The sequence below is a fragment of the Cheilinus undulatus genome, linkage group 12 (genome assembly GCF_018320785.1).
Source record: "Cheilinus undulatus linkage group 12, ASM1832078v1, whole genome shotgun sequence".
NCBI lineage: Eukaryota > Metazoa > Chordata > Actinopteri > Labriformes > Labridae > Cheilinus > Cheilinus undulatus.
The window spans coordinates 8,561,210-8,633,298 of NC_054876.1; the positions used below are offsets into that span (position 1 = coordinate 8,561,210).

General features: G+C 39.7%; 1 protein-coding gene across 1 annotated transcript; it reads right to left on the reverse strand.

Annotated features, from left to right (window-relative positions):
* Positions 1-885: 885 nt before the first annotated feature.
* pcp4a (Purkinje cell protein 4a) lies at positions 886-59,958 on the reverse strand. The gene is made up of 3 exons (XM_041801977.1): positions 59,869-59,958; positions 9,601-9,652; positions 886-1,099 (listed from the first exon to the last, which is right to left on the reverse strand). Exons 1-3 carry the CDS (start codon positions 59,875-59,877, stop codon positions 969-971), a joined length of 192 nt encoding a protein of 63 aa, XP_041657911.1. The 5' UTR covers positions 59,878-59,958; the 3' UTR covers positions 886-968.
* Positions 59,959-72,089: the final 12,131 nt, after the last annotated feature.

Consider the following 72,089-nt stretch of genomic DNA (forward strand, 5'->3'; position numbering starts at 1 on the left):
AATGAGACCCCTGGGCACCATAATGAAAACCTCTCTTGTGCTGACTTTGTAAAGTTGACAAAATCACTTCACATCCAACAACAGGGACTTTTTAATTCACAGAAAACGAGTCGACTTGTCCTCATTTCTGATGTCTTTATTTCTCTGTTTGTGTGTAAATGCATGTGTAAATGTATGTGTCCATCTCTGCAGGCTTGCATGCATAATTGAGTGTGCTTGTACAGAATACATGTGGGCAAACAGAACAATAACAGTTTGAATCACGATGGATTTAGAGTTAAAACTAGGAAAGAAACACAATCTGGATCGAATCACAAGCACGACATCTACAACTGAAACAAAGACACAGCTCAGAGAGGTTGACGGAGAGGAGACCTCCGACGTCGGGTTACAAATTAGACATTGATTAGATTTTAAAAGCAACAGTCGTTCAGCGTGAAAGCTCTGCTGTGTGAGATCGTTTTACTCAGTCAGAGGGAGACGCTTTTAAGAGACGTCCAGAGGAGAGAAACATGTTTGGATTATGACGCTCTGCTAAGACTGTCGGTGAAATCAATCACAGAGATGCATGTGGCTTTATATTCCTCCTGAATCAAAGTCAATCAGAGTTTGACGGTTAAAGAGAAGATGTTTTCACTTAACATGGATATTTTACACTGAATGTTACACAAGCAAAACTTCAAGCTGCTAAACTGTGACGTGTCTTTGAAGTAGAAAGAAACCAGAGCGAGCCAAATGAAAGGAAAGGTTTAAATACACACATTCAGAGTTTCATAAATTCATATATTAGAGCCATTATAAGTAATTTCACACAAACTTCTACAGATACCCCCAGGCTTCCCCCTCCCCTCACCTCCACCTTCAGGAACCCCACCCCCACCCTCCTTCTCAGTTCATGACGGTGCAGTTTGATTGACATGCAAGACTCGGCCCACGACGAGCAGGGACGCAGCTGAACGGCGTCCGCTCTACGACTTCACATCCTGCTTCTTTTTCTGGAATTTCCTGAACTGAGACTGGATGGTCATGGCGGCCTTCTCAGTCTCCGGGTCCTCCATGTCGATGTCGAAGTCCTCCGGGAGGTCGTTCTTCTTGTCGTCTGGAAAGAGAGCAGGAAAGATATTTATCAGATGTCAAGGGGTCAGATTTTGCCTTTACATAAACCTTTTTGTGAAGGTTTTTACTGACAGTCTTTGACAGAGTGACAGATGTCTCTTTTATTGCTTGGTAGGCACTTTTGGCTAATCTGCATGCTTTCTTTGAACTAAGCAGGTCAACATGGTGAACCTAATGACCCGCCCACTAAGTGCGACTTCCTGTCAGCTAGCTAGCTAGCATTCTGGTTGGCAGAAACATAGCTTCTGCCTGTCGAGCTATCTGTTAATAAAGGCAGCCTTCTGGAGGTAGTGTCTGCCTGTCAATCAAATGAGGAACCAATCAGTGCGCAGCGAGGTTTTTCCTAAATATAATCTAAACAATTGTGGTACAAACAAACAGAGTGGTGCAGCTGTTACATAATTTTGTAGGCAAACCCAGAAGTTAGCGTCACATGGTTTCCCTCGGCAACGAGCCTGTGGGATTTTTCAATGGTTTTTTTTGATTATTGCTGAAAATAAGGTCTGTGTCCAATAAAGGTTTATGAAACTTACACGTTTTGTTCATAAAGATAATCTTCATAAATTGATAATATAAGCATAAAATCTGGTTTGTTAATATAATGATGTAAGTAAAAAGCTAACGTCATGCTATATTGAACTACAACATGGCTGAGTTTCCGTTAGCCGGCATTTGCCGGTCATTGGCCGGTTTCAAGAGTGGATGTCCGGCTGATAAAAATATAACCGGTCAAAATGCCCATCAGAAAACATGCCAGTGACCAGATAAGTAAATAGTGAATACTTGCATTTTATATTTTGTGTAACCTAGAAGATACGTTGCGAGAATCCTTTAATATAAACTCAAAGTAGCTTAATCTCACTACACCTACTGTTCATGCTGTGCTGGGGTTGTTTATCTCCTCAGACAGCAAGCACATGGCTAATTAAGTTGTGTATGTATGCAAGATGACACGAATAATGTCAGACCAAGCCGCTCTCTGAGTGTGCTCAGCGCTGCTGGAGACTATGCAGGGAAAGTTTGACCAGAACATTCTTGTAAAGCAGAATTTTAATCTCAGTGAGGTTTTCCTGGTTAACCAAAGGCTTAATATCATCAGTGGTATGGAAGGATTTTGAGTTAGTCATCGCTGCATGAAGAGGCTGAAACAAAGAGAACTGTATAGCTGAGCGGCTTAAACACTGATACAGCAGCAGAGAGAGGGAGGCCTATGCCAAGCAAAGTTTTAGTGGACTGCGATAAATCTACCTATGATCGATCCTCAGATAACGTTGGATTGTAGTCAACACAGAATCACAGCATGCAGAACGGCATGGACCGCTTGGAGCTGATAGCGAGGGCTCCATCTCTCTTCCTCGTAGCTGGTTGTTAAAGCTCAGGATGTCCTGGCTAATTAGCAGAAGCAATCTTGGATAAGCCATCAATGAGGGGAGGACTGGACCGGACTATCCGCTGAGCTGTCATCTTTTCCAGACTAGTCCAAATAAACCAGGATGGCTGGATTTACTGCTTTAGGCGAATGGTGTAAATATGAAAATTATCTATTTATTTGTAATATTTAATCACAATTTAGTTTTTATTTTATTACGTGATGTAAAACAATACAGGGTAGGTGAACAATTTAACAATAGATATTTTTTATTAATGGCTCTCATCATTGGTTTGCTGGAGTCCAAAAGCCTTAGAAATGGCTCTACAACCCTTTCCAGACCCATAGATAGGAGGCAATGACTTTTTCCACATAGGGCCAGTTAGGTTTGGTTGGGATTTTTCCTTTTGTAAATTAACTCATCATTTAAAAACTGCATTTTGTATTTACTCAGGTTATCGTTGTCTTATGATAAAATTTGTTTGTTGATCAGGAACGTTGAAGTGGGACAAAAATGCAAAAAGAAAAAAAAAAGTCAAGGGGGAAAATTCACACCACTGTAACTGAATGAAAGAGAGGCAAACAGTGCTTCTTTTAAAGTTTGTTATCTCAAAGACATTAGTCTTGACATTAAAACACCTTTTCTGTGCTGTAGTGGAGAAACAGCAGGAGTGAAGACAGGTGAAGTCGGTGCGGACTTGAAGCACACATTCAGCAGAGGTGAGGTGTAATTAAAGCAAAGAAAAAAGGACTGGTGGAGGTGACACAGGGGTTGTTTATTAAAGCAACATATTCATCATGCAGTCTGCTGCTCCGTGCATGAAAGTGCTGACCTGCTGTGTGCTGTTTGTGCTCCAGCATTAATGAGGATTTCTCTAAATGTCCTACTTACGTTTGGATGGGACCTTTTGTTGACCTTGGAGCCCTTTGATGACACATGTGACAGCAGAAAAACAGATTCATATTTTATGATTGCAGAAGCTGCACAAACCTCCCTGTTTCCCTCTCACAGCTTCCTCCTCTACATTCACACACTCTCCACAGGCTCCGTGCCCTTTACACCACAGAGGACGTCAGACTTTATGAGCACACAGCACAGCGCACTGCTATGCATTGTGCTGCTGCATGTAGAAAAACAAACCTCCACAATGGATGATGAGAATATTTCCATAAGAGGTTTGTGAAAGGTCATGTTCAAATTGGTTCCTGTGAGATTTAAAGAACCTCAGAGTGCACAGATGATGATTGATGAAGGTTGGAGCTGAAGAATACAGAGCAGCTGAGCAACAGAGAGGTGACCGGAGAAGAAAACCTTTTAGACTCTGATTCATCCTCCAACAGTGAAAAGAAACATCTGTTCAAACTCTGACGAGACGTGTCTATAGGAGAAGGGTAGGTTATTGATTTTCAGACAGACAAGACTCGCTTCAAACAATCCTGTCAGGTCAGTGTGTTAGCTTGTGAGTTTAAAGGCAAGCTAGAAATGTATCAGCTATTGTCTACGTCGTTGGTTTCCAGGTTGCAGGGTCCAACCTGCAGATTTCTGTATGTGGCTATTTTGGAAAAAAAAGAAAAAGAAAAAAAGAAATACAGAAAACTCTTCAATGTCAAACTGAAAACAGATTTCTTCAATGCAATGTCAATTAATTAAAATGTCTTCTGTAGAATAACTGATTGCATAAATATTTGCCCCCTTTAAAGTGACTGACCTAATTCAGCAGAGGATTCACGGCTACTATTACACCAAAAAGAACAGCCCAGGCAACTCAGAAGAAAGGTTACTGAATAGAATAAGTCAGGGGATGATTAAAAAAAATCCAAGGCACTGAACATCCCCCAGAGTTCAGTTAAATCCATCATGAAGAAATGGAAGGAGTATGGCACACGTGTAAATCTGCCTAGATCAGGCCGTCCTCACAAACTGAGTGACTGTGCAAGAAGGAGACTGGTGAGAGAGGCCTTCAAGACACCTATGACTACTCTGAAGGAGTGCCAAGCTTCAGCAGATGAGAGAGACTCTGCAAACAGCAACTGTTGGTCAGGTTCTTCACCAGTCAAAGCTTCATGGGAGAGTGGCCAAGAGAAAGCCACTGTTGAAGAAAACTCAGATTAAAGACCCTGTAAAGTGAAATCCAAAGTTTTTATCTTAACTCTACACATGTTGGAATATGGTTGCTGTAAACATGTAAAAACACAGAGATATGCATGTGATTGAATTCTGGATTTAGACTGTTAGAAAGTTTTTCACCTCTTTTCTGGCTTGGTTTCATGTGGGCGGGGCCAATATGTGGACAATATGTGGGAATGACTCCGCCCCTCTAACACTACAATATAAAATCACAGAGCAGTTCATCTCAGTACAGTCTGTTGTTAGCTGATGTCACTGCCTTTATTGAAAGTTGACAGTCAGCTACACCTGTTTTTCTGTTTATTGTGAGGTAAATTTGCCAAATCTATCAGCCACAGTGGTCTATGGATCATTTAAAACATCATATCAGAGATTTGAGCCAGAAAACTGAATTCATCTCTTCTTCTGAGGTCAACAAAAGCATAAGAGGCAGGCTAATGGCGTGAGAGCTTTCCGCCATTCAAATTGTAACAGGGCTTCCCTAAGCTCCTTATGTTTATATAGCGGCTCACACATTTTTGTCACAGATGTTCTTAAAACCCATAAAATCCTTCCTTTCCAAATATGGTCACTTCTGGCTCCATTGAAACCAAAAGGATCATAAAAAATGTAAACCTTGACTTTTAAAACTGTAGTCAGGGGTGACAGCGCATCAGCGACGTTCACTTTTTATATTTTATTTCCTATGAATATTTAAAAGTCAGCACAGTTCAGCCACTCCTTTAAAACTAATCCAAAACATTCAAATAGTCAGAAGATGGAGAGAGGTAGACAGGGAGACCATGTGAAAGTGTCAAATAAAGGCAGTTCACACCTTTATCAAATTCAATAACCCTGCCTTAAACCTCCCCCGATCACAGCCGGGATGTTTCCCACTGGGCTGAGCGAGAGCTGTGATACTCTTCATCATCCCAGAAGTTGGGACAGAAATCCATTTCAACACGGGTCTAACAGAGTTATCAGCAGCCGCAGAGACACAGGGGAGGTGACATGAGGTCTCCAGGTACAGGAGGCTGCGAATGAGGCCGGGGAGTCATTATAAAGAGAGTATGCTGCTATTAACCTTCAGCATCAGCAGTGAAAGGAGAAGAACTTTGAGGAGAGGAGGAGATTACATTCAGTCAGTCCTTGGAGAGTTGGAGCAAACTGTATGCTGCCATGGAACCTAATTCTCTAAATGTTAATGTGGTGGAGTATTTGCATGCATTACTTAAACCTTTCACTGTAAATGACAAAAGACGAGGTCTTCAGCGCCTTCTTTTGTACCAAAGTGAAACCAAAATACCTCTTCTGTGGGTGCAGACTCACTGCTAGTTTGTAGAGCTGTGGTACTGACACCTTGCCAGCTAATCAAACACCTTACCGATGAACCCTCATAGGCTTAGAAATGATAGAAATGATCAGTTCATTTTTTAAATCATAAGCAAAACATGAGCTTAGTTCCAGTGTTGGATTCGTCGACTAAAACTAGGACTAAAAACGTTTGTCTGCAGCCTTTTTTTCCATGACAAAAACTAGACTAAAACTAACAAAAATAGATCTATGATGACTAAAACTGACAAAAACTAAGTTTACTTTTTGTCAAGATGACTAAAATAAAATATAATTTAGTTTTGTGGGACATTCAAAATCTGTGATATTTCTCTACTGTGGGTAAATCGATCAAAAAACAATACAGCTGTATCTATTCTGCCTCTCAGCTGTAGAAAGCAGGGACCCCAGGTTTAGCAGAGTGCAGAGAACACACTACCATGATTTGGTTCCAGATTTAGGCGAGAAAATAAATGCTTGGACTAAAAGTAAAGACTACAATGTGAGGACTTTTCATGGACTAAAACTAGACTAAAATGTTTGGAGTTTTCGTCAACTAAAACTAGACTAAAACTAAAAAGGATAGAAATTACTAAAATGTGACTAAAACTAAAATGCATTCATTTAAAGACTAAAAATAAAACTTAAATTAAAATAGCTGCAAAATTAACACTGCCTGGTTCACTATGAAGCTGCTGAATTTCTGTTTATAATCTAAGAGGAACAGAAAGCAGTCTGCTCTGAGTGCTGAGGTCAGATCTTGCCAATTCACCCTGGGCTGATATGGAAGTACCCCCCTATCCCAGTGCTTCAGGGACAGGTCTTTTGTTGTTAAAGTAACTTGCAAAGCTGCCTTAGTTTTTCTAGCATCTGTGCTAAACTTTTCTAACAAATAACTCGGTCTGTTTAAAGATTAATGGAATCATTTCTCTAGTTAATCACAATTTCTCCCTTTTTGTTTGATTTTGGACTTCTTTACTCCTTTTAACATGACTTCATATTTTGAGACAGACATGCTTTTATTTTGAAAGAAAATAAGGATAGGAGATTGTGACACCAAGACAAAATACCTCATTAACTAATCATCTGCACCCTGATAAAACAAGGTACTGATGACTTGTCTTGTCCACTAAGCTGTCGGTGAGTTTTCAAAGTGAAATGAGACATTAAGGAGCAGAGGTACACTTGTGCTGCGTTCCTTTGTCGTCGTAACTTGTATTCTGACTTTTTTTTCTGACTTTCGAGCAGAAGAGGGAAGTGTGGAGGCAGTTAGGAGAGAGCGGAGCTGAGGGATGAAGGAGGTATGCCTAAAGAGAGCATTTTCTTTGGAGCAAAAATCACCGCAAAGTCACAAAGTAAGAATTTAACGTGGGCGAGGTAGGGTTTATGACCACTACTGCCAGCCAGTAAAGGGAGATCTTTATGCTTTAGTTTTACATTTGGGGAGCCCACATTTTTGAATACAGTCTGTAGTTAAAAAAAAAAAGGAAGAAACACAAATCTGATAAGAATATACTGATATTTTTAAAATTATATGAAGCATCTGTTAAAGCTGTGGGTCAGAGAGGAAGTGTCAGACTCATTGCCACCTGTCTCCCCTGATCTGCCCTCTGTTGGTCGCACATTCATTTAAAAAAAAAAAGCCTTTCTTTGTCTACTCTCATTAACCACAACGGCTGCTCTGTGCTTAACACAGTTTATGAATTTTAAAGGAATTCTGCTGAGAACTGCAAGCCAAAATTTACTCTTCATAACTCGGGGGATTTGAATTACAGCAGTATGCCAACAAAACCATGGCCCAGTTTAAAAAGTAGGTCTTCATTTAATACTGGTGACAAAGAGGAAGAATAACCACCATGGCAGGCTGTTGCTCGTACGAGAGAGTTGTGTATAGCTTAATTTTATCTATATATGTAAAGGGATGAAGACGATAATTCTTTTAGATAGCCAGAGAGTAGTTTTCTACATTTAACACTATATGGAGGTTTATACATCCTTATGACAGTGTTTTAAATTCTTCTTTAGTGCTCTTTTAAAAGAAATGTCCAGTGTAAAGTAAGAAGGGCCTGATTGCAGACTGCCTTCTTCACCATCTTCATCAGGACAGACGAGACGTAATCTTCAGATACGACACATTCTTTATTTAATAAGTTAACGATAGCTAGCTTCAGCTACCTTAGCTACATCAGTGCCTTTAATGGAGGATGCGCTTTTGTCAGCTTCATTCAGGCCAGTCCTGACCCACTCTACTGTAACCCTCTTCCTGTGATGGCCTCCTGACAGCAGGACCTGCTTTGTTTTAACCCTCACCTATAATCTTGAACTCTGGGTGATGACAAAAGTAGGAGATCACAGGTTCAAGCAGTTAAAATTGTATTTCTTAGGAGGATTTCTGGGCTCAGCCTTAAAGATAGGGTGAGGAGCTCAAAGTAGAGCTGGTGATCCTTCATTCTGAGGTGGTCCAGGCATCTGATTAGGATGTCTCATCCCCGTGGGAGGTTTTCCGGTCATGTCCGACTGGAAGGAGATCCTGCGGTAGGCCCAGTGGAGGGATTATATATCCATTTGGCCTGGATATGCCTTGGAATCCACCAGGAAGAGCTGGAAAATGTCACTGGGGAGAGAGAAGTCTAGGCTGACTTACTAAGCTTGCAGCCACTGCGACCTAGTCCCAGATAAGGCTAAAAAAATGGATAGATGAATGGATACTTACTGTTAGTTTAGTTCCCTTTTCAATTGTGTTGTCAACCCTTTTAAGCTGAGTGACTGGGGGCTCATCCGGACCACCACCATGAGACAACACTTCCATCAAGACAAAAATGGCATGATTTGTTGGTGTAACATATTTGCCATTTTAGAAGTAGTTATATGAAATGGCTAGCTTTGGCTACATTACCCTAACCCAAACCGGAAGTGTATCTGATTTTATATTGAAAGTTTCTGTATGTGTATCTGTCCAGACAGTGGTGTCTGACAGCAGTGGTCTGCAGAGGCAGGTGTCTGAAACAGGCAGTCTGTAGCCAGACTATCTTTATTATAACTGCATCCATATTAATCTCACCAGCCAACATTGTTTACAGGCTTGCAGTAAAACTAAACCACACCTATAGCTACCTTAAAATGATGCTGATTAGGCTGGTCATACTCTTACCGGGAGCAATTCTGTCAGCTTGCAGCTTTGCAAGATGAATCAGCCTGATTAGTGACAAGGAATTTGCCCAGTCTATCTGCTTTGCGAGGTTATCTGAAAGAGTCCCATGACTTAAAATACTGCTGGCGCAAGTGAGGCTGCAAATATAATGGGAGCTGTCACGTTGTCCACCTTTAATAGATTATAATGTCCAACATAGCATTGTTCACCTCTCCCCTTACCTTACCTGAACTGTAGTACAGTTTTCTTTTCACAGTGATGCACTAATGTCATAAATGAGTGCTCATACTGCAACAGGTACATTTACCGTCAAAGATTTTGTATCTGGTTTGATTGTATTTGAGTTTTTTTGAACATCATCTGAACTTTTATCACTTTGCATCTGATTGATTTGAATATAATCTAAAGTGCCTTACGCACACAGAAACTTTATTGCTAAAAGCAGATCAATAATGCTCTGCAGCATTTTCACAGCTTGGTTTTACTTTCCTACTGAGCATAATAGTAAAAAAAATTAAAAAATACCTTGGCCAGCAGATGGTTTGCTGTTTCCAGTCGTAGCTCCAGATGCTTGTCTCTGCAAAAAAACAGAGAAAAACTCGATGATCATCAGTTTTTAAAAGATGAAAGAGCACCACATGTTTTACCCAAAACTGAAATCTCTCCTCCTGGGATTTTCTGCTCAGCACACAAGGAGCTATATAAAACACACATCTGAATTTCAAAGATGTTAGATTACGAGAGCAGATTTATCAAGTTTCACGTGTTTCTGGTGGAGGGAGCATCACAGGAAGCGCTCCTCTCTCACGCCGTCACACTGATCATGTAACAGGGAGTGGGGCTGAGATGTGTTGATCTATAATCCATGTTTCTGCAGACACTCTGTGTCCCTGCTCCGACTGTTCTCCCCTGACAGACAGACTCATGGCTGCTCGGCAACATTAAGATGCACTCAGCTCTGAAAATAAGAGTCCTCGACGCACGGACCGGTACAGTGTAAGAGAGAGGAGCCCGCTGCTGTTGCATCACTCTGATCTAAATTTGTTTGCTTGATTCACTATAAGCTTTATCCTGTGGACACTGTTTTCAAATGATTGATTAAACTTTCATTTTTCCAAACTGTAGCTTTTATTAATATAAAATATTACTGTTATGTAATGCTCATCAGAACTACAATTGCTTGTGGGATCCTAATAAACAACTGCTGGGGGAAACATGCACTTTGCAGAAACACTGTTCAAAATCAGAAATCTTTCTTCATAATTTTTGATGCCTTTTTCAACTGGAACTCAAAAATGTTGGTAGAGACTCTGTTCTTTAGGGTTATTTCTGTTATATTTTGTTTCTGTTTTATCAAACTTCAGATATTTCTAATAATGACATGGGGTACAATGAACAGATCTGCACAAATCAATCAACTGCCTTCAGAAACCGTTATAATCCATATTATTCCCTATATGTGCTTCATTCATGTGCTGTCTTTCTGCAGCTTTGTAGATTTCTCTGTTGTAGCATTAAGTATTTTGGGAACAATCCCTTTTTGGCTGACCACCAAGGTCTGGACTGACTGAGTGACGATACTTTCAGAGCCGTACAGAGTTGCGTCAGCGGAGCAGCAGCAACATCTAAAGGCAGCTCATGTAGCATAGTGGACCTCTGCAGATGCCACACTCTGCTAACCTTGCAAAGCAGATCAATTTTCCAGACTCCATGTCTGTCATCAGGCAAATCCTTTAAAATCTTTAAAAGCTCCAATGCACAAAGTTGGTGCCAAATCAAACACTGTTCGGATCAATCATCGTCAGTTGAGGAGAATGAGGTGGTAGTAACGGGCAGGGCTTGGCTGCCTCCATGCAGTGATTACCTTAGATGTAGTGTTAGCATAGCGTCAGTTTTTTTTTTCAAACTGGATCATGTTTCTGTTTGAGTTGTTTTATTCTTTATTTCAAGGTTTTTCATGATGTGAAAAATGTTTTTCGTTCTTTTGCTGACCTTCTTCAGTATGAGTATGTGATAATTATTGGGGAAAGGGTTAGTTGTTGTGTTGGTGGTTGACTTCAGCGGTTGCTAGTGGAGCGATTAGCTCGGACTTAGCCACAGCAGCAGTTCTGTCTAAACTGGACAACCACAGCCACAGTGACAGCTTGTCTTGTGGGAAAAATGTTTTTGCTCTTCTTCTCTCTGCTTTGGCATGAGTTTGCGGTCGTTACAGATGGGGTTTGCCGGTGTATCCAACGGCTCCTGCTGCAGTTGCTGTTAGCTCAGATGTTGTTTTTAGGAAATTGGTAGTTTTATTGGAACTGGACAACTTTTCTTTTTAAAATAAGTGCAAAGAGCCACACTGGAAGCTTGTATTTGAAGAGAAGATGTTAATACATGTCTCCTGACTGGTCTTGGCAGTTCTGATTCAGGGCAGAGCTGGTTACTGCAGAGCAGCAGAAGAGACCGCAAGTCTTGCAGCTTAAATAGATCGCCGAATTTTGAGGATGTGTGTCATGTGATTTGATTACGATGCATGTCAGGTGTGAAGTCAGTGTTCTCCAGTCGCCTGCCTGAACTAGCTTGCAGACGTCTCTGCACTGACGGGACAGGCCAGGCTGCTTGGATAGCCAAACAGATACCGTACGGTAGAGTAGATATGTTTACTTATAGTCTTCTCTCCAGGTGTTGTCAAGCCCCGCCCTCTTTCCTTTTAGTGTCATTACCTTGGCCAGGTACCACTGGTAGTCTGTCATGTTTGTTCATCAAGTCACTGCACTGATTTATGACTCTGTGACCATCATAACAGACAAAACAAGAGTAGGCAGTAATGTTTACTCCATGTGTCATCTTCAGTTTTGTTGTTTTTGTCCCAGCCTACAGCTTTTGTTGTATTTTTGATTACCTGCCCTGTGTTTTGTTGTGTTTTGTCTCTCTATCCCTCCATAGTAAACAGATGGACGTTAAATTAACTGGAGATCTGTCTCTGTGTTGATAGGATTATGGTTTAGAGTTAGGAGCACATTGTATTTGATAATTCATCTGCGGAGAAGAAATCATCTCTCCAGCTGAACTTGAATTATTCAACCTGTGCTTTCAATGCTTTTTAAATTACAAAGCAGTGTTAAAGCAGGAGCCAAAAGGGAACAAAGCAAAATAAAACTGGCAAAAGAAGCCTGACATCTTCCTTGTGTGTCCCTGTTTGTCTTTATGAGAGCCTGAGGAAGGGAAACTTGTTTGGCAGCAGCGGCCATCTGTTTTTCTGTTTACACACAGAACTCAAAGAGAGTCAATGCCGCTGAGACTCCAGCACCACGCTGACTCTCATCTGCCTGCTGGAGCTCAGCTACTCAGTCAGGCTCACAGCGATGGTGCCATACATCACACCTCCACCCACCAGGACAACGGCGAGCGTTCAGAGGCAGGCAGAGGGAACGTCCCGGAGCAGAGCAACAATAACGTTTGAGTGATTGTTTCTGTGCGGTCGAGAGATGTGGAACAATATCCAGAAATCAAGACAAATGTTGTGTAAAGTAGAATCAATACGGGGCTTCAAGTCACAACATTTCATTCTTTCTTTTCCCTTCTATTCATCAATCTCGTTTTTGTCCTACAGTTTTGTCGCCACTGTTTTAGGCCATCTTTTAATCTGAGTGGATGGACCAGAACCAGAGAACCATGTGAAGAAGATTTCCTCCATATTCAGCTTCATTTAAGACAGAAAATACTCTTAGATCAGAAATGTGTCTGATCTTGCTTGGAGGAGGAGTGGGAGCTATTTGTGTCGGTGGTGGGTGGCTGTGTTGTGATAAAAGTATCCAGAGGAAGATTATTTTTGCCTGCAACTATGAAAGAAGTCATAATCAGTCAAAGGAGGACAGGGAACAATAAGTTTGTATTTTTATGGTGGTAATGCAGTAAAGCTGTGGGGGACTCCCCTAAACACTGGACCAAACTCCCATTTGTGATCCTGCAGCTGTAGCGCCTCCTACACCTGTGCAATTAAGGCTAAAAAAAGACGCTAATGTATACTTAGCAAAGCACATGCAGAGGGTTTAATGAGTCCAAAACTGCCCCGCAGGGCACGAATCAGAGCCTATAGTAAAACCTGTAACATCTCTCTGTTGATTTACCTTTATTAAGTGAGCCTGTATGCATTTATTTATGGCAAATCAGCCTCTTTTATTGAAAAGTACAAAGGGAAACTAAAATACTTACACACCTCAGATTCAAAAGTCTCTGGAGCCAACAAAGTCTCAAAAACGTTGTTACTCAGTTCTCAGTAGCATTCACCATTTCAAGATCAAGCCAGCGAGTGGAGTGCAAAGGATGATGGGAATGCAAGGGCAGATGTTAACTGTAGTTCCCAGTTCCCTACACTCTGCTCCTCCAAAAAAAAATACACTTTTGCCCAGAAGACGTCGTGTTTAAAACTGTCACATGAACACGACTACACTGAGACACTTCTGTCACTGCCTTAACGCAAAATAAACAATACCATTATACTGTATTTCTACATGATGCACGATGCAATATGATACAACAGGGTACGATATGACATGACAGGATACAACATCATGCATGGGCATTGATAAGAACAATCTCTTGGCACAGTAATTCTGCAATACTCTAATCTAAATCTTATCATCTGATTGGCTAAATGATAAAAAATGCGACCTAATTACACCGCATTACCAATTATTATGCAAATGATATTTTTCGCTTATTTTCCTAAATAGTCAATGCAAACAGCAGTCAGTATAATTTTTAAGTTATCAACAGTTAATTCAGATTTTATTGAACAAACCTTCCCATGATAACTTTTTTTTTCCAAAAATATAAAACTCAAAATGCACTGTTCCACATTATTAAGCACAACACAATTCTAAAACATTTTATAGGTTGTAAAGAACTGAAAATGGTCATTTGTTGAATTTGCAGCATTAGGAGGTCATATTTACTGAAATCAAAGCTATTTCAATCAAAAACATCTTAACAGGCCAAGTTCCATGTTAACATAGGAGCCCTTCTTTGATATCACCTTCACTATTCTTGCATCCATTGAACCTGTGAGTTTGTGGAGAGTTTCTGCTTGAATTTCTTTGCAAGATGTCAGAATATCCTCCCAGATCTGTGTTTTAATGTGAACTGCCTCCCACCCTCATAGATCTTTAGCTTGAGGATGCTCCAAAGGTTCTCAATAGGGCTGAGGTCAGGGGAGGATGGGGGCCACACCATGAGTTTCCCTCCTTTTGTGCCATTGCAGCCAATGACACAGAGGTATTCTTTGCAGCATGAGATGGTACATTGTCATGCATGAAGATCATTTTGCTACGGAGGGCACGGTTCTTCTTTCTGTACCATGGAACAAAGTGGTCAGTCAGAAACTCTGTGTACTTTGCCGAGGTCATTTTCACACCTTCAGGAACCTAAGGGGCCTACCAGCTCTCTCCTCATGATTCTGACCCCAAAACATGACTCCACCACCTCCTCAGCAGCCTTGTTGGGAAATGATGGCCATCCACTAACCATCCACTAATCCATCCAGAGACAACCATCCAGGGCTGCACGGCACTCATCAGTAAAAAAGACTGTGTGAAAATGAGTCTTCATGTATTTCTGGGCCCACTGCAACTGTTTCTGCTTGTGAGCATTGGTTAGGGGTGGCTGAATAGTAGGTTTATACACAACTGCAAGCCTCTGGAGGATCCTACATCTTGAGGTTTGTGGGACTCGACAGGCACCAGCAGCTTCAAGTACCTGTTTGCTGCTTTGTAATGGCATTTTAGCATCTGCTCTCTTAATCCGATGAAATTGTCTGTCAGAAACTTTCCTCATTATGCCTTTTATCTGCATGAATCCATCTGTGCTCTGAATCAGCCACAAATTTCTTCACAGTACGATGATCACGCTGAAGTTTTCTTGTTTTCATTCTTGGCCAAGGCATTGCAGTATTTGAGGCTTTTCAGCAGCAGAGAGATCCTTTTTCTTTTCCATACTGCTGAAACCTGTGTCCTGATTAATAATGTGGAACATCCTTCTTCAGTAGTTTTCCTTTAATTGTGTTCAGCTGGCAAACTAATGATCACAGGTGTCTGAGATTGATTTCAGTGATCTTAAGAGCCCTGAGACACAATAAGATCCATGAGTTTAACTGAAAAACAAAAATTTGAATGTTTATGACACTAAAATCCAATTTGCATAATAATTTGGAACGTGGTGTAAAAAGAAGTAATTACTAAATGCACTCTTTCTTCAGGTGTCATTATCTAAGCTAAGATGGTTATGGCATCAGTTTATTAAATATATCACGCAAATCGTGCAGAAATAATGCCATATCTATGTGTCTCATCCCAACTCTTCTCATAAGGATTAGAAGGGGATGATAAAACATAGATTTAGTTGCATAAGTAGATGAGTTATGAGCTGAATGTTTGTTTGTAATGCTGTAAATGACTTCGATGTCTGCAGATGTAATCTTATAATCTTTGGGTCTCAGATTACAGAGATGTGGACAGCAGCAGCCCTGAAGCTTTAAATGTTTATTAATGCAGGTTTATATCCAATCCTTTTAAGAAAAACAGAACGTAAAGGGAGGCCGGGCTGTTACTGAACAACAGTAATGTGTTCCTATTCTCGTAAACACTGAGGAAGAATCCTCTGCTGCCCTTTTTTCTTTCCGTCTTCCCTCAACAGTACTTTGATCTTCATCATCATCTCCCCCACCCCGACTCTCCTGTTTCCTCTTTCAGCCTGGAAACAGTCTGATCTTACATAACAACATAACAACTCCGCTCCTAATGTGCAGGAGGGGAAAGCTCTCCTCGCATTAGCACAATTTACCCGGCACTATTCCCTTTTCTGCTCAATTTTCCCCTCTCCGGTGGAGCCTCTATCTCAATCATTTCAGCACTTCTCTGCTTTACTGTGCCTCATAAACAGCGAGAAGAAAGGAGCATTTGCATACAAATTCATACGAGGATTTTCAGAAGCAATGAGTGAATTTTAAATTAGATGTTTGTCGTGGTGTGTCTCTGTCTTTGCTCTGGCTCGGCACTGCAAGATTGCCGTCTCTTCCTCTTTTTAAGCAGCTGAGGAGGTTTTGTGGCTCTGTTTGCCAGCAGCTTTATAACAAAGGACCCAAAACCTCAACGGGGATTTTACTTGTCAAAAAGAAAACAGTGGTAGAGCAGTGCTGATGTTTGCTTTTTTAGTATGATTTAAAATCAGACTCACAGTGGGATATCAGAGCTGTATGATGTTTGTTTATAGGAAGCACAGCAGCCTCTGAGCATGAACCTGAATAACAAAAAGGCCTCCAGGTTTGAGGTGTGGCTGCAGTGCCATTCATGACTGGCACCAGTTTAAAACCCAATTTTCTATTTGTTTAGAGAGGATTTTATTATATTAATCATACAAGAGGATCATTTTTTCCACACTTGTAAAAAGCCATTGGCCTTCTGCTTTAAAAATAACTTCACGACCACATCATTAGGTACGCCTGCTCTGCTGTTCATCAATGCAAATTTCTAATCAGCCAATCATGTGGAAGCAATCAATCCATTTTGGTACATAGACATGGTCCAGATGATCTGCTGAAATGCAAACCAAGCATCAGAAATGTGGTTTGAGTGGTTGTGAGTGTGCCATGGTTGTTCGTCTTCGTATTTCAGAAACTGCTGATCTACTGGGATTTTCATGCACAACCATCTCTGGAGTTTAGGAGGAGGGCGGTGAGAAAAATATCCAGTGAGCAGCAGTTTTCTTAGCCAGAATGCCTTGTAGCAAAGCAGAGGTTAGAGGACTGGGCTGGTTTGAGCAGAAAGGCAAAAATAGCTCGACCTGTTACAACCAAAGTTTGCAGAGGAACATTTCGACATGTAAAGTGTTAAAGGGCTACAGCTGGGCTACAGCAGCAGAAGACCTCACCAGAGGCAACTCCTGTCAGCTGGGAAGAGGAAACTGAGGCTACAGTTCACACAGGTCCACCAAAATTGGACAGCTGAAGACTTGGAAAACATAGTCTTGATTTTTTAGCCGTATTATTTAAATGGTAGGGTCAGAATTTGGTGTAAACAAGACAAACATCTGCCAGACCACCAACCACTTTTGCACATTCAGTCATCTAATACATTTTTACACCTTAAGTTTGTTTGCTTCGGTCTAATTCATTGACCACTTTGTTGCATCAGTGCATAATTAAGTCAGTTTTAGTCACAGTGAGTGGAGTTTGTGTTCAATAACTGATCTTGGATTGCAGTACTTTCTCCATAAATAGACAGCCAAAAAAAAGTGAGCATAGAGTCTATGTGAAAAAGACTAGATGCTCATTACCTTGGTAATATTTTTGAACAGTCTGATGAGGAAAAAACACTTGTGTAATTGTTTCTGCAGAACAATGAGGTCAGCCTGTGGGTTTTAGCATACTCATATTCTGCTGGCTTCAGTAGCTGGTTTAATCTAGAAAAGCACAATTATTCCTGCAGTGAGGTTGGATCGAGGGCAGTTGGACTTCTTACTACAAATAGAAGCAGACTCCACATAAAAGAGGACCCAGACCCACCATTTCAAGTGGTCTTGATGCAGTTGCATCAGCACAAAAAAACTGCAGCTCTGTTTGACTTCAGCTCATTGTCTTGACTATGTCTGCATGCCTAAATGCATTGGTTTCTGCCATATGTTGATTAGATACCCGAGTTAATGAGCAGTTGAACAGGTGTACCTAATAAAGTGGTCAGTGAGTGCATGTTAATTAAGGTCTCTCTACAGTGTCCATGTTGTTTGTGCTGGCTGTCAGAATACTGAAGATGCCATACTGGTGAAACTCTTAGAATAAAGCAACTAATGTGCCAGTTGTACAAGTATGTAACGCCCTTTCAGAGTTTGAAAATAAAGTCCTCTGAGAAACATTTCTCACTCTGAGTCTTGGCTAAGCTATGGTTATAATCCTGGACTGAGGCACAGAAAGTACGACTTTCCTTATCTTGATATAAACATACTTTATGTTAAATAGGTGTAAGCCATTGTTGATTTAGTATTAAATTAAGTTTTTGGGTAGTTTAAGTTCATCTATTTATCACTGGTAAACATTTTAGGTACACATTAGTAGTATCAGTTAAAATCTTATCAAAATATCCCATGTCTGTGCTTCATTTATTTAGGTTTGAGGCATTTTATCCATACTTGACCCATTTAACTTCACTTTTAAAAACCATAACCACCCCCTCCATCTATCACTATTTTAATACATTCACTCTTAAAAAATCATACAAAATTTCTTAACAGCTTGCTTCTAAGTTGCTCTTGCATGGAAATCGCCTACAGCAGGAAATTTTCCTTTTAGACATGGAGTAAAAAGGACAGATGATATCCAATATGAAAGAAAAAGAGCAAGTATAATGACATTTTTAAAATTATTTTAAATGCAATAAGAATATAAAGAATATAAAAATAGCTTGGTGCTTTCACAAATAAGCTCACCTGGACTCGTCCAAAATACTAACAAGGGGACTGGCAGTAAAAAAAAAAAAAAAAAAAAGAAAAACAAGGGTTGGATGAAGTCAGGGTAAAAAGAACAAAGATGCAGCTCACCTTGAAAATTTCAAGAGTTTAAAGCATGTGTGAAAACATCTTTCATCTAAAACAGAAGCCACCAGTAGCCCCCGTCTTACAGCAACAAAGAGATAACTCCCCTCTTCAGAGTCTTCTGGTTTCTTTATGTTTTGCTGGCAAAGGTCCATCATTTTTCTCCATCATTCGTCTGACCTTGACTGCAATTTTTCTCCTGACCGTTCTGCCCTACCCTTCACCCAACCCTCATTCATCATTTTTATCTCTGTCATACACACTACATCATAAACTGTTATCATGACCTATCATGGTTTGTGTAGTTGAAACAGATGTTAGGTTATTTTAAACAAGTCAGCTCAACAAACAAGGATGCTCTGACTTTTAGTTTGACTTGCTACTTGACCTTGGCTCCAAAATATTATTTCACTGACGCCTCCATAACCTTCAGCAGCCACCACAACCGGCTGTTGTGGTGGCTGTAGTGGTGCTGTCACCTTACCTCCACAGGACGTCTGCACGATATGCTGAAAAACAGAATCAAGAAATGGTAGTAGTGGTGTAGTGAAGAGTCATTGACTTCTTAGACAACAGTCCAAACTGGATTTCTCAAGTTGATGGAGCAAGAACAGGCTGACTGCAAGTTAGCATTTGTAATAATATAAACCACTGACTGGTTTAAACTAATAACAAATAAAGTTGTTAATTTCGATGGATATTTATCAACACAATCCCAGATATTTTGGAATTTAATTGTATTGAAAAGTACTGTTGAAAAAAATACAACTGCCAGATGTTGAATGTATAATAGCGGGCCAAGAAGAATAGCTGGGGTGTTTTCTGTGGCAGTATTATTCAAAGCAATATTCTATTCAAGGGCTAACCATGGCGCCCAATGGCTTTGACCTTTGACTGAATCTGGTCCTTTAATCCCACTGCCAATTTTGACTGCTATTCAAAATTAGTCTTAGTCTTTAGATTAAAACTCTCTTAGTTTTTGTCACAATTTTTTGTTGATTTAAGTCTCAATTTTCATTCTCTCTGAACTACTTTTAACAGCCAGATTGTAAAATTAACATAACTTTATAAATTCTTAAAATACACTGATAAAAATGATCATCCTTATACATAGACACAGTAGAGAAATATCATGGATTTTGAATTTCCAACAGGCCAGCACTACTTGACTTGCTGATCAAACCTAAACTCACTTTTCATCAGAGTTTCATCAAAGCTTTGAAAGAGTTGTTTGTACCTAGTCTTCATCTTCCTGATGGAAAAAGTCGACTAACATGTTTAGTCATAGTTTAATGAATCAGTTCATTTTTGGGTCAGAGTATATATTAGGAAACCCCCCAAAAATTCTTGAGATATTGTGTTAAGAAAAAGGGAAGACCAAGAGTCCTCATGACCTCAGAAATCTAGTCAGTTCAACCTTAGACATTTGTGCAAAGTCAGAAGAAAATCCCTCTCTGTGTTCATAAGAATGCTCTGGATGAACATTCGGTTGGATGGATGGAAGAAGCCCTCATCATGATGCCTCTGGCCTTAGTCTCAGGCACAAAGGCATTAAAAAGCTCTGCAGCAAGAAGCAGTGTTGAAATAATTAGCCAGCGTGGAAGAGCAAAGAACTGCAGTTCCTCAAGTGTCCACTTGAGGCTGGCGCCAAAAGCCCCAGAAGACACATACACACCCATGGTTCAAAATTAGAATTTAATTTGTTTAGCTTATTTCTTGATTAGCACACACATGATATGTAATATTTTTTTCATAAACATATACATTTTGATGATTTAAAGGATCAAAGTTATTGATAAGGGGCCAAGTCTGACCTGGCTGATGGGTGGGCACGTCTGTCAGGCTTAAAACACGTCTCAGCTTCACTCCTTCATTACGAGGTTAACTCTAAGTTAGACAGCACTTCCAACAATTGTGATTCAAAAGTCCACTTCAAAAACCAATGAGTGATGTCACTGAGGCTACGTCCATGCTTATATACAGTCTATGGTCTGCAGGCACAGCAAAGAGAGAGCAGTAGTGATTGAGTGGAAAAATAGATCCAGCTCTTCTAATAAAAAACAAACAATGATGCTTGGAAAAAAAAAAATGTTTTTTTTTTCCAAATTCTGCTTTTCAGTTTGGGTCCAAGGACTTTTGTGATTGTTGCTGTGGTGATGAACTACCCTGCTGCTTTCACTGGATGTTTTTGTAAGTTTGTGCTGTGTGGATGTAAGATGGCAGAAACTTTGCTTTCACCTCCACAGAGTGTTATTAAAGTCTAATTTATTGATTTCTACCTCGTCTTCCTCCTCTTGATGTGCTGTGTGTGAGGGAGGTGTGGGTAGAGATCAATGCTTCACTACAGCTTCTTATGTCTCTGAAGCAGAGCAATCCAATCTGAAGGTAAAAACACAATTATACTAAAACAGGGTACAGCAGATAAGGAGCACAACATGAGAAAACAAAAAACATCCAGCTTCAAATGTGACACATGGACACAATAAACTGAATATTAAAGCGGTTATGGCAGAATAAATCCTCCAGTTGTGAAGATGTAGTACAAATGCTGAGTAGGAGTATGTGAGATCAGGTCAAAGCATAGAGAGAGAGGATGATTCAGACTGATTCATAACAGCATCAGCTGTCATTGTAACACACGTGAACTCCTCGCTCCGTCTTTCATTAACCCTCACACCTGTCAGCTGTGACCTTCGCTTCAACCCAGCTCTGTCGCCTGTAAAGGATCAGGCGTGGTACGGGTGCTGGTGAGGGACACCTCGCTGGGCGGCCTGCTATCATGATGATTAAAAGCTGGCAGAGGAGCAGGTGTCACAGGAGCTTTGCTGGGTTATAATTAGAGCTTTTTTAGGACATGGGAGAATGGAGGGAATGGGTTTGGGACTTTTAAAACATCTGCATCTAAGACATAATTTGTAAATTGCTTCAGAAAAGATAAAAAAGCTGAATTTTTCTTTAAAGTCTTTTTTTCTGATTACACACTGTTTGGTTCATGCTGGGTTAAAGGGGTTGTAGGAGGCTTAATTGCATTTAAACAGAAGGTTGGGTTATTTTGATCCAGCTGCTTTTTTCCCTAATTTCCTACTCTTTTACTGTTTAATGGAGCAATCTGGTTCCCTCAGTTACAGCAGTGCAGACAGCAAAGGCTGGGCCAGAAAAGCAACATCAGAGTTAAAACATTCAGCCAAAGCAGAAGTGAAAAACCTGCAGTTCCTGGTGTGACCACTTGAGGCTGGATACAAAAGCCTAGCAAGCTCCATTAACACCAGTGTTAACAGCAACTAAAGGCTGCTGTTTTGTTTCTGTGTCTCGTTTTTGTATTCTGCTTCTTTCTTGTGATGGACCACACGGGCCTAACCATAGAACTGACTGGGCCCCTGAAAACCAGAGAAGGGGTCCTGCCCAGTTGTGATTTATTGATGATATCAATGTGTGTTGAATCAGTAGCATTGGTGCTAGCTATCCTGGCTAACGGTTACATTATTTTAGAGATGAAAATTGTGTCAACTTGTTATTGGGTTCTGATTACTTATCCATGCCACTTTTTAACCCCTTTTCATCCCTTTTTTTCACAATCACTCCATATTTGCCTCTTTTAACCGAATTTTGAGCATTTTTCACACATAAACTTTTTTTTTGCCCCTTATTGAATTTGTAACCCATTGTTACCACTTTTAACAGATTTTTGCCACAAGTGGGACATTCATTGCCACTTTTTAACAGATTTTCACCTTTTTAATGCATTTTAAAGACCCAGTAAAGTGAGAATAAATCTGTAATTTAGATTCATTGTATGATAGGCCGCTGTGTTATGAACCCCTATGTCAAATTTCAGTCAGGTAAAACATCTCTAAGTTCATAAAATTAAACTTCAAACTCATGACAAATGAGGCAGTAAATTCTGCTCCAGGGTGGTGCAGGCGTGTCTGTTGAATGTGCTGAAGCCACGCCCACTCAAAGGAAATACTATCCTCTCAGATTAAAAAAATGCTCCTATCTGAATGGATGAAAGCCCTCACTATTAGCCGGCTTCTTGACCTTATGGTGACCTTATGTTGAGAGCACAGCTGACTGTGCCAGAGAAGAGACAAAGTCTGTTTTCTGGCTCAAAAAGATCATAGACCACTGTGGCTGATAGATTTGGCAAATTTACCTCACAATTAACTAAAAACAGCATTTAACTGACTGTAAATCATTAATAAAGGCAGTGACATCAGCTAACAACAGACTGTACTGAGATGAACTGCTCTGTGATTTTACATCACTGTAGTTTTAGGGGGCGGGGTAATTCCCCATTGTGGGCCGGTGACATCACCAGCCCACATATAATTAAACCCAGCCAGGAAAGAGGTGAAAAAAATTCAAAACGTTTAAATCCAAAATTCAGTCATATATAGATCTCAGAATTTTCATGTTTATAACAACCTTATTTCAACATATCTAGAGTGTTAAGACAAAAACTTTGGATATTACTTTACAGGACTTTAACACTTTTTGCCTTTCTCAACTCATATTTGCCACTTTTACCATTTATTACAACAGGTAATTCCACATCGATCGATTTTTGCCTCATGTAACCATTTTTTTTCCCACTTTTTGACATTATTTCGACTAATTTTTCTTTTTTTGCTAGTTTTTTTACCCCTTATACTGTAGTCACCTAACGTGACACGCCAGATGGATGTGTTTCACATATCCATCTGGGAAATTTTCAGTACTAAGTGTTTGGGAAAGGGCAGAGGATTTGAAAAAATCTCGGAGTGTGATTAGATGAACTTTCTGTCTGTCACATCTTTATGGGCCAATCAGAGCAACAAAACACATGACGTAGCCGCTATCGAGCTGTGCGTGTGCAGCTACCGAATAACGTGAACCATGGCGACTGTAGACATGTCAGTACTCAAGTTTTGTCGTTTTTGAAAAGAAAACAACTCACAGCTTTTCTTTGTTCTTTTAATGAGGAAATGTGGTCAAGTTCTGATAAACTGACACTTGGCAGTATCCACGCTAACGCCTTTCGCCATAATTGTACCGGCCTCTTGTTGCTGCTTGCATACGTCTCGACTCCACCGCGCCTGAGAGTACTGCCCCTCATCGCCGATTGGTCCTGTCACTTTCTCACCGTGCCCAAATGGTTCAGACGGGAGCTTTGCAAAATGGATTCACCAGTGAAAAATAAGAAACATATCCATCTGCTTTTCAAGGTTAGTAGCCACCCACTTTTTATGCTTTTAATACATTTATTTCACTTTTTGCCCATTTTAGGACTTTAGAACCCTTTGTTGCCACTTTTTGCCCAATGTTGACACCATTTCACAGATTTTCACCATTTTCCAACCATTTCTACCAATTTTTGCCTTTCCTAACCCATATTTTGCTACTTTGTAATCACTTTTTACTGCTCTTTTTCTGCTATTTTTTGTCGCTCTTGACCCAATTTTGCCTCTTTTGGCAATTGTTTCATAGTTTTTTTCCTGAAAGTTTTTTTTTATTTCCTTCTGCTTTTTTCTCTGGTATCCTGATGTGTGTTTGAGTACATCAGGTTGAAGTCTATGAAATCTGACATTACTTTTTCAAAGGGTTTAGTCAATGTGCCCATCCACATCATAAATAGAAATATTACCAAAAAAGGAAATTCTGATTCAAGAAATACTTTACTATGTTAATAAATGAAATTCATCTTTTTATCTTTTTAAAAGAGTGTTTATTTTTCAGGGTAAATATTAAATACAATTGTCACAGATTAACTTCAAAAGGACGAGGATTTTTCTTACCCCCACGGGTCCCTCATTTGACTGGGCCCAAGAAAGTGCCCCCATAATGTCCTCTAAATTACCCTCACACCCCAGTGAGGGTAAAATGGAGCGTGAGATTGACAGATGGATGGGTGCAGAGTCAGCAGAACTGCAGGTGTTGTCCCAGACCATCATGATGAATATGGAGCTGGGCTGATAGGCAAAGCTTTGACTTACTGGTCAGTCTACGATCCAACCCTCAACTATGGTCATTAGCTGTGGGTAATGACTGAAAAAATGAGATTGTGTAGCCCAGTCCTGGTGACAAATAAGCTGTACAGATAGGGGGAGGAGCCTGGACATCGTCAGGGAGCTCAGAGTAGAAGAAATGTTCCTGATAGCCTCACTGGCAGCCATTGTTTACCAGCTTGCAGCACAACTCAACTACTACAGCTATAGTGTACATTTTGGCGGCTATTGTAAATTTAGTCTTAAGGTATGTGCACAAAGAGTCCATTATCATTGGATGTGTTTTTTGGATCTGTAGTGCAAAGACAACTTCATGCACTCAAACCTTACACGTTGAGTGTGATGATTTTCAAAAACATGAAAAAGGAGATAAGTCACACGTTGCTGTTAGAGTCATTCACTGAGAAATCAATCAATCTATCAATCAAAGTTTATTTATATAGCACATTTAAAAACAGCAGCAGCTGACCAAAGTGCTGTACATTAAGGGAGATAAATACAGATCAATATGGACAAAACCAGAAAAAAAAATGCACAAGCACAGATAAGAAGAAAAATACCAAAATGTAAATGAACAAATATACACAATGTAAACACACGTAACAACCACATAGGCATACACCTATATGAGAGTAAATACTGCAATCACTCACCCACAGGCCCATAGCAAGGACCCAGCTATAGGGGATTAGAAGATTCAAATGCGAGTGTGTAAAGGTAAGTCTTAAGACGTGATTTAAATCAGGGTTTAATTGCTGCTTTGAAACATGTTTGAATATGGGTCTGTCTCTGTGTAAGCATCACATGACAGGCAGGCTGTATGATGCCTTTTTAAAGCTTCACATAAAGTGTGCGCACTAAAACTTTGTAAATATATCAAAAGGCACAGCTTTAATGCTCCCCTTATTGTGTGTTTGGCCTATTACTGCACAGACATGCTGAGCCCTTTCCATGCAAATGACCCTTATTGGATTAAGCATCTGTGGCTGAGGACAGCAATAGCAAGGCAAAATAGAGTAAAGAGTAGCGTACTGTCTGTGAGAACTGATGGAAGTGCTGTGCACAAACTTTCCAGAGATCAGGAAACAGTTCCGCTACTGTATGACTTAAAATAAATCAAGTTAACTCATATGTGAGTGACGTCTGTAAATATTACTTTGACATTGCTATTTCAAATCCATAACCAGGAGTTACATCAGTCTGAGGCTTGTGTGCCATCATTATGCAGCTCCAGAGCATTCAGGCTGTGCCTTTTGACCTATCTACAGATTTTTGTGCATGCCCTTTATTGTGGAGCTTTGTCATGATCCTGATTTTGTTCAGTTCAATTTCTTCGGTATTTTCTGTAGCCCTTGTGTTTTTGTGTATTTTGTGCTCTATGTTTTATCATGTTTCTAGTGTTGTTTAGTCGATTACCTGTCGTGTTTCATTATTTCTTGTATAGTTCTAGTGTGTTTGTTAAGCCTTGTCTCTCCCAGTGTTTGAGTTTACCTCCTTGTGTTTTCTTCCTTGTATTCCATTTGGGTGTAGTTTGTTGTCGTTGTATGCCCGAGTGCAGGGGTGTCAAACTCAATCACAGCAGGGGCTGAAATCTGAATTTAGGTCTAATCTGAGGGTCCAAAAGGGTAAACATTTAAACATGAACTGTAAACCTTTTATTTACAGGTAATTCATTAAAGGGGAGAAAAACAAAACAAATAAATGATTTTGAAATTTAAAAAAAAAAGTCAAAATAATAAGTTTAAAGGCTCAATATCTGAGATAAAAAGTCAAAATATTAAAGAAGGTCAGAACATAAAACGTCAAAATAATGTTTTCAAAAGGCAAATATATGAGATAGAAAGTAAGAATCATGAGTTTAAAGGTCAAAATATGGGTAGCAGCTCAAAATTGAGAGTTTAAAAGGTCACAATTTAAGATGAAACTCTAAATTGTGATTTCACAATGTCAAAATATAGGATTAAAAGTCAAAGTTAGGACTTTAAAAAGGCAAAATATGAGATTAAATTTGAAATCATGATCTTGAAATTTTCCAAAAATGACTTGAAATTTAAAATTAGAATTCAAATATTACAATATAAGATAAAATGCTAATTTAAGTCAGAATTTTCAGATGCAAATTGAAAATATTTAATGAAAACACAAATTAATTTCCCTCCCTCATTCTCAACTTTACATCTGATTATTTTTACCCTTTACTTTTTCTTTTTACTCTTTCTTTGACCGGGCCGGGTAAAACTGCACCACGGGCCTCGAGTTTGAAACCCCTGCGCTAGTGTTTGCAGTGTTTTCTTAGTTTTAGTTTTAGTGTACTGGTTTGTTGTCTTTCAGTCCCTGAGTGGTTTTTGGTAACTGTCTTGTAAAGTGTTCAATGTTTCCTGTTTTATTTTGTAGTTGTCTTCCCTTGTGTGTGAATCTAGTTTCCCTCGACTGTGATTACCCTCACCTGTTTAACCTGGGTCTGGTTAGGCACACCTGTCTCTCTTTATCCAATCGCTCCCTGTGTATTTAGGTTCTGTGTTTTTTCCTGTCCTTTGTCAGATTGTCCAATGTCTCTCCATGTTGCTCCCCAGTGTGAGCCTCCAGTGTTTTTTTTTTGTTTGTTTGTTTTTTTTTTGTGCCTTTGATGGACTTTGTTAAAATAAGTTTTGTTCAGTAGTTCCTTGGCTCATTTTTTCCTTGTGTTGGACTTTTTGGAACATTTTTGGATTTGCCTTCTTTTTGTTGGAATTAAATCATTTTGAGTTTACTGCATTTGGGTCCTCTTTGGAGTTTTTTGCACTGTGAGAAGCTTTACAACAGCATCACAATGTTTGGATGCTGGAAGACAAATCCAGATTCTAACATGTTTACACAGCAACATTAACTCCAACTGACAAATAAAGGCAATTAAACCCTGATTTTTATCAGCAACATGTGACACTTCTCCTGTGTTAGCTTGTTTATTATGAGCACAGAGAGCTACTTTATCATCAAACAGCGCTTAAAATTAATGTTCCCAACCAGAAGCAATTTTGGTCTCCGCCTGCTCCCACAAGATTTGCATGGGGCCCGTGGGACCTGTGGGATCCTGCTCCCATTGCAGCCCTCTATGCCCAGGACTTTTAATGTTATATGAAAACAGCAATTGATATCATTAAGTTTTTACTTATAACACATTAGAGTTAACAAACCTGGTATTGTGTCACCCTCATTGTTTACTTCAGTGGCTGAGGGGTGGATTTAAATTTGTGTATTATTTTAAAACTAGCTGCTTTAGAGTGTAAGAGCATCCTTATGCAGAGGTAATACACATAAATGATATAAAAGCCAGGTGAAACTCCACGATTACATAACGGTCTCTATGAGTTGTGAGGTTTGATTTGGAGGATGAGATTTTGCTGGGCTAAGCCTCTCAGTCAGGTCAACGCGAGCTCTCAGAGCTCTGATGGAAAACGACTCTTTAATCTACATTTGGGAGAGGCTATTTGGGACCAAAATATTTTTAATCTAGGCTTTGGAGCAGCCAATACCGGCCCGCTGGGCTCACACAGGGTTAAAAGATGTGAGCTGTAACGACATGGCAGAGCTATCTGTGTGTTAAAGCTACTCTAAGCAGCATTTTATGAGAAAATACCACCATTGTTTCAGCCTAAATCACCCAGCGTGGCCATAACAGAGAGCAGCATCCTATTACTGTCACCCAGGAGTTTCCCCATAATTAATTTGAGCTTTTGGTGACTGGCGGTAAATCCTCAGAGTGCTACAGATGTGATGAATTAACTGTTTCTACTCTGCTGAACACCAGTAATGCCCCCAGATAGTCCGGTGTTCAGCTGTGGTTGGTTAGTGTGTAAGAAATAGAGTCAATATTGGTTAGATTTACACCCCATGGATCACGGCACTTCATTAGCCGCAGCCATGGGTGAGAAAATAATTGATTTCCTCTACCGACTTCGATGTATGATTTCAGGGTATAGATATCCTCCGACCACTTGCTGCCATTTGGGATCACCGAGATGCAAACTTGCCTCATAAAGACTCCAAAATCCATCAATCCTCTCAATCCCAGATTTATGCAGAGCAGCATTACAGTTAAATCCTAATTCCATGAACAGCAAACCTAATACAAGGACTCTAAATTTACTGATATTTAATTTCATTCAACAGAGAGGCAGCAGTGCTGTACAGACTGCTGATAGGGCAAATGCAATCTAAGTTATGTCAAAGCTCTGTTGTTGATCATATTTAAAGGCCTTTTACTTTATTAGGGGGTGTGCCTCTGCATATTGAACGCCTGCATTACCAATCCAGCTTCACTGTGGCTGCCCTCTTGTTATTGATATTGCTCTAATAAATCATTTATGCCTTCCCCGGTTAAAGGAGGTTAAATCTTCTTCAAGAGCGCATACATTTCACTTTGGGAGAAAATCTTTTGCATTTAAAACTTTTGCAGGAACTTCGGTTGTATTTAACATCACAGCAGCTGTTACTGCCAATATTATTCAAATTTAAACTACTGAAGCGAGGCTGTCGGTCTACTTAGGGCAGGCAAATTGAACTGCACTTTTACATACTTGGCATACATCTTTCTCCCAAATCACCTGTCGAATGCACTCTGACTCAGCTTGGTCTAGTTTATTTAAGCCGCAAGGTTTCCAGTCTCTCCCTGAGCTCTGCTGATAACTGCTCTGAACCAGAACTATGCTCATACTTTCAGCTCCAGCTCCTCAGCGTCCATCTGCAGACTCTGGCTTAAGACAGAAACTCTTCAGAAACCCAAATCCCTCCGGATAAGAAAACTACCTTTTGCCACACCAATGAACATGTGAAATGTGAGTATATGATGGACTTTTGATCATTTCTTTCCTTAAATCTAAATGTTGGCTGTGTCCTATATACAGTGCCCATTAAAGGAATTTACCTCCATGGATGTTTTACCTTTTAATTGATTTTTATAAATCATTTATGGTCTATATAATTCTGCTTTTTTGACAGAAAAAAACCCTCTCTAATGTCAAAGTGAAAACTGGTTTCTACAAAGTAATATCAATTAAATAAAAATATGTAAATATAAATATTCTCCCTCTCTAAAGTGAATGACCTAATTCAACAGAGGTCCAGCCAACTGGTGCTAAAGTCTCACAATTAGTGAAACGGGGATCACCAGACTGCAGTGAATGTGCCTCAAGTGACTTTAGTATAAAGACACCTGTGTCTGGAAGGTCCAGTCACTGGTTAATCAGTATGCATGGCATTATTACACCATGAAGACAAAAGAACACTCCAAGCAACTAAGAGAAAAGGTTATGGAAAAGTCATGGGATGGGTACAAAAAAATTACCCAAGGCATTCAACATCCCCCAGAGTTCAGTTAAATCCATCATCAAGAACTGGAAGGAATATGGCACATATGTAAATCTACATAGATCAGGCCACTCTCACAAACTGACCATGCAAGAAGTAGATTAGTGAGAGAGGGCACCAAGATACCCATGACTACTCTGAAGGAGTTACAAGCTTCAGCAGCTGAGATGGGAGAGACTCTGTATACAACAACTGTTGGCCGGGTTCTTCAGCAGTCATAGCTTTATGGGAAAGTGGCAAAGAGAAAGCCACTGTATAAGAAAAATCTGATTAGATCTTAACTAGAGTTAGGAGAAGGCATGTGGGAGACTCCATGGGCAAGTGGGAGAAAGTTCGTTGGTCTGATGAGACCAAAATGGTGCTTTTAGGCCACCAGACAAGACACTGCCAATCACTGCACATCACCATAAACACATTATCCCCACTGTAAAGCACAGTAGTGGCACCATCATGTTGTGGGGATGCTTCTTGGCAGTCAGCCCTGGATGGCTTGTAAAGGTAAAGGGGATAATGAATGTAGCAAAATATAGCAACCTTAATCAGTCTGCAAGAGAACTACGACATTGGAGAAGATTTATTTTCAAGCCATAAAATGACCTGAAGCATACAGAGAAAGCTACATAGACATGGTTGTTCACTTCCAAACCCTGTGCAACCTGACAGAGCTTGAGCAGTTTTGAAAAGAAGAATAGAGTAAAGGTGCAGTGTCCAGATGTGCAAACCTGACTGAGACCTATCCACACAGACTCAGTGCTGTGATTGCAGCCTAAGGTGATTGTACTAAATATTGAGTTGAAGGGGGTGAAAATTGTTCAGAGATAAGTGAACACAAGGAAAAAAATCTCTAGTTGAATGCTACCTTACACTGAGCTCATCTACTGTACTGGTAGCAGGAGTGCAAACTCTATGTGGTGAACAGATGGTACCGGAAAGAGCACCACAGCAGCACAAAAACTGCTCGTTGCAGACTTTGCTGTGGAAAGCATAAAAAAGGACAGTTAAGACTAACAAAACAGAGTGCCTTTTATAAACCATTGCAACTTGTATTCAGGCATTCACAGCCTTTTTTGCTATTGTGGGTCCCAAAGAGGCATCAGTATTAATTTTAGTGTTGTTTATAACCAGCTAAACGTTCTCACAGAGGCTTTCTCATCAACACATGCTCAAACAAACAAACACTGAGTCCATCCTGCCAAACAGCACAGCTCCTCATCAGGTATCTGGACTAAAGCAGAGGCTCACACTCCCGCAGTGCCAGCAACATGGTGAGTTACAGTGAACCCAGCAGTGTGTCTGGCTGCTGTTTGGGCTGGTCCTGTGAACAGATTCTGCAGAGTTGCAGAGTCCCAGAGGAGGATCTCCGTGTTTATCTGCTCCTGGTTCCATATGCTGGTGACAGAGGGAGTGTGACTAATAGATGGCAATGATGATAATTACAACACTAATGATGATGTCCTTCTGTACAGTATGTAACACAAATGATTCTGCCTGCCATGGTTAACTAACAGCGCACAATCCATGATGAATTCTAAAAATGTGTCTTTTTTCACTCTTGAGCCATGGGATCTGGTGGATAGGACTTTTGGATGTTTACATTCATTCTTTTAGTACTAGGGTTAGGGATTTTTTCTCTTAAGTGTTGTTTGCTCTTTTAGCAGCACAATGTCCAAGTTTGGGATCGATAAAATGAATCATCCAATCCAGCCAGAGCCAGAAATGTGGATCAAACATGGATGCAAAGACATGAGTGTTGATGAGTTTATCAATCCATTTGAACACCTTAGAGAGTACATTACACCCCTATAATCAATCAAAGTGAACCCATTAAAACAGCTGTTATGACATTTATAAATCAGCTGAAAAGTAGGCTATTTTTCTTTACCTGACATGTCAGATAGACTGTTTCATATCTCCATCGCATGGCTATATTTCACATTCATCTGGAAAACATCACATACAAAGTGTTGGGGAAGGGCAGGACTTTACTATAAAAAACATTCTCAGACGGTGATTGGACAAACATTCTGTCTGTTGTACGCATCATGGGCCAATCAGAGCAACAAGACAAAAAAAGGTCAGAGGTCTAATCTGGGATTAAATTGTGTAACAACTCGTTTTAGAAGTAGTTATGTGAATGGTGGCTTGCTTTGGCTTAGTTAGCTTGAGCTACAGCTAACATCGCTATGCTAGCTATGTAATTAATGTTACTACATTGGCCAACATGGCTAAGTTAGCTTTAGCTTTAGCTAATTTTAGAAGTAGTTATGTGAATGGTGGCTTGCTTTGGCTTAGTTAGCTTGAGCTACAGCTAACATCGCTATGCTAGCTATGTAATTAGTGTCAGTACTTAAGCTAATATAGCTAAGTTAGCTTTAGCTAAAGCCAACAGAGACTCGTTTTAGAAGTAGTTATGTGAATGGTAGCTTGCTTTAGCTTAGGTAGCTTTAGCTAAAGATAGCATGGTTATGCTAGCTATGCAATTAATGTTACTACATAAGCCAATATAGCTAAGTTAGCTTTAGCTATAACTAACAGAGCTAAAGTGAGCCATGGTTTCCATAACTACTTCTAAATGGTTCTAACTTTCGCAAATGTAGCATTATCTAATGTAGCAAAAGCAGCTTTCTTTGCTTTAGCTTTGGCCGTGTTCATTATGTAGCTACGTAACCTTCATGGCTTGAGTTGTAGCTACATAGCAGCATAACCTATGTGGCTTATGTAGCAAACGTAGCTTCATGAGCTTTTGATTTAGCTATGTAGCTATGTTATCTATGTAGCATAGCTTCATTAGCTTAGAACTTAGCTACTTTACTGCGTTAAAGCACAAGCTTTTCTTCCTGTAAGCAGACTGCTTACTTGGCTCTATTAGGTTGTTTCTAACTTTTAACTTTTGGTATACTAACTCTTACCATAATCTTAACAAGAAGTTTAATCGGTTTTATTTTGAAAGTTTTAGTGTGAATTTCCATTCTGACGGAGGCAGCATCTCATCATAGTGGTATAGAGGAGGGGTCGTCTGAGATCTGCGGTCTGACAACAGACTGTGTTGAAAAATGTTGTAGTCAGTCACGACAGAATGAATTAGGACCAAGATGCAAGTAAACTATTGGTTAACAAGTGTAAAGTGAGTAACTCCACACCAAACGTAATACAGCATCTGACTGCTTTCAGTTTATCATCATGTTGGGTGTTAATAAATAATGAATCATTGCCTTATCATTACTTGAGTATTTGTTACCTGTTTATTTGTTTATTGACATTAATTTCCTACGTCATTAGCAGTTGGCCACTTATTCTTTACCCTGTAACAATCCAGACTGTTGTCTACCTAGAGGGGTATCTTATCTTTTCTGATTTCGATCAGTACAGTGTAACTCTGCTGATACTGGAGCAGAGTGTTCATAGAAATGAATTATACACAGCTGTCAGAGTGTAGCAGATCGTTTTTTACTGTCTGTAAAGGTCAGAATTTACATCTACAGGATCATTTTGTAGGAAGGCAGTCAATTCAAAATTTATGGATTCACTGCCTCATGGTGTGATGTTCAGACTGTATGTTTTTACCACTGATAGGGTTTATAAAACACAACCACGAAGGCTGGGCATGGGCATAAAGGTAATTGGTAAAATAAATAAATTACCTCCCAGTTTGTGGGGGCTATTTTTGGTTCCTATGTTGGCTTGGACTCCCCAGAGAGACTCCATGCTGCACTCAGGATCTATTAACAATTTAACGAGGAGACGGCAAAACTAGGTCAGAGACAGCTCATCCTAGCACCATCACAGCTCCTCAGCAGCTTCCCCACCAGCAGACTGGAAACAGAGAGGACATCGTGGAGAAGTGACACCACCGAAGACTGATTGACTGAACGAGCAGCATGAAGCCACGATGGAGGATAATTAACTGGGTTAAAACTGTATTTAAACCAGTCTAGCTTTTGAACATCAACAGCATCTTTCTTTTCTCTGATGATGTAACAGCGTCACAGGGAGATATTTACAGCTCGGGTACAACCAAGTTAAAAATAGATCTTTTAGAGGATGATATGAAGCATTTTTTTATTAGAAAAAAATCTTTTTATTCAAAGAAATTTTCAGTCAGACTGTGGCCATGTAGGACAAAAACAGCCCTGTTATGAATATTAATACAGGCAGAGTCATAGTATAGTAAATGTGCTGACACAGGACAGCAGCCTGCTCTAGAACTGGTCTTTGTCTTCCAGATACACAAGGAATCCTCAGAAATAATCCACAGTAGATCACATGTGCCAGTTTTAGACATCAGCAGCAGCGTAATGCTCAGAGAGGAGCTGCCCTTATTGATGTGGTGGAAGACCTTATAAAATCAGGGTTGAATCAGAGTGTTGAAAAGAAAGCAATAAAAATATGAAACCCTATTTCTCAAACATTATTTCAAGAAGTAATATTGTTATAAAAATATTGTTTTGATTGATCAACTTAGTAGCCCGGAACCTTTTAGAGGGGGACTGAAGTTTCATATGGACGGTTACTGTTTTCTAACTAAAGTACCATGAACTGTGACCACAGTGTGCGTGCATTACTAAGCAAAGGTTATAACAATCAGTATTCCCTGTTTTATTATCTTTTGCGATGAAAAATAGCATTCAAAATCATAAACTTCCAGTTGATTTAACTTCCTTTTTTATTATTATTATTTCTTAAATTCACTTCTGCCAACTCAAGTCAGCTGACCTTGTTTGTTCCTGACTCTGCAAAGAGACAAATCCCACTGATAATACTTTTTTTTTTTTCAATAAGTAAAAAAGAAATCTGACATTTTTTTAAAATGTTCTTAATAAAATATGAGCATGTGTCTTCTACAGCACTGGTTCCATGCTGGGGTCAGGGTGTCAAATGGGTCATTTCTACTGAGCGGCCTGGTTCAGTTTGGTACGGCACAGTGCACGCTGATTTGTGTTTCCATTGTCAAATGCAGAGCTACTTTTGGCAGCTTTTTTAAATTTTAGTTTTAGTCTCTAGATGGAATGTCTTTTAGTTTTAGTCACATTTTTGTCATTTCTACCCTTTTTACTTTTAGTTAAGTTTTAGTTGACGAAAACTCAAAAACACTTTTGTCTAGTTTTAGTCCATTAAAAGTCCTCACATTTTAGTCTATACTTTCAGTATTTTATCACATAAAAATCAGGTTAACTGTCAGAGACTCCTTTATTTAATCTGTGATTAACATCAATGGACTTCACACATTTTTTTAGCCTTTCCTCTGTAAAGCAGTGTTAAAGGGATTTTTTAGTATTTTTGAAGTTGTGCCGTATGAGGTACCTTGCAGTAGTAGTGGCATTAGCCTCCAGTGATTTTATTGGGCATTGCCCCTTTAAGAAGGACTCACTGGTTGCAACAGCCAGGAAGCTAAGCTGTACAGTGTAACAGATGGGTACAGTTTCTCCCTGAGGTTTAGTGAGTTAGGGGTAAAAATGGGCCACAAAATAATGTTGGCACAAACGTACACACTATCAAAAATATTTGAAGCATTTTATTTTATATCCACAAAGCCTCTGGGTTTTTGTCACTGTTTTGCAATGTAAGAGCACTTTAAAGGTAACCAAAGCCTGCATAACAAAATAGTGACAAAAACACAATTTTTCTGGGTAAAAAAGAAAAATGCTTTAAAAGTTTTCTACAGTGTGTACATTTGAGCCAACATTGTTTTGTGACTCGCTTAACTCTGTGGATAAAATTTACCCATCCATTAAGCTGTAGCCTAGCTTTCTGGCGTCACATACTCTACAGACGACCCTCCATGTGAGGGTATGTGTGTCCAAACCGTTCTCAATCAAACTGGACCACTGGGTGGAAACGCAGTGAAAGTTTTCAGGGGTCTGAGGCTCTGAGGACAGGCCCTGATAAAATACAAGTGTGTCTACTACCTCATTTTGTCTAGTCGCTCTGATGGCCCGTAATGACTGTGACAGAAAGAACCAATCACCTTCTGGGAATTTTTCCTGCCCTTCTCACATGATTTGTATGGCAGATTTCCCAGATAAATGTTTCAAACATCCAGTTAAAAACAGTCTATGTGGAGTGTCAGGTTAGTGTTAAAGCAGTAATGTTGGAGTTCAGGTGTGCTTTGGTGCCAACTGAAGGCCTCAGAGAGCAACTGCACTGTCATAATGCACATATTTGTTACTCTCCCAGTAGAAACAACATGTATCTGTTAGCAAAGAGAAGCTAAAGAGCTAGCATGTGGAGTATACGTGTATTCAGCTGTTGCCATGGTGTCAATATTCTGTGGTTGAAAGGTTGCTCAGTGGGTAATGTGCACTTTGCAGTCTTCCAGCAGACAACACAGCTAAGTTGGTATTTGACTCATAGCCTTGTTTGATGAAGTACTTGCCAACATGTGAAAGCTTGTTCATTATTTACTCTGGTCGAGCTTGTTGTTAGGCCACCCTATCATTTCTCTGCTTCGCTCCATCTGTCACTGTCCTCTTCTGTCTCTTTGCCTTAGCTCAGTTTAAAGCTAAGTATACCAAGTATCTAGAACAGAAAAAAGGCTGGCTGGCTTCTTTTTTGTTGTGAACTAGTGTGAGGTCTGCCGCCAAAGTTGCACAGTGCTAAAAGCAGGCTCTCTGTGGAAAAGGGATGGACACACTCAATCTTTTGATACATGGCTTATGTTTTAGACATAAAAGTGAGGATATGAATGCTGTATGGCTTCTATATTTATCTTAATCTGATGTTAAATACTTGAATTTAGTCAGTTATACTTTTAGACTTTTGATTAGTTTGACTGAGACTGTTCATCTAAGGCAGAGGTGTCAAACTCAATCACAGCAGGGGCCAGATTCAGGATTCAGGTCTAACCTGAGGGCCTAACAGGGTCAACATTTAACCATACCTATCAACCTCATTTTCACCAGTAATAAAATATAAAAATACACAGCACTGATGATAAATCATTTGGAAATTCACAAAAGTTAAAATGATAAGTTTAAAGGCTCAAATCTGAGATAAAAAATACAATTTATTAGTTCAAAAGATCAGAACACAATATAAAAATAGAAAAAAATGTTTTGAAAGAGCAAATATATTAGGAGAAAGTTGATATCATAAGTTTGAAAGGTGAAAATATGAGTTTAATTTTGAAATCATGAAGGTATGAGCTAAAATTCTAAATGACGACTTAAAAAGTTAAAAAATATGACTTAAATTCATAATTGGGAGTGTAAAAGGTCAAAATATGATATTTAAAAGTAAAGATTAGTCATTTAAAATGTCAAATTATGAGAAAAAAATAAAATCATGGTTTGAAAAAGTCAAAATATGGAATTAAAAAGCCAATATAAGGAGTTGAAAAGGTCAAAATATGACTTAAAATTTAAAATTAGGAATCTTAAAGATAAAAATGTGTCATAAAGTCCAAATTATGAGTTGAAAAGGTCAAAGCATGAAATGAAAAGTCAAAATCATAAGTTTAAGTCGTAATCTTGAGATGCAAAATTAATAATTTGAAATAAAACACAGATTAATTTCTTTCCCCACATTCTTGACTTTTTCTGAAATCTCTCTTACTCTTTACTTTTTCAGATTTTTATGGCTTATCAAGGATATTTTAAATAATCAAGTTGAGGTTTACATTATTATACTGGGGGAAATCTGCAGACCTCATACTGGCAGGCCAGTTATAATACAAATATGATTTGATCTTGTGGGCTGGATATAATCATTCCACGGGCCGGATTTAGCCCCCGGGCCTTGAGTTTGACACCCTTGATCTAAGATAATCTATGCAGTAGGAGCTCCAATCAAGCACAGAACAATTAGGTAAACAACATTTCACTGAACAGATTTTATACCATTGCCTTATTTCTGTGATAATGTTTGAAAGATATATAAAATCAGACACCCTGTATGGTTACGTATCATCAGGGTTAAACGAGCTGTGTCGAGCTGTTTTTCGATTTGGTTGAAATGGTCCTTTAAGTCCCTGCAGATCTGCTCCACCCAGCAGAAACTTCCTTTACTCACCTCAACATGTACAACAGCATCATTACAGTGTAAGGAAAGGACAGTTTGCCTTCCAGCTGGACTTATTCAACTACAACTAATGGCATAGCAGCATGCTGTCCCCAAAGAACATTAGCATGCATTAGACGGAGTGTGGGCCACCCAGCAGCATACATCCAACCGTACAGAATATTCTGTCTTTTAAAAAGCAATTATAAACACTCTGGAGGCACAATTAGAAGGGGGTATAAGCAACTTTTTTACCGCTCTGCTGCACTACATCGCTATAATGTAGCTGCGGAAGTCCACAGGGAAAGCATGAGCTCACGTACTGCAGGTCCATAAAATCTCTGAGACCTCTCTGCTTGTTCCTGCTCACAGATGGAGAGCTGAGAGGGGTAGTAAAATGACAGTAACGTAAATGCATAGATCTCAGGCCACACAGTTAACGATGTGGAGGTGCTCTTATCAGGTACTCTTCAGCTGGCCTGGTTCCTGTTGGATCATTGCTCCAACTGACTCGTGCATGTCTCTGTTGGTGCCAGTTTGGGTAGGCTCTGCATTAGGCGAAGGAGAGAAGGAGTTTGTGTCCTTATTAGAATAGAGAGTCAACACATGGCAGATGTACTCGACTGCCATCTCAGTTCTCATGAAGCCCATATACATGAAGGGCCGTCTTGTAACATCACTTCTGTCTTTACCAATACTATATATTTACTAAACAGAATAACAGAAAATAGTAGCTACAGTTAATTGGGGCAACACCTGATGCTAGTACTACATCTGAGTATGTAAATCTACTTCAGTGATGAAAAAACAAAAATGATTCTCAAGCAAAACTCATCCTAGCAAAAAAAAAAAGGTGCCAGTTGTGCAATGCAGTTCAAATCCAGGGTGACTGACCCTAACCTTGCAAAGCAGATTGATTGGCTAGATTCCATGTTTGTTATAGGGGTTTTTATCCTGCAAAGCTTTGTGCTGATATGCTTATCCTTGTCAGAGAATGACCGGACCAATCAGCGTCATTTGAGGGAAAAGATGCAGGAACTACGGGCATGGCCAAGTTTAAGCAATGGCAGCCAGTGAAAAGATTCGCAGTTTTATTTGACATGTCCAACTTTTCTTTGCTAAAAAGAGCAAAGAACTGCACCGAAAGGTTTTCATGATGTCAAAGATCTTTTTGCTCTTTTCTGGACTGGGTTTGGCAAGAGTTTGTTTCACCAACTGGCTCCACTGATAGACAACGATCATGGCTGCCTGTCGAGCTCACATTGGGGTATAGGGTGGCACTATGGCAACTAGGTCATTTTTTTTTATTGTGAGACAAAATAGTCATTAATAACCTTTAGAGTTTATTCTGAAAGGTTCTTCTTTTCTGTGAAATGTTCCCAGATGGATGTGAAATCCAACTACAATAGTTGCAGACCTCAAGACTCTTGTATACCTTCATTTCACCAGCTGTGTCATAGTAGATCTACAGGACCAAGAAATTTGTAATACTGACTGCTTCCCCACCTGGAAAATTGACCAATCCAAGGAAAACTCCAACTTCTGTAAGGTGTAGTGATCATACCCAATATAGTTAGAGATTTTCTGTTGATACGTGCAGCACGTAGGTCCATCTTGCGCTTTGGTGTACTCATATTCTCAATGTATCCTAAGTGATGTTTTCACTCCCTGCCCCCATCGTCTTTTACACATCATCATGATCACATGACTGGAGACAACCTTTACTGCAGCTGCCCTGCATGAATTTTTGAGGATGTACACAGAGATTACACCTAACCAGTGCAGTACATACATGTCTGCTGTCATACTGTATGTGTAGTTAAGAGCTAGTACATCTCTGGCCGAGGAATATGGGTGGGGAGGTCAACTGAGGTAGAGTCTATGCCAGTGGAGGCTTTAAAACTCCTACTTTTTTGACTTGATACGGTTTCAAAGGTCTGTTTTAGGTTGTTTTCTATGTCTGGAAAGAACTGAGAAAAATAGTGACATTCAGAATAAGCTTGACCACCAATGATGCCTACAATATCCTTCAAATTTCCAAGACTTTAAGCCAGTGGTACATAAAAGACTCACACGCTTACCTCTGTCTTATAACCAGAAACTCTTTGAGCAGGGCTGATGCACCTTCCTTCACAAGAAGGGGCAGTTTCAACGGTGTTGCACATTAAAAGAACAAGCGTTAATACCATGCTCTCCATCTTACAGTCCTACTCTGATTTGTCCTGCAGGGCAAGAGTCCAGCCTGACTGACCAGATCAAAGTCAGATACAGGACAGCTGCATGAGTATAGATTTGGAAGATGATGGCAGACTTTGGCCAGAGGCTTCTCTCCTGCTGATTTCAGATCAACTAACATCAGATCCCACTTAAATCTTACGTCAGCTTTGATATATCTCGTTTGCATCGTGCTGAGATGGTAGAAGATGTAGGACAGAGGCTCTGTGTCCCGGCTGAGATTGCATTAACCAGCCTTCAGTTAGACGTTATGCATTGCTTGTCTTCTTTACAACTTTTTCCACATCATTCAGTGCAATGAAGTGAGCAAAAGGAGGCCTATAAGCACAAGTAATACAAATATACCGAGCCTGCAGCCCAAAGACTGCAGCAATCTCATTCATTTATCACCAACACCATAGACTGGATCAACTCACCTGTCACACATCAGTGTAGGTTATCTCCACCCATAAACGCTGTCCATTCATTTAACTGACCTTTAAAAAAGAAATCACCATGAGAAAAGATGGCAGCTTACTGCAGCTGAAGCTGTCTCATCAGAGCCATTTGGCATTCTTTTTTCTTTGGAATAAAGCCTGCATTTTCCACACCATTTGCTTGTTTCTATAGAAATCCTGTGGAGTGATAAGCCTTTGGATTTACCTTGGATTTAGGAAATATAATAGCGATGCTTAGTGGAAATACCGAGGCAGAGACGACTGACTAGAAAACCAGACCGTTCTTAATGTACTTGGCTGATGTGTCAGCATGAACTGGCTTGTACTCCCTGTATAACCCTGAAAACGCCATTTGTCTTTGAATGTTTTCCCTCCGAATCAGGGAATTACAACAACTGATTTGTCCACACAAGCCGGCAGATTATACCAAACTGAACCCTAGTGTTAAATCCTACCTGAAATGCCTAATCTTAAAATTCATGAAATACCAACTGACACAGATACAACCAGCATACACCTACCTGTATGATTTCCATGGCACAGTAACTATCTGAAATCATATAGCCTGAAAATATATCATATTGTTTTTGTCAGAATTTATAATAACTATTAACAGAACATGTCATTCCAGCCAATGCTTTGTAATTTAGGAGCATATATCAGACAGCATGCAGTGTTACTATTGAGATGAGGTGAAAAAAAGTCCAAAACCTTGGACATTTAAACCTTGGACATTTTCAGGAGTCATCGCCACCTCTTTCCTCTGCTCTCTATCAGACACCAATGCTAATGTGCACATATAATAAGATGATAAAGGGACTTACTACAATGTATTTGCTGATTGGTGAATTAAACAGGCAGCAAGAGTAGACTGTGACACTGACACTGTAAATCGAGTAGGGCGCGGCCACTTGCAACCTTAAAAAAGGAAAGAAGGAGGCAAAGCTGCTCCAGTATTTTTGAGCAAAATTGCTCTCCTTTAGGCTCATGCTAGCTGACATGAAATAGTAAACCACCTGGCTCTTTTCAAGCCCACTGGCATTTCAAAACACTTGAACACTTGGAGATAGATACATAATTCTACCACTGATCCCAGCAGCCCTCAACATCGATGTTGTCAGCAGATCTGATTCTACCTGACCTCCAGTTTTCCCTGAAGAACAGCCAACCCTTTGACCAACACAGATCATCTCATCGAGACTGCTTCAGCCTTCTACTTTTAGTTTTGCCCAGTAAAACGCACAGCTGCAGCAGATTGGAGGCAATTTCCTTTTTGTGTTTCTGCTTCCCAGTGAGATCACATGAGATCATGAGGGATCACATGAGGTGATGTGTTCCTTCCTCTGACACACAAGATAATCTCTATTAAACCCCATACTGGGAGATTTGCCATTAATTTCATATCTGTGCATGTTTGAAACTTTGAGACCACAAGGGAGATTATTGGTTTGTTCTTCTGGTGCGTGTGGTGCTACTTTGGCTGCAGGGATTTTAACACTCTTGTCTTATAACAAGGGCGCAGGGGTTAGCGCTGTTGTCTCACAGCAAGAAGGTCCCTGGTTCACATCCCAGTCAGGGCCTTTCTGTGCGGAGTTTGCATGTTCTTCCTGTGCATGTGTGGATTCTCCCTGGGTACTCTGGCTTCCTCCCACCACCAAAAATATACTTATTAGGTTAAGAGCCACTGAAAACTAAACAGGGAAATTAGCAGTATGGAAGGATTTTGAATTACCCATTAATGCAAGTAATAAAGAAGCCAAAAGCCAAAACAAAGGGCATACAAGGATGGTCTGAGACGAGTGGAAAGTTGTAGGGGACTCTGATAAGTGGGCTTATCTACCTGTGACCAGTTCTCAGATGAAGTGGAACTGTATTCGATACGTCATGCAGAAAGCCATGGATCATTAGGGCTGACGGCGAGGGCACCATCTCTGCTCCCCATACCAGGGTATTCATGTTCTGGACATCCTGGCTAATCAGCAGCAGCAGTGTGGGAAAATTCTTCAACAACTATTTGGAACTATCCACAGAGGACACTTTTGTCTTTCTTCTGAACTACTCCAAATAAATCACAATGATTGGATTTACTGGTTTAGTGGAGGTTACAGTTGAGATCATCAGTATATGAGGACTAATATGGGACAAATGATGCTAAGACTTAGTTTTCATTTGTAATGCAGAGTTTTAACATGGTCTCGAGTAAACAGAACACTGGTTTGTTATTTGTTTAGATACTTTGTTGGTGTTTTCCTTAGAAGATTGTATTTGGCCACTGTTAGCTGCTAAGTTATAGTCACATATGGCTACCTAAAGCAAATGGTAGTTGTTCTGAATGGCCAGAATTCTTGCGGACTGCCAGCCTTTTTGGCTGGAGACAAAAAGTCTAGAAGAAACTCTGATGTTGCCTTTAATCATTTATTTTGTCTGATGTAAAGAGCCGGTTTCACTGGTCTGTTTGTGTTGGATTAACTGGTGACACTCAAAACATTCCACGCTGCTGCTGGCTTCCTAATTCTAAGAATTTATCTTAGCTTTTGCAGACATTAACCCTGCCAGGAAAGAGTCTGCAGAGTCACAGGTGCATATGAAGAGATAAATATTACAAAAGAAAATACAGATGACTTTGCAGATGCCTGATCAGAGCAAAGCGTTGGTTTGGTAATTGTATTTTGTGACTTGGCAAACACTTCCCTAGTAATGCTAATTTCACTGAAAAAAAATCCACCTGAAATTCTTTGTTTATGAAATGAAATTATGGAGGTGAGTAACAGCTGGATGATGCAGAATATGAATAGATGATGTGTTGTGTTGTACCGTTTAAGTTTACATCAAACTGGCATGTTCTTTCTCTCTGGTTTCTTTAATCTTGCGGTTGTTTTCCAGATTAAGTTTATTCTCCAGTATATTAGTGCCTGAGGCTGCACTCTAGTGAGAACAGCCCTCCCACTGCCATATTGTCGACAAATGATGTGTGACATTTTACGATCCTCGGGTTGAGGTTCAATACAAAGCTTATAATGCTACTACAGCAATGATCCCATCTTTGGCAGTTTAAGTGTAATCTGCTCTATTTTCTCTTGTGTTGTCCGTTTACATCCCACTCCTCACTGCCTGATGTTTTCTCTGCAAAACACCCGGCAGAAGCAGGATTACCCCAGAGGGCGAGTGTCAGCAAATGAAGGCACCAGCAGAGCCTGCTGACAGTTTAGATGGATTACAGATTATTTCAGCGTAATCTGTTCATTGTTTAGGGTGGGATTAGGGTCAAACGACAAGCCTCAATACAAATAACAGCAAATCACAGATTAAAAAGTGTTTATATTTCAGTGAGGGTACATTTTCCTCCAGAGTTGCAGTTTTCGGTCTTATCTCCACTTTGGTGGGATCTCAATCACTTGATTGGTCTAAAGTCAGCGAAACAGACTTTTAAGGAAAATCCATCGCCAACCACTTTTCTCCATCTCAGCTTTCTGTCCTTTCCACATTGATCAGCAACTTTTAACACTCTTATCTCATTAATTTGATAAAAAGGGCTCCAGTCCACTTTGGATGATGAAACAACCAGCTTTGCCAAGTATCACCCACCACAGTACCCACTCTTACTGTAATTAAAGAACGGGATGATCACAGCAGGAGACCGCTGCAGAGGCCATGCATGGATGGAGGACAGCTCGTCAGTACGGATGAATATCTGCTTTAATGCTGCATGTGGACATCTTTTCATAATTGACTTTTTTACCGGTTTCATACAGATGAATGAGTAGTTTACAAAAATAACAATAAACTTTGGAGCCAGCACAACAGAAGAAGCTTTATCACAACAAAAATGACACCTTCCTAATTCTTAAATTTGTTCTTAAGAAAGTTTCTCAAAGAAACCTACCTGTGATCCACGGAAACTTCTAAATTGTTCTCACCTGTATTCTAAGTTCATGAATGCCAGGTGCTCATAAGCTGGAGGCACAGGTACATTTCTCTTAATTAGCATAGCCCATATCCTCCTAACCAGTCGTGTACATATGAACACATGACATTTTGGCTTTTCTACAACATAGTGATAATTCTTGCTATTAAATTTTGGGGATAATTGTCCTTCATGTCATTGAAGTTTAAGTAATATGCTTGAAATGTTGGAGAATTTGCTATGAAAATTTTAGCAGTTTTTTTGATCTGGGGGAATGTGCTTGGGGTTTTTTGTTTTGTCTTTTTTGTGTATTTTGAAGGAAATTTAATGGAAATTTGGAACACTTATTTCTAAATTTACGGAAATTTGATTGGGATTTTTTCTTATTTTTGGGAGTGGGTAAATATCCTTTGAAATATTCAAAATTTTGGAATGTTTGGGAGAATTTGCTATGAAATTTCTTAGGAGCTGTCATGTTTATTTTGGTGAATTTGCTGGTATTATGAAGTGTTTCCAGGATAAATTTACTTGTATTTTTCCATACGATTGGAAAGTTTCTTTGGGTAGTTGTTGGGTAGTTCTTTGGGGTTGTCAATTGAAATTTTCAAAGAATTTCATGGGAATTAAAGGGAATTTGTTTGGATGTTTGAGGGAATTTTGTAGGAAATGTAAAGGTATTTTCATGGAAACTATTGGGACTATTTAGGAATAATTTTTGGAAATTTATTTGTCAGTGTTTGGGAATTTCTTTGGACTTTTGAATGGAATTTGCTCAGGACTCAGGAGGATATCTGGGCATGAGGTTGCAGGGCAGTGTGCAAACACAGAAGACACACAGGAGTCAGGGGAGAAGCAAGATGTCGATAATGTTCAAATTGAAATAAACCCTAAAAAGTAATAACTCACTGGACTTCAAATATATATAATGAAATGCTTTGATGCTCTTTTAGTAAAAGAATGCTCTAAATGAAATCCAAAAAGCAAAATCAATATTTTCAACACCAATAGAGGATTCTAAATCTATTCCACAAACACATCAATCAGATGAAATTACTGGTTCTGATGGTGAATTTATCAAAAATGACATCCATCATGTCATCGTAGGTAAAAAGATGCATTCAGGATAAGTTTTCCCATGCCTGGCTTCATTTTTGGGTTGATATACTGCACAGATTGACATCAGAGTGGAGTAGAGCTGAGTGGCACTTCTGGCATTTGTTTTGAGTACTGTGAGACCCCAAAGTTGGAAGAGAAAGAGTGCAGTTTGGTCCAGAGTTTGCAATGCGATGTAGATGCAACGTTGTGCAGACTGACTTTGTGGAAGTTGCATGTTAGGCTGCATGCGCTGAAATTAACCTGCAAAATAAGTTACAGCTGTACTGCAAGGATAACTATTTACTCTCCTGTACAGAGTGTTCATCAGCTTTTAGCAGCCGAGGTTGTTCACTAAAAGCTTTTTTGTGTTTCTGATTCAGACACCAAATACTCGATCTGTTCTACTAATGGAACTGTCTTTTCTAATAGAAAGGAAAAGTTTAAGACAGCATCCTGTTTGGGTCTTATTTTAGTTGTTTTCAGGTACTTTGCATAAATATCAATGACTGTCCATCACAGTGAAAAAAAATCAGCAAGTTAATTATAGGGGCAAAAGACATGAGCTGTTAGATGATATCAACCATCTTTTGGAGAGTCCACAGTCCCAACATCACAGACCAACATAGTGGTTTAAAACTCTTACACACTGAGGAGTATGCAGGAGTGCATGTACAAAATGATTTATTAATGTTCAATGTTCTCTGATGAATGTGACAGCATTTACACTTTTCATGAGTTCAAGTTTAATGTCTGTTATACTTTTCCTTTGTAACTGAATAATTTTGAGCAAAGGGCTTCTAAAATCTGCTTTTATTTTGGAAGGAAATAAGAAACTTCTGGTAGATTTTTAGTTCCGACATTACCTTAACAATGGAAAAATAAGAACTCAATTCAAACAGAAAATAAAAATTCAGAGTGAAAAGCTAAAAACAGTGAAAGAAGTCAGATGCAGATGACCTTTAACTTCTGACACGTGTTTTTAAAAAAATGTCCGCATGGAGTTTGGACCTTAATCACATCAAGGTTATTGCATTTACACCGAAACCCATACTTAATGGAAACCAGCACAAAGAAAACATGTCAAATGCTCAGCTGAGGAATCAGTTTTTTTAAATATGCCCTGCTTATATTTCATACCAACACCAAAAAACCTGGCAGACCAGTATCTGATCTATTTTCTTTGTGCGATTTTCATGTAAATAAGGGATGTCCATATATTGCTAATTACTATGATCTTAAACATTATTGTAACTATTAGGAAATTGGCTTGTAAAAAAAAATCGGATCATGTGGATGAAACAAAAAAGCGAACAAAGACTTTCACTGGCCCTGATTCAACAGAAAGCATAAAAAGGACTAAAAAGAGTAAAAGTTAGGGCCTGTGTCCACAGCCAAAGCTTTAAGAGCTGGCAGCGCTCACAGCCTCAGTGTTTGAGCACTTCTCACCAGCATTTATTGTTACTAGGTTACAAAAGCTGACTCCTGCTTTCCTCTGCTTGTAAATAGCTCAGTGTGCTTCATATTTTTAGAGAAATGTCAGCAAGAAAGCAAAACGATGTAAAGGAATCCTGACACAGACAGCAGCTCTACAGAAATCATACATTTGGTTTTTCTTCTGCAATTATCAAAAGTCCTGCCCCCTCAATTTTGATTGGCCAGTGAGAGAAAAGTGACATTGACGAGCACAGCACTGTTCAAAAAGTTGAACTGTTTTCAACTGAGAGCGCAAAAAAACAGCCAATATTGAGGTGTTTTTCCACTTAGGTGCTGAGCACTGAAAACGCTGGACTGTACTTGTTTTGAATCTAATTATGTCCAAGTGGCAGATAATATCTTAGCGGCCAAAACATTGTGCTGAAAAATATGCCAATTGCCTAGAAGATATGGTACAAGAATCCTTATAAATTCAAAGTAACTTTACCATTTTGCTGTTCGGTGCTGGGGTTGTTTATCTACGTTACACAGCACATGGCTAATGTGATCCAGACTATGATCACATAGTAAAGCACAAACAGAGCATACAATGCATATTAGACAGCTCACAGCATGTCTGAAATACAAACGAGTATTACTTAAACAAGGGAAGAGCATTCTTCAAAGAAGCAGCTTATTTAAAGATGACTTTTGGTTTCTCTGATTGCAACATCAAAATTTACTGAAACATAGAAGGATGCTTCCAACAATAATTTGGTTTGTACCTTTCTCTACAGCTTATTATGCTTTCATTCTCACACTCAAACAAAATACGGTACTCATCACCTGGACGATTATCATTACAGAGGCTGTAAAGATTCATGTGATCAACGTAGATGTCGTCAAATAAAGCTACTGAAAACCATGCATCAACAGTAAGGAAAAATGTGAATTGCAGCAGGTAACACAGAAGCAGAAACAAAGGGAGCCGCAAATAGCTGAGTGTTATAAACACAAATGTAGCGTCTGGGACGAGGACAGGCCTTGGCTAAGCAGAGAGTTGTAGTGGACTTGGATGAATGGGTAATCTACCTGTGACCAATTCTCAGATGAAGAGGAACAGTATCCAGCACAGAATCTCATCATGCAGAAAGGCGTGGATTGATAGGGCCAATGGCGAGAGCACCATCTCACCATTGGCCCTATCCTGTCCTATCCTGGATAATCATCAACAGCAGTGTGGGAGGAGCCATCAATGAGAGGAGGACTGCCCTGAACTATCCACAGTCATGGTTTATTCAGGACTACTCCAAATAAACAACGATGGTTTGATTTACCATTTTAGTGGAGGTTACAGTTGAGATCATCAGTATATAAGGACTAATATGGTAAGACTCAGTTTCATTTGTAATGTGGAGTTTTAACATGGTGTCTGGTAAATGGATCACTAGTAAGTTATTTTTGGGGACAATTTGTTGGTGTTTTGGAGGATGGTATTTGGCTGTTGTAAGCTGCTAAGTTATAACAGATAATGTGCTAACTTAGTGCTAACGGTGGTAATGTTAAGCTAAGTGTTGTTGTTAATCTGTTAAATGTAGGTAGTAGGTAGTTTTTTTTTGCTAATAAATGTAGATTATATGTCACACTTGGCTATCTAAAGCAAATGTCTGGTAGTTGATCAAAGTGGCCAAAATTCATGAGGACTGCTGGTCATTTTGGCTGGACACAAATAAGTAGCAGAAACTCATATCAGGACACTGAAGTGAATATGGCTCGCTGTATTAGCAGCACTGCAGGCCTTCTTTTTTGTGTTTCATATCTTGAAATAAGATTCTTATTCGGACATGCCAGTTGGATGTGGTCTGAAATAAATGTGCTTAAACATTTCTAAGTGGAAATTGGAAAATACACTCGATAAGATTTGTTTTTGCAGTGCGGTCAGAGGATAAGCAAACATGCAGGCTAAAAATGGACTGCAAGCTTGGCTTGTGTAGGTTGGTGTTGGTGCCCATATGGGTTAGTAAGAAAAAACAGACTACAAATGAGTGCAGAAGAAGATTGGTCATAGGGGGTCCATTTGCTCTGTTTGTTTAAGAGAAACTGCAAAGAACATGATGGACAGGTGCAGGTGTTTGACAGTATTTCTTTCATAGAGAAAAGGTGTTTAAGGGTTAAGCCTAATAGAGTTTTAAAATTCATTACAGTCAGCTCTGTTAGCATGAAAAATCCACCGTTTCTAAATGTGTGATCTGTGCAGATGGTGTCCAGCCTGGTTTGTATTTTCAGTCGACCTCCCTCTCCTTTACGCCTCATCATAATTATTCAGTCTTCATTTATGTGTCAGCTCCATAAAATCACTACACTGAACATCGTTATAATTTCCATATAGAATATGAGAGCATATATAGTATAAGAGACAAGAAAGACAGCAGTCATCCTCTAAATCACACCATGTTTGCATGGTTAACACCTCTACCCCGAGCCAGCAGGGTGCTGGTGGTATTGGTGCATCTCCTGGTGTGAAACCAGCTAGTAATGGGGTGCAGGAGGAATCATTATCTTTTGCTGGAAATCTGAAAAGTGGAACTGACATTTCTTGGCTGGAGCTTCTCTTCTGTGAGCCATCTAATTAAAGTTTTGTTGAACAACCTGAGGCAGACGAGGAGGAAGTCTCTGGATCATCGTGTGAGCCAAACAGCACAACAGCAGCTGCTAAAGACCGTGTGTTGCCATTAAATATTCACATCGGATTGATTAAAGAGGCATATTTGCTTAATAAAAGTCAAACAGCAAGCTGTCTCAGAATGAGGCTACTTACGCTGTGATCAGATATAAATTAAAGCCAATTTGCACATCACATTACTCAGTGATTCCACTGTGGGTTAATACAAACCATACAACACTACCCATGGTGTAGTGGTCCATGCAGAAGTGGGTGCACACTTGATTTATATGTTCTTTATTGCATGTGCTCTTTATTTAGAAGTGGGTATTTTCTATGAGGACTAAAATTACATCACTATATTCATACTCAGAATTTATCGTCATTGTATAAATCTGATGTTGTTTTTCTTTTACCAAGGTACAAAATAACCATGACTCCTGTAAACTGATACACCCCTAAAAATCATACTCTGTGCCTCACGTTAACAGCTCATTCATCCTCTACATTTGAAAATGCATACAGATACTGATAAACTTTTCTATCTGTACTCTGGTGGTAGGCTCATTTCGTCTATCTTATTTTTAAGTTTACAGCTATGGACCGAATGTTGCAATACCGCCTCCATTCGTGGGGGCAGTGGTACGCAATGTAGCCAACAGTTCAAGGCAAAGTAACAAAACACTAACCTGACACGCCAGATGGATTTGTTTCACAAATTTATCTGGAGAACCTTCAATACTAAGCGAAAGGGGAGAGGATTTGAAAAAACTCTGAGTGCAATTGGATGAACGTTCTCTCTGTCACTTCTTTACGGCCAATCAGAGCAACAAAACATGTGACGTAGCCGCGACCAGCTACTGAGGAATAACACAACCCTGGTGACTATAGACATGTCAACACACGACTTTTGCCATTTTTGAAAAGAAAACAGCTCAATACTTTTCTTTGTTCTTCTTTTAACAAAGAAATGACGTAAAGTTCTTCTAAAACTGGCGCTTTGGCAGCATCCACGCTAAGCTCTTCCACCATAATTGCACTGACCTCTTGTTGCTGCCTGCATACATCACAACTCCGCCGCGCCTGAAAGTACTGCCCCCTTGTTGCTGATTGGTCCTGTCACTTTCTAACCAGGCCCAAACGTTTCCTGTGTGAGCTCGCAGTTCTCCTGTGAACTCTGCCCTCTGATCAGGGATGGCGTTGCAGCGTTCTCGGCATGCTTCCAGTGGGCGAGGTCGTTTGCCTGGCGGAGCAAACCCGCGGCGCTGCAGACTTTCTATGTGGAAATTGCAGGTAACAGGCGCATATAAGTATGAGGGCAGTGATGGTTGTAACTTTAAAATGCACAGATCTATTTTGGTACAGACTCGGAGCATTAATGAGCCTTAACACTGCTTGAATCCCTATTGTTCAGGTCTTCTCTGTGTGAATTAGCATATTCTCCTGGTGCAGTCTGGGCATTCCAACTTCCTCCCACAGACCACCCCCAGACATGCTTATTAGGTTAATTGGTGACTCTGAGTTGTGACTCTAAGTCTGGATCCAGCTTCCAACACAAAGGGAGAAGAAGTATGGATAATAGATGAGTGAGTTTTGAATAGTTTGAATTAACTGAAAAATTAAATCTCTTGCTCTGGGTTTTTGTATTATCAGCATGGTGTAATCTGCTTGATTGGGTTTCCCTGTGTTCGTGATGAGGGAAAAAGCTTTTTTTTTTTTGCTCTAAACGAACCTTGAATCCCTCTACAAAAGAAAGAATTAACCTAATTCTGCATAATGATCATGTTAGTGTAACTCACAATCATTGAAAATGAAAAAAAATGGTTGATTTGATGAAATATCCACATGAAAAAATGTTCAAAACCCAGCTTCCATGAGCTGGAGCATGCCTCATAAAAACATCATTATTTCCAGCCTCCATGTTGTCATGATGTGCTCGACGGTGCAGCCTGTGAGTGCAGAAATGTTCATCACTATGGTGACAGACCACACATTAAAGCTACTTTCAGCACAGGAACCTCAGAGCGCCTGATGTTTGTGTGCACAGATGAATCAGCTGCAGAGGCTCGCTTATGGCCTCATTCTTTATTCTTACTTCTTATTTATTCATCCCACCGCCCTAGGACTATTAATTGGAATAAAATCGATTTCTGGAAGTCTACAAATTCAAGCAACCATAATGTTTTACTAATGTGTCTGATGGTTAATATTTGATCAGTCAAACGGGCACAATGTGGCTGGGAGGCAGTTTGACCTTAATAGATTGTTTCACACTGTTACATTGAAAAACAGCTTTATGGCACCTATAGAAGTGAATAAAATGCCTGCGGTACTCGCCGGAGATGATGCAACTGATGTTTAATGCTGATGTAGAAGTCAAATTCTCTTTTTCTTTTGTTTCTAAGAAAGCTCAGGCTTTAAAGGTTGGCAGGAAGAGGAAATAAAATGTGATTTTCCAGCATTTTTTGTTTTGAAAACAGTCCAGATTCGACAGGTTACCTCATAGAGATTCAATGAAAATTTAAATCTCCTCTCCTCCTGTGCAAGTGCCAATTATCCTGATGAGCACCCCATTAAAACTTTGTGGGAGCGTGAGCCGAGGCAGAGCGGTGGAGGGTGGAGGTAGATGGAGGCTGCAGCCATCGATTTCTCTTGAATTATTCATCCAAAGCGTCGTACTCTTGTCTTGGCTTAGGCCCATTATAGGCGTACGAATGCATCACTGCCATGAGAAGCAGCGACTGAATATCCCCGAGTTTTCCTCCGAGTCCTGTCTTATTTATGAGACTCTAACTTCTCTCTCTTTAAGCAAGAAGTCGACAACATGATATCGTCTGTGGGTGTGTGACGGTGTACAGGAAGACATCACGAGTCAGCGGTGAAAGATTCATGAGGGCTGAGGCTGCAGCTGGTGTTCGGAGCCGTTTACATGCTGATCGGGACATAAATAACACCCTCAAGCAATTACAGTGGTTATTTGATTTACTGTACATTCATTTTTTTTATTTTTTATTTATGTGTGTGTCCTGGAACAGAAATGGTTGTATACGTTTTAAATGTATGCAATATCAACAATATTATCTTGACATTCTCATGCAAATCAATGAATTTCAGTGTAAATGAGATTCTGTTATGTTTAATTTGTGTTTTCTGACTTTAATATTTGATGCACAGCTTTTTATGCAGCAGCTAATGTGTGTTTTTGCATGTGTGCATGGGTCTAATTTATACTTCTGTTGAATGTAGTGTTGGGAGTGCTACATTCTTGAACTGGTCAGCCTGCATAGCTCTGTAATGCTCGGTTTAAAACTTGGTCAGTGGTATACCACCAGTTTCTCCTCCTATGTTCTAGTCCTGTGTTTAGGAAACCAGTGCAACTAAAACCAGGCATGTTATGTTGGAGCTGGAGCTGATAAATATTGAGCAGCAGTTCATAAGTCTGTAACTGACCCTTTGATGGCTCTCTGATTGGTCCAATCACCCACCAATCAGAGGGCTTCCTCTAATTGCAATCATTGCTGGGCTAAAGAGCTCAAAAGTGTGGTTCTGGAAATAAATTCCCATTCATTTCCCTCATATCAGATATTATTGTTAGCCAGAATATTAGAAAAAAAATCCAAAGTAGAATTATCATGAGCAACCTGAGTGTGAAACAACAATAGGAGCTACTCTAGACCAGTGGTTCCCAAAATGACCCCCATTTTGGGAAAGGGTCTGTGAGATGCCTTTTAAAAAACAAAGAAAATGTTTAAATGACTTAGAATTTCATATTTTACCCATTATGATAAAAATGCATGCATGAAAATAGTTCAATTTAAAGTGAAGTCATTGTCATCAAGTCAGTTTAAGCTTGAATCAAAGTAATGCTGTAAAAACCCTTAGATTGTAAGTCTGCACACATCACTCCTTGAATGTGCACAACTGTGTGCACCTATGCTATAGCCACCTCAAGGAAACCGGGGGTCCCCCATCTCTGGCACCCTTGTTTTGGGGGTGAAAACCGGGAACCCTTGTTCTAGACTAGACCTGTTCCAATTCTGATACCAGTATCGGAAATACGTCCGATACAGCTTAAAATTTAGGTAAGTACAGGAGTTTATGCATCTATACGATACCATTTGGTTTAGCTTTATATTTTCCTTCGTTTAGCCAAATGCTAAATGCTTGCGCTATAAAGGGGGAATCATTCTTCTTTGCTGCTGGAAAAAAATGGATGCACAAGCTACCTACCTGTGTTTCACACATCCTTTTGAAAAACCACTCATAGACAGCGTTTGGGAAAGGGCAGAGCCTTTGAAAAAAAACTCAGACGGTGATTGGATGAATGTTCTGTCTGTCATATCTTTACGGGCCAATCAGAGCAACAAAACACGTGATGTCGTAGCCCCTACCAGGCTGCACCCCTACTGGAGAAGTAAATCCATAAAGAACGGCATAACATGAACCATGGTGACTGTAGACATGTCAGTACACGACTTTAATCGTTTTTGAAAAGAAAACAACTCACTGCTGTTTCTCTGTTCTGCTTTTAACGAAGAAATGTCGTCAAGTTCTGATAAAACTGGCGCTTTAGCAGCATCCACGCTAATGTCTTCCGTCATAATTGCACTGTCCTCTTGTTGCTGCTTGCCTATGTCACAACTCTGACGCGCCCGAAAGTACTGCCCCTCGTCACTGATTGGTCCTGTCACTTTCTAACCGGGCTCAGACGGTTCAGACGGGAGCTTTGCAAGATGGATTCGCCAGTGAAGAAACATGAAAACGGGTGTATCCATCTGCTTTGCAAGGTTACAAGCTACCAATGTATGTAGAAATTTTCTATTGCAAATTGCTGTGTACAGGTCCATTTGATGCTTTAAAGCACCAACTTTACTCCATTTCCTTTCATTCCTTATAGCTGTTCTTTATGTTCTATCCCCAATCTGGCATTCAGTCAAATAGCAATCTATAAGGTTTGAAATTTTGAAAAGTGGAATCACAATAGATTGTAGGATACTTGGCTCCTTCATCCTTATAAAAAGATATGTAGACAGTCTTGTGCCTTTGACTTTTCTCTGTTTTGAAATGCCGTTTTTATGCAGAATCAAATGTTTCGTAGACACGAGTATTCATGTCACTGATTTGCCTACTTTCTGGATTCTAGGCTCCATAGATAGGGCCAAGCAAACCTCTAGTGATTGCTATGGTGTAGATTTGATGCAGAAGTATAAATCTGGCTGAAAAACATGCAAGCATGCCCATACGTTTGGATTAATTCCTCTGTTTCTAAACATAGGCAACTGTGTCACTTGGATAGGACACATCCTTTTTCTTAAAAGATGTTATTAGTTATTGAAAATGTAATTGGCTGCATGGTGTGAAAAGAAAATTTGGAAGGAAATGGTTAAAAGTCCTGCCGTTTATTTGAAAAACATCATTACCTACAGACTCTGAATGCTCTGTGACAGTGTGACTCCTTTTTAATTGGTGAAATATTCCTTGTTTTGCTCAAATAAAAAAAGGCATGTATCTATCATCTCCGTCAGTAGACTTCATGCTAAGGGGAAGCATCATGTATCTACCAGGAGTGGGCACCATCTACAGCTCTACATGTCCAGCAGATGAAAGCAGCCCTACTTTATATATAATCTGCTGTAAGTCAGAGCAGCTCCTCAGGGTGAACAGGCTCGTGATGCGGCCTGACTCGAGGCATCAGGGCTCCCCCTTGCACACTATGAGAATGTTTTATTTCTCGGGGTTAGCAGCAGGTGTTGAATAATTCAGTGGCTGTAGGATGTGCTCACTGCCAGAGAAGCGCCTCTCTCAGAGAGGAGTCTTACTGGGGTCTCTGCTCCTCTCCACTCTGACATTATCATCACCTCTCTGCAGCCCACATGTGAGTGAGAACATCTCCGATTCATGAAATGATGTGTGGACTAACTGTGCCGGTCAATACTTGCCTCCGCCTCGTGCAGCGTGTGTTCATGCTGGAGTGAGCTTTACTTTGAAATGTCACAGTGAAGAACTGAAAGACGTTTCTACAAAGAGCAGAGAGTCTGTTCAGGCTCCAGGCAAAAATTCTCCCCTGCAGCCAGATTTCACCAAGATGGTAAAAAATAATAGAAGACAACCCACCAAATGCCTAAAAAGTGATTGTTTTAAAATAAAGTGTTATTTTCAGAATAAAAACATTGAGCAATAAGAAAAGCAGAACAACAACTAAACAGCAGATGAGTGTTGTTGATGGGGCTGCCTTAGGGGGGTTTCCTACTGTTGCTGCAAAATTTGCACATTTTGAGACGCTACTGTTATTCCAAGCCTAAGGGCCCCTACAGCTGCCTGTGTCATCTGTTCACAAGCAGGATATTTAACAGTCTCATAGATGGTCAAATTTCATGATCCCTGATGGTTTCAGAGGGGGGCTAGAGGGATTGAAACTATAACTTTTAACAGCAAAGCTGCTTCCATGACAAATGTTATAGTTTTGATGTGTGTCACAGCCCAGCCTTAAAAAGTTAACAAGTATGGAAGGATCCCAGCCTAGAACTAAAAAAATGTACTCTCTTTTTTCTTTTTTTAATTCCAAACACGAATAATAACCATGACAAACCAATACTAGTGTGCTTACTGGTTGTTTTTAAGGTAAACAATTTTTATTATGTTACTTGGGTATTTGGTTTTGGTTGTTTTTATATATTTTTGGATTATAATGGTTATTTCTTTGACATAGGACTAGGGTTAGGGTTAGGGTTAGAACTGGCTATATCGGTATTTTTACAATGACCAATCCTTTTCAAAGGAGTCTGCCTTAAAATACCTCTAAGGCTCAGTCTCAGTAAACCCCTGGCTCAATACCACTAAGTTTTGCACATTCATGTCTTGAGGTACGGTGTCCTGATTCTTGATGAACTGGAAAAGTAGGGTGAAGTGCAAGGGGTACATGGTCCTTCAAATGGATTTGGCAGCTCTGAGCCAGTTTTGTCTCCATGTCAACAGAAGTCAGAACACAGTACATTTTAAAAACAGATAAAGATATTATCAATGCACTGTTATCTCCATGAAAGTACCTCATATTTCTTTGCCAGTCTCTTTTCTTTGCTCAGTGAATTTTCAAAGTTTCAATTTCTACAAAATGTTCTAGGATATACTATGTACATATTTACTACCTTCTTATACTTAAACAAGACAAAAAATCCACTTCTTCCGTAAAATATAAGATGATAATTTCCCAGTTTTGAATTGAATTTTAAAGGGATATTTCCTTTCTTTTTTTTGAAGTCCTGATCAGGTGGAGGTGGAGGAACACTTAGCCATTTGCCAAAACTCATACTGCAAAAAAGTGCCAATCACAGAGGATTTCTGGGTGGAAAAAAAAGCGCTTTTTAAACTTAAACTCACTAAATTACTTCAAGCAACTGTACTCGTCTATATTTCCTTAAAGCTGAAATGCAGATTGAAATCTCTGGAAGCAAACGCCACTAGTATCGCTACCTTCTTATACAGCCCAACTTCAAAAATACAGAAATATCCCTTTAAATCAATTTAGATCCAGATCAGAACTAATGAATATATGAACAGTGTGGTTGACCAATTATCGGCCTGACAGATTATTGAGGCCAATATTTGGCATTGTGCAGATTATCGGTGTCTGCTTTTTATTTTACTGATAATCTTTAAAATAATTAATAAAAAAAGTGTCTAATTTAGTTGCACTGCAACGTGTGTCTGCCCCTCCAGATTTATTTTCACTCCACAGTCTAAACAAATGCCCATTCAACACTGGCTAGATGCTACATGAGTATTAGCTGATCAGCATTTAAGTCGTGTCACTAACACAGTGAGTGAATGGTGTCGCTTTAGTTTTTCCTTAGCTCATTAGCTACGTAGCTAATGTAGCTAAAGCTAAGCTCACAAAGCAGCTTCCAAAGCTACATATCTACATTATCTAAATAGCTCAGTTAACTTTAGCTACATTTTCTAAAGCTCAATTTGCTAAATATAACCTAGATAACATAGGTATGTAGCTAACGTAGCTATGTAGCTAAAGCTAAGATCACAAATTAGTTATGTCAACTATGTAGATAAACTGTCTACGCAGCTATGTTAGCTTTAGCTATTTTTGCTTAAGCTCACATTGTTAAAGCTACACTGGCTTATGTTGTAACATAACTTATGTAGCTAGTGTAGCTTAGTTAGCTTCTGCTTAAGCTAACGCAGCTAAAGCATACTGCTGTAGGTCTAACTACCTCCGAAACAGGTCTGTAATTTAATCCCTGATTTGACCGTGGAGCTTTTTCTGTTTTATTTATTAAATGTATTTTTCTGTTTGCAGTGTGGATATTTCTTGAATGTAAATGGCAGACATTGTTTATAAATAAAAACAGGAAACACATTCAACTGGAAAATTACAGCACTTCCTGTTTGAGATATACAGTATCTTAGATTCTTGGTTCCCAACCTGGGGTCTGGGACCCCCTTGCCTGTCTGCTCTGAGGTTGTTAAAATCAGGTTCTCTCAAACTGCCTAAAATCATGATAAAACCTGCATAGATGGTTCATACCAAGGTCTTTTCCTAATAACACTTGTGGTCTGGGCTGTTGTGTTTGGCTTTAAATGATGAAAGAAATTCAAATGTATGTGTATTTTTAACAGCAATATATCACTTTTTTTCTGTGTGGGTCCTGGGGGGGCACAGCTTTTCTTAGATATGTGAAGGGAGACTCAATGGAAAAAAGGTTGGGAGCCACTGTCTTTGATAAATCAGTCTGCAGCCTGACTCTCATATCAGCTTTGGATTTTAAGCCTTTAAATGCCAGTTTAAATGCCAGATAACCTTATGCCACTGTCTAAAATAGTTAATTACAAGGTAATGCATGATAGGGAGCCCTGGGAAATCCTCCACATGTCCATTTTGAAAAACCACTCCAACCTATATTACAGAAAAATATTATTTTCCACATTTTTTGTGTTAAATCTTTCAATCAGCTTCATTTCCGATTAAAATCACCAAACATATATTCACTTTCAGGATAAAGCCCTTTAAAGCAGGAGTCAGCAACTGGCAACAAAGCTGGTCTGCAAGCAATCGATTATTTTGATTTAGACTTTTTATTTAATTCATTTACTTTAACACCAACACCATGGCCATTAATGACTGACACAAACAGGATCAGCACTGCAGACAGTGGACAGCTCCTGGTGCTGAAAGCAGCACCATCACATCAGCAACAGTTCTCTCCACAATCACCTCCTCTTTAGCTTTCAGCCATTAAAAAAGTGCAGGATAAAGCAGTTTTTAAAGCGTGTTCAATATGATTTGGCTACAGGAAACCTGTTTAAACAGCCTGTTGTAAATTTGAGTTGCACTCATGTAATAAATTCAGCTCTATACATTAACCAGTGATTATGTTCTGGCCGCCATCTAGTGGCTTGGACAAATTTTGGGCTAAAGCCAAACTGAGTTGCAGACTCCTGCTTTAATGCTTTTTAACATACAGGATGTAAAATTTTGCTTTAGTAGGGATCAAAAAAGTAGCTCAATAATAAGTGCAGCATTCATGTAACATTTAAGGTAAAAATCCTATTAATTTGACTGAATTATGAAATCCTTAATTAATATTAAATGAGGAGCTGTTTTGGTGCCAAAGCATGAGCCTTTTTTTTTGCTGAGCTGAACAAAACGCTCTGATCACTGCCATAAATCCCAACACTACTATCATCAATGATGAATTTAATGATCCCATGGGTGGTCACACATCCTCACAGTTGTTTGAAGTTTCACATTTGACACTTTTCATCTTCCTTCAAAAACAACAGGCTTTAATGTGCTGTGCAGCCAGTTCTGCAGCACCACATCACTCACTAACACATAAAAACACTAGGATTCTCTGACTTCAGTACACTTAGTTAGAGTCAGCTTTAGCTGTGCTTTCAGAGAAAAATGTGATTTATTAAACAACATTTATCATATTGTCATCATGCATAAAAATCCCAGGATAAAGCTGATAAAAGTTTTAGTTTTTTGTCAAAGCATGGCATCTGCAAGCGATAAAAATATCCTTAGCCTTTGCTTCACTCCTCTGTTGACTTTACTGTTAGAGCTGCAGTATCAGAGCTGAACTTGAAGCAGTACCCATGCTCTCTAAGGATGAAATAAGAGGAATTATTCAGCTCCCCTACCTCGCTCATGGCTGCGCGGTGTGCGTCTCTGTGAGGATCCTGTTGAGGTGGGTGAGTAGCGAGCAGCAGCTACAGTCCTCTCTCTCTCTCTCTCTCTCTGAGCCGCCGCGCGCTCACACACTCTGCTTTTATAGCCCGAGCTGCCCCGCTCTCCTCCTCACATCATCTCCATGAAACCAATGAGCACCAGCCTCTCGTTTCCAGCTCTGTGTGGACCAGCCTTCATATTTTCAATAATCTGACACGGTTCTGGCTTGTTTTCAGTTTGTGTTGTTGGTGGGATATAAAAGGGGGGTGATGAAAATGTGAGAAAAAGAGTGAAATACACCCCAGCCCTGAGGAAACGGTTATCTAAATCAAACACTGAATGTGAAATTTTACAAATAAAGACCGTATTATTGAATGATACGCTCCTTTTCTCAAACCAGAGACAGCTGCTACAGTTCTCTTTTAAAGCTTCCAGACTCTGCTGACAAAAACAGTCAGTATGTCTACGCTGAGTTAGAAAAAGACGACCTACAAAGTTAGTGTGACTGATCATACTTAAGGCTTTACGTTCAAAACATAAACCAGAGCTTTCTGTCCATAATACACATATCTTTTGTCTGTATTTATGTATGTTTGTCTTAAAACGTAAGAACAGATTAAACATTGCAATGCCACTGGGGACTGTGTTGATCATCCATCTATTTTCTATACCGCTTGTCCCGCTGGGGGTCACAGGGGGCTGGAGCCCATCCCATTGGGTGAGCAGCGGTGTGGACCTGGACCGGTCGCCAGTCAATCACAGGACGGTCATGTAGAGACAGACAACCAGGAGAGCTCACATTCGCACCCAAGGCCAATTTAGAGTCATCAAGAAGAAGCTGGAGGACGCTGAGAGAACCCACGCATGCATGGGGAAAACATGCAAACTCCACACAGAAAGGCCCTGACAGGGAAGCAAACCAGGAACCTTCTTGTTGTGAGACAAAGCACCATTTCCTTTGCCACCATTAAGCCCCAGTGTTGATCAGTGTAGCCTAAAGTTCAAGCCAGGTAGACTGCTCTTCATCATGAAGAACAGCAGTGCCCTGAACATCACTACTTTGAGACAGAAAAGAGAACACAGGAAGTACACAGAACCACAAACAACTATGGAAAATTAAGACCATATCCATCAGAGGTGCTGAAAAAAGTCAACTGACATCAGAATTGCACTTCATTATATCTGGTGTTTATCTTCAACAGCATACCTGCTGCTTTCCTCTGTGTGCCACTTATGCAGGATGTGTGGCTCAGGCTTGCCAGCTCTGGGTGACAAATCCAACCCCAGTGGCCGATAAAAACTAGCCCATACCAAGCCTGACTCTGAAATTCAAAATAAGCCTTTAAACCTCTGCCATACCTCATATCTTGCTTGTGTGCATGCAGGTGTGCTGCTTCTGTGTCTTCGTGCCGGTGTGGCAGAGCGCATCTTTGGTTGTGTGCCATGTTCTATGTTTTCCTGCTTCTCTGCTGGTTGATTTAGTTGTATTTGAGGGTAAATAAAGTCAGGTTTTCTGCTTTGGATATTAAATACACATGAACAAGACATCAAAAATAGGTCAGCGGACAAAAAAATCTACCTGCGGCAGTACATAAAGAGTAGCCTAATTCCGCAGGAAAACCGCAGACCTGGCAACCCTGGTCCTTAAATTATGCAACTAGCATTAGCAGCGTTAGCTCTCAATGTCTCATCTGACACACTAGTGTACTGCTTGACCTATCTATGGAGACGTTAGCTGCTCAGCTTGTCCTGTTTTCCAGAAAGAAATGTTTTAAGACTGAGTTGATTCTACAGTCGCAGGTTAGAGGAAGCCTGACCCATCTTAAATGCTCCATATGCTAAACTAATGTAATCTACTTTGAGTTCTCATCATACAGACACATTAATCCAGAGTTAAAATAAATAAAACACCAGTTAACAACAGATATGGACAAAACGTCAAAGACTGGTGTTACATGTGACTGAATGACCATGTTAACTAGTGACAAAATAAATTTATATGACTTAATAACAGATGTCAAAAATTGCAAGAGCCCCTTTGTTTAGTTTTTCGCTAAATTCATAACTCCTAACAGAAACACGTCATAACAGAAATAGCTCAGTGTTTTAACCTGTGTTGTAACTAGAACAGTGACACTTTCACCTGAAAAGTCACCAGTTAACACAGTCACCAGTTAAAGCATAACACCTGCTCTTGTATCGTCATCAGCTGATAATGATAAAAACACTCCTGCTTAAGCCTTCACATTTTATTTACATCAAAAATACTTTGCCATTTAAGCGCTAATCACTGTTTTTACTACTGTAATTAGCTGAAAAATGCAACAAATATGCTGTAAAAGCATCATCTTTAACACATTTTATAAACCTTTTAAATGTCAAATGATAATTTACAGCCCTTTGGAGCAGTGGTTCCCAAAGTGGGGGTCGCAAGCGCTAAAGGTGGGTCGCAGGATGCTTTCTAAAGTAATAAAGAAAAATGTAATATGATTTAAAGTGGTAAATTTTGCCCACTGTTGTAAAAGTGCTGATAAAATGAGTTTAATTTCAATTAAAAACATAGTTATTGAGTTAAATTTGTGCTTAAATATAATTAAAATGTACAAAATAACCTAAAAAATACATTTGTACACAATGCTTTGTGCAGCATCCTATGCTTTATTAATGTCCAGGGAAGGTGGGGGTCCCCGGTCTCTAACAATGTTATATTGGGGGTCAGGGGCTGAACGGTTTGGGAAACCCTGCTTTAGAGCACAGCAGACTGGGGCAGACTGAAATAATCACCCTTTTATAAGAAATAGAGAATGTGTTGTGAATCGGGAATTGGTTTGAATCAAGGATCGATTACGTATTGAATAGAATTGAGATCTCTAATATAATCATGACATCCAGTCCGTCTCTAGCAAGCAAGAGGCATCACTCTCTTCATGCCAAGTCTAATTTCACCTGATATGAAACATGTCAAAGCCACAAAGAGCAGATCAACCCAAACAGAGCACACTAAGCATTATCACTGCCCAGATTTCCAGCTGTAAATCTCATCACTTCATCACCATTTCATCACAAACCACAGGTCATGAGTTGGTCAGTGGGTCACAGAGGTAACAAAACACAATGGATGAAGGGAAGTAATTTTCGAGGTGAAAAACTACAGGATTAAAAATGCTTTCTAGAAAGCATAAACCTTTTTAATCCTTTAACACAAAACCATAAACACAAAAAACCTGTCCTAATCAATATATGAGGTAGGCTGACATAACCATGCAAAAATGTACTGAAATTTTACCTCGTGGAGCACCAGAGTCCTCCTCTTCCTCAATCATTGTTGATGAAACAAATGAGCAGAATGAGGGAGCGTCTCATTTACAACCCCATGTGGACCAGCCTTCATATTCTCAATAATGACACGGTTCTGGCTTGTTTTCAGGTTTGTTTTGTCAGTGAGTTATAAAAGCAGATGATGAAAATGAGAGAAAAATAATGAAATACACCCCAGCGTTCATTGAGGAAGACAGTCATCTAAATTAAACGTTAAATGTTACATTTCATCCTCTCTGCTCATATGAAAAACTAATTCTTGTTTATTTTAAATTGAACTTAGTGTTTGCATAATTTCTTAATGACTCATAAGTAAGAAACACCAGAACAGCAGTTTTTTTTTTTAACTGAGGAAAGTTGGGGCCCTTTCTCTTTTGGGTTGAGACTCTGCTGACTAAACTCAGATGACATAGCAGTCATCGATCTACTGCTGCCTCGATCGGCTTGAGCGTCTCTATTGTTTGTCACTGTTACATTTGACCTGGTAAATTCAACCAGAGTCACACAATAACACAGTCAAACCAGCAAATTAGGGCAGCTGTAGATCGACTGTTGGGAACGAATCGTGGCAGGTTTAGATTTAGAAAACAGCAAAGTTTATGCCTTTATATAAATTGCTTCTGTGAAGTTCCTCTGGAGACTTTTTGTCACGATTGTTACAGCTCCAGCTTAACAGAGACCGTCCGCTATATTGGCAGCTGTGGTTCTCTAAGTGAATTTAGTCACTCAAATCCTAAATTCAGGTTTCACAAAATCCTTACATCAGTATTTCAATTTTTTTAATTTAGGAGCTGAGCAGCTAGCTGAATGCACCTGACTGTAAAACAGCATCTAACAGCATTAATTTTTTTTATAACAAATGTGACCAATCTTACTCCATAAGGTTTAGGTGCAAAACAGTAAACCATTTTTTTGTGGATGAATTTCATTTATTGAAAGAGAAAAGCTGTTTTAAAAGAGCCGACGTATTATAGCTTGCACCTCCAGCAGAGCTACACACAAAGTCTAAAGTGGCACGAGACTAGATTATGTGAAATTTATCCACAAAATGAAATGTTGGTTTACTAGATAGTACCTACACCTTGTGGAGTTCAGTTTTAAATAAGACACCTTGATTCAAAAAAGGCAAGCTAGAGGTGGAGGAGAGCATGGTACAAAACATGAAACTTAGAACTAGAAGCCTGTCTCTGTTTTTGTGATCAGGGTCATTTCGCACGGCTTTTCATTTGGGTACCTGATTGACTTGCTAAATCTGACCTGCCAAATTTAGCAATGTCGTAACATGACTGATATTTGTGCTGATATTGTACTTCAATTAAGGTTATTATTTTCTAAAATGGATAAAATATTATGTAATTATTTTCAAAATACACTGTCTAGTGGTTTGCAAACACTTAGTGGCATTACTACCACCTGGATTGACAGTAAGTGCTGTTATATTTGTATTCTTATTTTTCCCCTTTTTTTAAGGTTCCCCGAACTGTCACAAATACATAAACTGTTAGACCCTTACCTGATATTCATTCAAATGCATTATCTCTTTTAATTTGTAACACTGTGGTGTAATGCCGTTACCATGAGGGGTAAAAAATATACCGTGACATGAAATTTAGGCCGTATCCTTCCAACAAATCACATCACTTCCTTACTGATGTTGGTGGTGTCTCACAGTGGTGGTCTGCTGGAGAGAGCATCTAAGAGGCACAGTTTGTGGCAAGACCCCTCTCAATATATCCCATGAGAGAGTTGCTCTAAATAGTCAAAAAAACATTTGTATGTCTTAGACAACCGCAAAAAAAAGAAAAAAAAAAAGAAAAAAAAAACAACCTGTTATGAACAAAAAAGTGACGAACAAAAGTTTTGGAGTCACAAATATTAGTGTAAATAATATAAAAACAGACACAGTCGTTTCAGTGGATCACTTTATGTAAATGTTACCTTATTTTTCCAGCGGTAAAGCCTAGCAGTTAAGTTGTGCCCCATGTACATGAGTTCCCTGAGATCATTTCCTGCCGTGGCTCCTTTCCCACATGTCCCTCCCTACTGCTTCAACCCTCTTTCAATCTCTGTTCATTGTCCTTTTCATTTTATAAAGGCATTAAAAGCAAATAAATCATTTTACTCAAAGCATTTGGCTGCAGTTATCGCAGCTACTCCAGAACTTTTGAAGTCTCATTTTTGCTGTATGTACGTACGAAAGTAGATCTGTGAGTTTTTAACGTTTGAAATGTCACTGCCCTCATAGTTGCATAGATTTTGTTCAGCTGAAGATTAAAATATTATTTTATTTCATATTCTTGCATTTTACTTAAAGCTGTAGTAAGCAATTTATTTTTAGTGTCGTATGCCCATAAAAACAACACAACCCGTCAGGGTCTAGTTACTGAAGCCATCTAACAGAATAACACACTTATGCAATGCCTCCTCATGCTGCACTCTCACTTGAGGAAAACCAGCAAGGGACAATGCTCCAGCTAGTACTTGCAGCCAATCAAGGCTCAGGAGGGAGCTGTAGAAAGAATTGGACAAACCCCGTGTGATGTCAGTCGTCTGCTTACAATAGGCGTACTCAAACAGCTCTTAACGCCAATCCGTGGAGGCTTCCATATTGAAATCGTGGTCTTAACCGAACTTTGGATCAACCTAAAGGCCCGCCCACTAAGCGCGACTTCCTGTCAGCCTGCTAGCTAGCATTCCAGTTGACAGAAACGGAGCCTCTGCCTGCTGAGAGATCCGTCAATCAAAAGAGATGCACCAATCAGCTTTCATCCTAAATATGAGCCAAACGATCATGGTAAAAAGAAATTCACCCCCCGAACAGTGGGAGCACAATAAGACACTAGCTAATGAGACACGTTTGGTGTTTTAAACCAGGCTGTAAACCAGTTTATTTCTGGTGTCAAAACCGGCTGTTTAACATGTATGCAGACAGGAATTCTGGTGTTCCTGCAGCCAGCCTCAAGATGACACTCGCAGTATAGCGATATTTTGCACTTCTGCATTGGCTTCATTTTTCAGGACCGGAGGTTGCCGCTTGCACACTGCCCACAGAGAAGCAGGAGGTCTGCGGGCAATCAAGCAATATATGCAGTGTGGCAGAGGTTTTACTGTGTTATTTGAATTCCAGCATTGGGCTTGGGTTTAGGCTAGTTTTTATCAGCCATTGGGCTGGTTTTGTCACTGCCAACCCTGACTGGCTGTTCTGTTGTAGTAGTCTGCTTCTGTGTCAGGTGAGCTAATATCTTATGTTTGTATTTTCTAAAAGTACCTACAAGATATGTCAATACTTGATCAGAAAGTTCAGTTAACTTCTGCCATTCAACATGTTCTTCTTTGTTATATTTTGCCGCTCTAGCAGTGGTGTAACAACATTCGGTCCACATCCATAAGCTTCGAAAGATTGTATGTAATTCGGATTAAATAAAAACAGAGTACTGTCTGTACTCTGTATTCATGTCAAAGGTAAAGCATAAATGTGCCTCAGTACTTAGTCATTTGGCCCTTAAATTATGTAAAAGTTTGGTTGCCTGTGTCTAAAAAACCACCAGGAATTCCCCTTTAAGTAACCTACTTCAGTAGTCCACCACCGCCTGTGGCTCTATCGCCTCTCTACTGTACCATATGAGTCAGAGAGGGTATTGCTGTTTGTGGACATCTGCATGCTGGCGTCCCCCACACGATCTGACTCCATGTTTATTTAAAGTCTTCACCCTCACACAGACTCCTCTGGATGTGTAAGACCTCTGAATCACTCTGGATATATTTAGTGTTTGTGAACGCTGCACTACTGAAAAATCATCTAAACTGAATGCCAACATGAAACACAGAAAGAAAGCTATTTTTACCCTGATGTGATGCAGCTTACTGTCAAAAGAATTTACATAATAAGTTGAGAGAGGATGGTTTGTGTTTTTGAGTACATGGAGGATCCAGACGAACAGCTGGTCAGTCTGAATCCATTAGCATAAAGACAGAAGCATTTTAACTACTTTTACTCAAAAACCCAAGTCCAGGGATGGGTATGTAAGGATGGGAGGTCTATTTAAAGAGTTTCTTCAGCTGGAGGCTAACCATCTCAGGTCAGAGGTCACCTACAGGTTTGAGAGAAGCTGGCTAGGAATGATAGAGATGGAGGATATGACCTGAAAAACAGCTGTAGGCTGATTCATGAGCAGCAGAACTGTTGCTGAGAAGGTTTTAAGGAGGAACTGGGCAAGAGAACAATGTGATATAGTTTTATAAATAAAGATATTTTTCTTATTTCTGATTTTATTGGTTTATAGTGCAAAATGTGCAACACTGAGACAAACACATGGAAGCAGAAGAAAAAGCAGCACAAAGAAAAAAAGCTGAGAAAACTCAAAGATACAGAGCTGTAAAAAGGATTTGCTCCCTTTCTGATTTCTTATATTTTTCAGATTTGTCACACTTCGTTGTTTCAGCTCATCAAACAGTTTCAATATAAGACAAAGATAACCCAAGTAAATACAAAATGCAAGTTTTAGTTGGTGATTTCATTTAATAAGTGAAAAAAGCAACGCAAACTTACCTGCCCCTATGTGAAAAAATAAGTACCCCTAAAATGGGTTTTCCACCCTTGACGGCATCAACTGCAAAAAAATGCTTTTGCATCGCTGTGGAGGCCCATTCTTCTTTGCAGAATTGTTTTAATTCAGCCATATTTGAAGGTTTTCCAACATGAACGGCCAGTTTTAGGTCATGCTACATCTCAATGAAATTCAAGTCCGGACTCTGACTAGGCCACTCCAAAACTTTCATTTCTTTAAGCCATTTTGAGGTGGACTTGCTGGTGGGTTTGGGATCATTGTCCTGCTTCATAACCAAAGAGTGCTTGAGCTTGAGGTCGTGAACTGATGGCCAGACGTTCGCCTTCAGGATGTGCTGCTAGAGAGCAGGATTTATGGTTCCATCAATTACAGCAAGTGGTCCAAGCCCTGACGCAGCAAAGCAGCCCCAGACCATCACAGGACATCCAATGGCAAGCCGTTTTAACATTTAAAAGCTAGACTGGATATGTGTTGCAGATATCTGTGATTCAATTTTGCCCAGTCAAAAAGAACATTTCAGATATCCGCAAATACATCCTGCCTATCCACAATTGTCATTTCAGACATCTACAACGTCACTCTGACTAGGCGAAATTACCTCACTTTAGCCGTTCATGTGTATGGGGTTTCTCATTACAGATAGCTACGTCATTTCAGATATCTACAATGTGAATTACGGATATCTGCAAATGAATTGTAGATATCTGTAATTCCAATTCAAGCTATCTCTAATTACATTTTGACTGGGCAGAATTAGAATTACGGATATCTTTAATTCACCTTAGTTCAAGATATCTGTAATTGTAACCCTTTCCAGACTGACAGATGTCAGTGACTTTGTTTCTCATCAGTTCTTGAATTTCTGTTGATGGCGCCATAATGTGTTGGTTTTTGAGATCTTTTAGTCTTCTATACTTTATCAGACAGGTTTATATTTAAGGGATTTCTGGATTCAACAGGTCTGGTAGCAATCAGGCCTGGGTGTGGCTAATCACTTTTTCACATAGGGCCAGGATTGGATGGCTTTATTCCTTAATAAATGAAGTCATCATTTAAAAACTGCATTTTGTATTTATTCAAGATACCTTCGGCTAATATTAAAGTTGCTGACCAGAGCACACCTTAAACGTACAGAAAAGCGAGACAAATCCTACAGGTCGGTAATCTTGCAAAGCAGATGGATTTGCCCGTTTCTGTGTTTCTCACTGGCAAATCCATCTTGCAAAGCTCCCATCTGAACCGTTTGGGCCCGGTTAGAAAGTGACAGGACCAATCAGTGATGAAGGGCAGTACTTTTGGGTGCAGCGGAGTTGTGACGTAAGCGGCCGGTGCAGTTATGAAGGAAGAGATTAGCATGTATGCTGCTAAAGCACCAGTTTTATCAGAAAATGACGACATATTTTTGTTTAAAAAAAAAAGAACAAACAACAGCAGTGAGTTGTTTTCTTTTCAAAAAGGACAAAAGTCATGTACTGACATGTCTACTGTCACCATGGTTCACATTATGGAGTTAGGGGCGGAGGTAGGGGTGGAGGCTCATTAGCGGCTATGTCACGTGTTTTCTTGCTCTGATTGGCCCGTAAAGATGTGGCAGGCAGAACGCTCATCCAATCCCATCTGAGTTTTTTTTTTTCAAAGGCTCTGCCCTTTCCCAAATGCTGTCTATGAGTGTTTTTTACCATGTTCTTACCATTTTTATTAGAACTGGGTAATCGTGTAGAAAAGTCACAGCACAATTTTATAGACCAAGCCTTAAACTTTTTGGTGTTTTTTTCTCAGTTTTTCTAATATTTTCACACTGTAAGTTTGCTGTAGAACATGACATTTAAAAAAGTGTTTGCTTCCAATTATGTTGAGAACTTTTTGATTTTCAGAAGCAGATGCTAAAAGAACCAACCACATCTTTTTTAAGTCTTGTATTTAGTTTTATACACCCTAAAAGACTGGTGTTTTCTCTAACATTAAACAAAAACTGCCTCTGTATCCTTTTTTCTGTTAAAGATTGATTAGACAGACCTCCCTGAAGAGCCTCTATTGAGCTGCACTGTGCTGATTTATCATAAGAAAAGATTATGTCTCAGAGCAACAGCCTGCTTTGAATCTACAGGATGATTTTAATGGTTTAGATCACAGAGAGAGGCAGACTGGAGCCGTACAAACAGAATTATCAGTTAAAGCCATACCAGAGGATTTATGGGTAATTGCTCCAATTTTAATACAAACACGGGGCTGTAAGAAAAGCAGAAGCATCTCCTTATCTAAACACAATCACAACAGAACTATAACTGCAGCTTTTCAGATTATCCATGAACTGGAGATGATTGCTGTTTATATTGCATTACAGAGGAGCAAGGGTGCATACAACAGCCAGATATGCAGAATAACCACAGACTGTTCATACGCTAACAGAGTCTCAGAGGTGTGAGTTATTGAAGGGTTCTTTAAAGCTGATCATACTAGTCATTAACCTTGCAAAGCAGATGGATACGCCCGTTTCCGTGTTTCTTACTGGCAAATCCATCTTGCAAAGCTCCCATCTGAACCATTTTGGCCCGGTTAGAAAGTGACAGGACTGATCCGCATCGAGGGGCAGTACTTTTGGGCGCGGCCGAGTCATGACCTATGCAAGCTGCCGGTGCAAGTGTTGAGGAAGACATTATGTTGGAAGCTGCTAAAGCGCCAGTTATATCAGAACTTTATAACATTTCTTCTATAAAAGAAGAACAAAGAACAGCAGTGAGTTGTTTTTCTTTTCAAAAAGTCGTGCACTGACATGCCTACAGTTGCCATGGTTCACGTTATGCAGCTATCTATTTAGTTTATTCGTCAGTAGGGGCGCATTTCGGTTTGGGGAGAAAGTTTGGGGCTACGACATCATGTGTTTTGTTGATCTGATTGGCCGGTAAAGATGTGACAGTCAGAACATTCATCCAATCACCCTCCAAGTTTTTTCAAAGGCTCTGCCCTTTCCCAAATGCTGTCTATTGATAACCTGACACACCAGATGGTTTTGTTTCACACATCTGGGAAAGCTTCAATAGGAAACATTTGAGAAAAGGCAGAGGCTTCTAAAAAAAAAGTTGGAGTGTGATTGGGTGAACATTCTGTCTGTCACATCTGTACGGGCCAATCAGAGCAACAAAACACGTGACGTAGTTGCTATCGAGCTGCCGTGCACAGCTACTGAGGAATAATGCGAAACATGACGACTATAGACATGTAAGTACTCGATTTTTGGGTTTTTTGAAAAGAAAACAACTCACTGCTGTTCTTTGTTCTTCTATTAATGAAGAAATGCTGTCAAGTTCTGATAAAACTGGCGCTTTAGCAGCATCCACGCTAATCTCTTCCTCCATAACTGCACCAGCTCTTGCTGCTGCTTGTGTACGTCACGACTCTGCTGCGCCTGAAAGTACTGCCCTTCGTTGCTGATCGGTCCTGTCACTTTCTAACCGGGCCCAAACGGTTCAGATGGGAGCTTTGAAAGATGGATTTGCCAGTGAGAAACAAAGAAACAGGCATATCCATCTGCTTAGGTTAGTCTATTGAAGGTTTCCCAGATGAATGTGTGAAACACATCCATCGGGCATAACATGCACAGGAGGAAAATACTGTAAGCCAGCTATCCCTGCCATATTCACTGAAGCTATGCTGAACCATTTTAGTAGCTAGCTCCAATAGCTACAGTAATGTTAGGGCTTATATTGCGTTTTTCTTCCTGTAAATGATGATAAATATGAATAATTTTAAGTTTAATAGAAACCTAATTATTGTGTCCCTGGTCATGAGACATCGCGGAAAAGACACCAGCTCCGCTCACTCCACCCAGTTCTTCTTCTCTTTTATATTTTCGGCAGTCCCGCTCAGTTGAGAATCTGTGATTACTCTTCCTCATGGAAGTGGATGACGTAAACGGTGTGCTAAGCTCATAGACTGTAGAAAGAATTGGACAAACCCCGTGTGACGTCAGTCGTCTGCTTACAATAGGCGGACTCAAACGACTCTTGAAGCCAATCCGTGGAGGCTTCCGTATTGAAATCGCGGTCTCAACCAAACTTTGGATCAACCTAACGGCCCGCCCACTAAGCACGACTTCCTGTCAGCCTGCTAGCTAGCATTCTGGTTGACAGAAACGGAGCCTCTGCCTGCCAAGCTATCTGTCAATCAAATGAGACATGCCAATCAGCTTTCATCCAAAATATAAGCCAAACAATCGTACAAAAAATTCGCCCCCCTTCCAGTGGGAGCACAATAAGACACTAGCTAATGAGAGACGTTTGGTGTTTCGAACCAGGCTGTAAACCAGT

Coding starts and splice junctions, on each gene's coding strand:
- pcp4a (XM_041801977.1), bottom strand. Junction 1,100..9,600: donor CAAACCATCTGCTGGCCAAG/GTATTTTTTAAT, acceptor CTCTCTTTCCAG/ACGACAAGAAGAACGACCTC.